At 37.8% G+C, this 72,089-nt stretch overlaps 3 protein-coding genes and 1 long non-coding RNA gene across 5 annotated transcripts; 3 read left to right on the top strand and 1 right to left on the bottom strand.

The window, feature by feature from the left end:
* The first annotated feature begins 9,720 nt into the window (after nt 1-9,720).
* LOC106432746 (late embryogenesis abundant protein At3g53040-like) lies at nt 9,721-13,192 on the top strand. The gene is made up of 2 exons (XM_048762574.1): nt 9,721-11,583; nt 11,774-13,192. Exons 1-2 carry the CDS (start codon nt 11,417-11,419, stop codon nt 13,047-13,049), a joined length of 1,443 nt encoding a protein of 480 aa, XP_048618531.1. The 5' UTR covers nt 9,721-11,416; the 3' UTR covers nt 13,050-13,192.
* On the bottom strand, nt 13,147-14,913 carry LOC106432743 (zinc-finger homeodomain protein 6-like). The gene has a single exon (XM_048762573.1). It carries the CDS (start codon nt 13,918-13,920, stop codon nt 13,147-13,149), a length of 774 nt encoding a protein of 257 aa, XP_048618530.1. The 5' UTR covers nt 13,921-14,913.
* Nucleotides 14,914-32,066: 17,153 nt separating this feature from the next.
* LOC106432742 lies at nt 32,067-33,683 on the top strand. The gene is made up of 2 exons (XM_048763922.1): nt 32,067-33,055; nt 33,104-33,683. Exons 1-2 carry the CDS (start codon nt 32,067-32,069, stop codon nt 33,681-33,683), a joined length of 1,569 nt encoding a protein of 522 aa, XP_048619879.1.
* A 30,309-nt stretch (nt 33,684-63,992) lies between these two features.
* On the top strand, nt 63,993-67,801 carry LOC106432736. 2 transcript variants are annotated; one of them, XR_007326089.1, is made up of 3 exons: nt 63,993-64,572; nt 65,330-67,283; nt 67,417-67,801. It is a non-coding gene; the product is annotated as an uncharacterized LOC106432736 (long non-coding RNA). The 2 variants fall into 2 exon arrangements; XR_001286473.3 differs by having other exon boundaries at nt 63,995-64,572; nt 65,330-67,272.
* The last annotated feature ends 4,288 nt before the right edge of the window (nt 67,802-72,089 follow it).

Genomic DNA, 72,089 nt, shown 5'->3' with positions numbered 1-72,089 from the left:
AGATTGATTGAAATAATCTGATCTAGAATTTAAATCTTAAAGGCCTTGAAACTTAATTTTGAAATCGAATCCTACTAGTGTTTAAATTGGAAACCCTAGGATTGTTTTAGATTACTTGCATACATATGAATCTGAATATGGATTGCATTCATACTGTTTAAATAAGAATCAACAAGCATGTAATTTATACAATCTTGAAACCAGTTGCATTATATAGAACTACAAGGCCGTGTGACTTGATGATTGATTCGCACCATGGTCGATTAGATTAATTAGTTTTTCATAAATGCGTAAGACAGGTTTGTGGCCGAGCTTGTTAAATACCATGCGGCCACATGATCACATTATGAACCTAAATTGTGAATGATAATGTGATTCAGATGTCGAAAATCTCAAACAGAGACTATGCAGCCCTTAATCTCTCTGGAGATAACTACTTGCAGTGGGCGCTAGATACAAAGATCAGTCTAAGGTCAAAGGGACTTGGTGATACAATCATCAAGGCCAACAATGAGGCCGATAAGAATCGGTACAGGGCTATAAGTATTATACGCCATCATCTCATTGAAGGTCTAAAAGATCAGTACATTACGATGAAAAGTCCACTAGAGCTTTGGGATGCTTTACAGCATAGATATGATCACCAGAAAATGGTGTTACTCCCAAAGGCTAGAAATGACTGGAAGAATCTAAGATTCATGGATTATAAGTTAGTGGATGAGTACAATTCAGTCTTATTTAAGACGGTCTCAATGCTGAGACTTTGTAGTGAAGTTGTAATCGAAGAAGAGTTACTTGAGAAAACATTCTCTACATTTCATTCATCGAACATAATACTGCAGCAGCAGTACCGAATGAAAGGCTTCGCCACATACACTGATCTGATCTCGTGCCTGCTACTGGCCGAGGCAAACAATGAGCTCCTGATGAAGAACAGTGAAGCTAGACCTGTTGGAACAGCAGCATTACCAGAGGCCAATGAGGTTGAAAAGAAAGATCCCAACGAGTGCAATTACATCCAGAATGATAAGAGATCCCACGGCAAAGGCCGAGGTGGATACAGGAACCATGATCGTGACAATTACTCGAACAGCCGAGACAAACACTTGGCCGGCCGGAAAGGAAACCACAATAACTGTGGTCGTGGTTCCAATCCCGGCCGTGGCCGAGGCGGTTATGGCCGAGGTCGAGGCGGTATATCCAAACCGTCTTACTCGACCAAATCCGTTTGTCACAAATGTGGGATGGGCAACCATTGGGCCAAGAATTGTAGAACTCCTAAGCACTTATGTGAGCTCTACCAAGAAAGTCTTAAGAACAAGAACCCGGAGGCTCACATGGTTCACGATTCCGGATATGAGGCTGATGATGATTCCGACACTGCTAAAGATGACCAAATGGATTTTGAGACTTCTGATTGTCTCAAAGACTAAAAATTTTCGATACGACTTGTTTTATTGCTTTATGATTGCTTTATGATTGCTTTGGTGTTTTTTTTTTAATTTCATTGTTGGTGTTCTGAAATTTTAATAAAGAAAGTTTTTAAAGTTTTAAAAAGTCTCTGAGATTAGAAATCTTATTACTTATAGAAATGAAAGATGATATGAGCATACTCGTGGTGGATAGTGGCACAAGTCACACAATACTTAGAGACAAAAGATATTTCATAAATCTCACAATGCAAAGTGCAAACGTACACACCATTGCAGGTGTAGCCGGCCTGATTGAAGGTCACGGCCAGGCATATGTATTGATGCCTAAGGGCACTCATCTAGAGATCAAAAATGCCTTGTATTCCCCAAGCTCTAAAAGAAGCTTATTGAGTTTCAAAGACATAAGGTTAAATGGTTTCCATCTTGAAACATGGGGAGAAGGAAATGAAAAATTCCTTAATATAATTTCGATCACCAAAGGCAACAGAAAGATCCTAGAAACCATACCTGCAATGTCTAGTGGTCTATACTATGCAAAGATCAGTATGATCGACGCTAATGCCTGCAAAATTTTCACTCTATGGCATAACCGGCATGGCCATCCCGGTATTAACATGATGTGAAAGTTGATGATGAATTCACAAGGGCACACGTTCAAAGGAGTTGTCCCAAACAATCTCACATATGAAGCATGTTCACAAGGGAAACTCATAACCAGGCCATCACTAGCCAAAGTTGATAAAGAGATCCTAAATTTTCTGGAAAGGATTCAGGGAGACATATGTGGACCAATACACCCACCTAGTGGGACGTTCAGATACTTTATGGTTCTGATTGATGCATCAACTAGATGGTCACATGTTTGTCTACTATCCACACGAAACTTGGCATTTGCATGTATGCTTGCTCAGATAATAAGACTGAGGGCACACTTTCCAGACTTCCCTCTAAAGACTATACGTCTAGATAATGCTAGTGAGTTTACGTCCCAGGCGTTTAATAAGTATTGTATGTCCATGGGGGTAAGTGTAGAACACTCCGTGGCACATGTACATACACAGAACGGCTTGGCCGAATCCTTCATTAAACGTATCCAGCTGATAGCCCGACCATTGCTCATGAGGTCTCAGCTCCCGGTATCAGCGTGGGGACATGCAGTATTACATGCAGCAGAACTGATTCGCATCAGGCCATCTAGTAAGCATATATATTCACCATCCCAACTACTCACGGGTCATGAGCCAGACGTGTCCCACATCAAAACTTTTGGATGTGCCGTCTACGTTCCAATTGCTCCACCACAGAGAACTAAAATGGGACCACAAAGGAGGATGGGAATATACGTTGGATATGACTCTCCAACCATTATAAAGTATCTTGAGCCAACAACCGGTGATTTGTTTAAGGCCAGATACGCAGACTCACAGTTTGATGAGTCCACATATCCGACCTTAGGGAGAGATAATGGCTGGTTGAGCAATGAAATCGAATGGTCTCGACCATCAATATCTTGCCAAGATCCTCGGACTAAAGAATGTGATATGGAAGTCCAAAAGATTATACATCTTCGAAAGCTAGCTAATCAATTGCCAGATTCATTTGCTGACCCAAATAGAGTGACAAAGTCATACATACCGGCTTGTAATGCACCAATAAGAATAGACGTCCAGAAGGGACAAGGTCAAGTGGCTACAGAGTCTAAACAACGTCTCAAACGTGGTAGACCTATTGGTTCCAAAGATAAACAGCCTCGGAAGTGGAAGAGATGTGCTGGATCCGAGAGCATCAAGGAAACCGTCCAGAATATTGATGGACCGGCCGAGCAGACCAGAACGGTCGAGCCAAGTGAGCCGGCCACACCAAATGATCTGACCATTCCAAATAATGGGGTTTGGGACGTCGAACTTCATGGGACACAAGGGCTGGACAATCAAGAGATCTCTATAAACTATATAATGTCTGGAACGAAATAGAACAGAAATGATATCGACGTCGATGATATATTTGCTTATAAAGTAGCACTTGAGATCATGGAAAAAGATGAGGATCTAGAACCCACGTCCATATATGAATGCATGCAAAGATTAGATTGGATCAAATGAAAAGAAGCTATAAACTTGGAGTTAGAATCATTAAAGAAAAGAGGCGTTTTTGGCCCTATAACCGTGACACCAAGGGATGTCAAACCAGTGGGATACAAATGGGTCTTTGTGAGAAAGAGAAATGAGAAAGGAGAAGTAGTGAGATACAAAGCACGGCTTGTAGCATAAGGATTCTCACAGAGACCAGGAATAGATTATGAGGAGACTTACTCCCCTGTGGTGGACGCAACTACATTGCGATATTTGATCAGTCTGGCCGTGAAAGAGAAACTTGATCTGCGCCTAATGGATGTAGTAACTGCGTATCTGTATGGCCCATTGGATAATGAAATTCATATGAGAGTTCCAGAGGGTATTGAGCTCAAAGATAAGAAAGGTTCTCGAGAACAGCATTGTATTAGGCTGAATAAAGCCTTATATGGTTTGAAACAATCAGGTCGAATGTGGTACAACAGATTATCAGAGTACCTAGTGAAAGAAGGTTATAAGAACGATCCAATATGTCCATGTATTTTTATAAAGAGATTCGACAACAAGGGCTTCGTGATCATGTCGGTTTATGTGGACGACCTGAATATAATAGGAACCTCTGGAGAGATTTCCCGAACAGTCGAATGTCTAAAGAAAAAATTTGAAATGAAAGACTTAGGAAAAACTAAGTTCTGTTTGGGACTGCAATTTGAGTATGTAGACAATGGAATCCTTGTGCATCAAAAGATATATACAGAAAAGATACTCAAGCAGTTTAATATGGACAAGGCTCATTCCTTGTCGAGTCCTATGGTCGTGAGGTCCTTAGACCTGGAAAAGGACCCATTCGGACCAAAGAAGCCGGACGAGGAGATGCTCGGGCCGGAAGTGCCTTACCTAAGTGCCATTGGAGCCTTAATGTACTTGGCTAGTCATACTAGACCGAACATCAGTTTTGCCGTGAGTTTACTGTCTAGATTCAGTTCATGTCCGACACTTAGGCACTGGAACGGAATAAAACATCTGTTCAGATATCTGCAAGGAACAAAGGACCTCAGATTGTTCTATATGAGCCGACCAGGAGATAGCTTGGCCGGATATGCAGATGTTGGGTACTTATCTGACCCACACAATGCTAGATCTCAGACTGGATATGTGTTTATGCACAGTGGGGCTGGAGTATGTTGGCGGTCCACAAAACAATCCTTAGTGGCCACATCCTCTAATCACGCCGAGATCATAGCCATGTTTGAAGCAAGCCGAGAACTTGTGTGGTTGAGGAACATGACCGGCCATATCCTAAAGGAGAGTGGCCTGGCCGTGGGAAAGGAAAAAGAAGAGCCAACGATCATCTATGAGGACAATGCAGCTTGCATAGCTCAGCTCAAAGATGGATATATTAAGGGAGATAGAACAAAACATATCTTGCCCAAATTCTTCTTCACCCACGACCTGCAGAAGGCTAAAGAAGTTCAAGTGGTTCAAGTTCGGTCCAGTGACAATTCAGCCGACCTCTTCACCAAGTCTCTACCGACCTCAACGTTCAAGAGGCTGGTTCATCAGATAGGAATGCGCCTGCTGAAGGATCTTCAGTGATGCCTTCATTAGGGGGAGTGTCATGTGTTGTACTCTTTTTCCTGTTTACGGTTTCCATTTTTTCCACCTTGGGTTTTTGGTTTTCCTAGAGAGGTTTTAATGAGGGAACGTCGTGCATGATACAAACCCATATGGTTATAGCATCAAAGGGGGAGTGTTATCAATCATGGAGTGGATTGCTATTAACTAAGACCAGAAGAGAAGACCCATCAGCCACGACTAGGCCCAGCCGCGGCCGCGACCAAGAGGAGAGAGAGTCGATCGGTTTAGACCGACTTAGGATTATAACGTTTTCTTTTTCTTGTTATCTTTAGTTTTCCTATTTACTTTTGGATTAGGTTTTATACTCTTTCCATTTATCTGTTCTTTGTATCCTTTATATAAAGAAAACTTATTATTCAGAAATAAAAGACACAGTTTCCCGTTATTTTACAACAAAATTAATTTATTACTGCATATATATTGTATATTTGGTAGCCATATGTCGCGTTCACCGTAATCATCTTTCTCTCCCCCAAAAAGGTTGAGCTGTCGACGTCTTTTCGTTGCTGCTCTGGCATTGGGGTCTTTCGACACCGTTGGGAGTGCCTCACCCTAGACTTTTATTCCGTCTTTATCGCCGTCTTAGTTGTTTTCATTCAGCCGGCGGAGGTTCCTCTTTCGATTGTGCTGAGATGGAATTTTGAGTAATACCAGCTCTGTCGACATCTTCTTGGTGGTCGTGGGCAGTTAGTTCGTGTCCAACCCTGGTCAAGGTTCGTGGTCAGATCTGGTTTTTTTTTTCCCCAGTGGTTCATTTCCCTTAAATTTGGGGTGTTCGACATCTTGTCTTGACTAAAGGTAGATTCCTTATGACTTGTAGCATTAGTGACATGTGGTGTGATCCTCTGGCCCAGCTCTTGTTCTGTTGTGGTCTTTCCTTTCTGTCAAGGCTTCTCTTTTAGTTTCTGAAATCTGTTGTTCTGCTTGGCCTTCTTGTTTTCTGGTGGCTTGTGGTTATTAGGTTCTGTTCTGGATTTCGTCTCTCGGATGCTGATTATTGAGGTGGCATCTACTGCTTTCAATGGTCAAGTTTCTCAGTTCTTTTCTTTCGAGGAGGTATGCGGTCTTTTGTTGGTAAATGACTTAGATCGGATCGCTGTGTCCGTGTATAAGTTTGAGGGTCCTCTTTGACGTTTTTCCTAGTCGGAGTTCAAGGTTGTCTTCCTTGTGCCCTGCTACCTTGGTATTGGCGGTTCTCTTGTTTGATCTCGGTGGTGCAGTTTTCGGGTTCTATTGCTAGAGGTCTTCTTTCGATTCTAGCTGAAGTGGTTCTTGGTTGAGTTTGTGCAAGTTTGGTTCCTACGTGAAGCTCTTGTCTCTCATCTCGTTTCTGGGGTCAATTTTATCTTCAAGTTCTGGTAAGTGTGCTTGTGGTGGCCGCTAGCTCGGGATCAGATCTTATGTTTTTCAAGTGGTGTTTGATTCCCCGGTTTCTTTTGGTTTCTTAGTGTTATTATTATTTTCTTATTGTCATGTCTCCCAAATGTGGGTTTGTCTCCGAGAAGGTTGTTACTTTGTCGACTTTGGTTTATGTAATCGTTGTGTTTCTATCTTGCGAAATTGGATTCGATTCAATATACTTTAGTGTTCAAAAAAGAAGAAAATTTATGTATATTTGGTAGACATGGGCATTTAATTTGATACCGAAACCCGACCGTGTCCGAACCCGACCAAAAGGATTCGTGCCGAACCCGACCAAAAAACCTGAACCAAAATCCAAAATGAAGTAGCAAAATAACTGAACGGGTATTGAGTTAGCAGAGATTGGATATTCGAACCCAAAAAGTAATATCTGAATCCAAATAGAAATAAGATAATTTAACATATCTATACTTAACCATATATTGCTAGTTACTTCAAAATATTTATATTGATGTTATATATGGTTCAATATCGGATAATATACATATAATTATGGAAAAGGTGATTTGTTATTCACTTAAAATGCATGTCAAACTTTTATTTCATGCATCTACAAAAGTTGAATCCAAAAATTAATAATAAATTTTTAATTTAGTACAAAATTATTTGAACAATGAAAATTTTGATATTTTTTTCAAAATCTAAATATCCGAACTAGACCTGAAATGACTGAATCCGAGCTAAAAAATATCCAAATCCGATAAAATACCTGAACAGGTTATAGATCTTATTACCAAAATATCCAAAAATCCAAAATATCTTACCTGAACCATGCCTAATATTTGGTACAAACCATTCTAAATAAGAAAACTTTACACCTAAGGAAACATTTCCACTTTTCAATTACATGTGGAGACACATTGTGCTTGAGACACACATTTTTGGTTGTTTGTCCCTTCTATCCTTCTCCACGTCTAACTTTACAATTATTATTTTTTAACTACATATATATAATATATATTTATTTTTAAAAGGTTACTACCGACAAATCCAAAGTTTCATCTCTCTCCTATCTCAAATTCACTCTTCCCAAATCTATATCCTTCAACTTGATCACTCAGCTTGCTGATCGTATCAAAAATTCGAGACCACCACTGTTTTCCTCTAGACGAAACGAAGTCGTAGCTCCTAACTACGCCCCAAACAGAGCTTGGACGCATATGTAATCGCTGTGAGAAGCTTCGCCTTACAAGTAGAATTTTGACTCAATCTCTCAGCTCGTTGATCGTATCAAAATTCCGAAACAAACACGTTGTTCCTCTCCACGAAACGAAGCCATAGCCACCGATCACGCCTCAAACAGAACTCGGATGCGCCCATGATCACCATGAGAAACTTAAACGGAATTAATGTTTTTTCTACTTTTGAACATTGTTTCAACTCGATCTCTCAATTCGTTGATGGTATCAAAAATCCGAGACCATCACCGTGCTCCTCTCGATGAAACAAAGCCATAGCCACCAACCATGCCTCCAACGAAGCTCGGACGCACCCATAATCGCCATGAGAAGCTTCACCACAACATCAACAAATCGCCACCAGAACCACTGAAGTCTCTGGTAAGTCACAACCGTTATAGTCCGTCACATGTTGATATTGAAAAAGATATTTACAGATCAACAGATTCGTAAAGTCTGTAAAATATTTAACTTTGTAAGGTTTGGTTTGGTGGACACCATCAATGTTTAGGATTTTCTGAATGTGCATAAGTGTTGGTGTATTGTTATCACAACATATATGTCCACATTTTTTCTATATATAATGTGTGTTTCAATATAATTTTCTCTTATGATCTATATATAAGATATTTTTTACGTTTTTCATCTATCCATCCATGTCAACATCTTTCCGTTCACGTATTTTTCTTATATGTCCACAATTACTCATCCGCACTCTTATATCTATGTCTACATTTTTTTAGTATAAATATTAATATATATATATGAAAATGAATGTTAAAAGATAGATAATTTTACATGTAATTTAGTGTAATAATTATATTTTTTTATATATCTTAAAATTTTAGATAGAAGGAATTGAAAATATATGGTGAAATAAACAATAGTAACATAGAATATAAATTACCAAAAAAATTCTAACTATATAATATATGATGTCTTTGTTTTTACGAAAAAAAAAAACTGGTTTCCACTAACTGAACATAATAAACAAATATATTTCTCTATCTCAATTTGCAAGGCAGAAAGTATTTCTGTCTAAAAGTCATTTCGGGAGCCGGAAATGTGTGGCTTAAGCAGAATGTGTTTTAAGACGTCAGAAAAGACAGAAATGTATCTTAATGAATAATGCACTCTCTAAATAAATATAAAGATTATTTCTGTTTTATTGTTCTATTCTTTTATTACTTTCATATATTTCTACATGAACTTCGACGGTGTGTTTCTTCTAACCGAACTTGGAACCGCAACGCCGGTGATTTAGGGTTTACGGCTGGTAGCGGTTGTTGACGTTTTGCAACAATCATTCAAACCACTTTAAACCGTTTCAAATCGCTTTTAACCTCGTAAATTTAAAAATTGGTTACAACTAGTGTTTGCGGTTGCGGGAGGTTGCGAGATGATAAATTTTTTTTAAACAATATAAATACAAAAATAAAAATATTCAATAAAAAATTTAAATTGAAATTATAAAAATACTAAAATATATCTATTATATTTTAATTAATATTATAAAATTTTAAAATAAAAATATTTTCTATAATTTTTAAAAATTTAAAACTAGAACTTTCTAAATATAATTTTTATATTTGTTATAATATTATGATTTTGAAAATTTTATAACTATATAAAATGTAAATATTGTTAATTTAATATTTAACTGCTGATGCATTTGGTAGTTAATCATTCATAAGTATCCTGCAAACGCACCAATTTCTAACCGCATAACTAGTTATACCAATTTTTTAAAACCGCTAGAAACCGTAACCACCCGCATCCGCAAACTCCCGCAACCGTAACTGCAGCCGCTGCGTTTGAACCAGCCAAACCTTTAAGAGCATTTTTATCGCATATACGTTTCTTATTTTATTTTTTTTTTTTTTTCTGATTTTAAAAAAAAATTAAAATCAAACCAATCGCAGACCGCCACGTGTCAGTTGAACCCGCAAACAGTTCAACAGACATCTCATATTTAGCGATTTCTGGGAACTTTTTCTCTGGTTTTAGTGGGGTCCACACCTACTTTTTCTTAAAAACCCATTCTAGAAACCTGATGTAAAAGTGCTCTGATATGCCAACTTTGGAGCTACGTATATGGAGTACCAGTTGTGTCTCGGGTTTCCAGCTTTTTGAAGAGACTGTGGATTATAAAATCCAAGAACACCAACAGAGAGCTGAACTTGCGACTGAAGATGGAAATTCGTTTCCGTGGAGTAGGGTAGTCACTCTTTCTGTAAGATTTTAATTTATTTTTTATTTTTCTAAAACCAAATCATATATATATATATAGCGACACTGTTGAGAGACCGGTTCAATTTTAGTTTTGTTGAAATTGGGACATTTAAGAATTGTCTAAACTCAGACCGGTTATGCAAGCCGTTTTAGAAACATACTAGAATTTTGATGTTGTTATAAGAAGTTGGTATGCATAGATTAACCACGACATATAAACAAAGTTAGATATTTTTTTAAAAAATTACAATGATCTTAATTAGCTTACTGAATATAACTATTATGTTTTACTTTTTATATCTTGTTTGTTCTCATGTGATTTTTCTGATTCATAACTGGTAATGTATAACTCATTTGTCTTATTACATTCAATACCAAAATACCTACATTTTGCTGTAAAACCTATATATATTGTACAATAGGGAAACAATTAAAACAAATACACTTTCACCTTTTAACAAAATTTGTTCCCATATTGTACGTGTGTTTGCGTTTTATCTTCCCCTTCTTCTTTTTTTTAGCTGGATCTTATCATAAACCGAATCTCCCACCATACACAAAAGAGTAAGAAAGTATTACTGGAGAATATGGGTTGCTGATATTTGTCAACCGGAGAGTGAAACTCAACACTGACTTGTTTATGAAGTCACTAATTTTGAATTATGGTATTAAAATCGAAGAGAAATTGTAAATTTTTCTTAATCTACTTACGATCGATTGAGAGTTTGACTGCCAGTTATCTAATTTTAGGAATGTATAGGAATAGGAAAAAGAAAAGGTTGTGGAAGAAAAGAGACGATAGAGGATTGAGGGTGTAGGATACAATTTTATTTTGCATTATTATTTTTAAATGATTTTTTTTTTATAATTATGCCATGTGTCAGAATTTTATTAGAAAATTAACTTATGCTTTAGACCATGATTAACCCAGGGTTTTTAGAGTGAGATTCTTATCGGAAGTTAAGAAAATGTTTCTTAACTTCTAACTAAAAAAAGTAAGAACCGGTTCTTAAAATCCTTATTTAAGAACCGGTTCTTACTTTTTTTAGTTAAAAGTTAAAAAACATTTTCTTAACTTCCGATAAGAACCCCACTCTAAGAACCTCGGATTAATCGTGCTCTTAATATGTCTTTTAATTTTGTGGTCTGCGAGGAGAACGCGGCCAGCCCGGAGATATTAGACACGTGGTGAACTTGCAGAGACATCTCCACAACAAAACCGTAAATATTGATCGCCACGTGACCTCGCAACACCACGTGGTGAGCAGTAACCGCTTCTCGGAAAGACCTCTGGTCTTCGCTTTAGAAACCTCTTTTTATAAGTGATAATAACCTCCAAGGACATTGGAACTAGAATCATCAGAACATTCAAAAAAGGAAAAAGAAAAAGTTTGTCAAAGCAAATTTGAAAACGTTGTTCTGTAATCACTGGTCAAAAGTGATGATGGAAAGAAGAAGAACGGCTTTGGCACTGCTGCTGGTAGTGGTGGTTCTGACGTGGCAGAAGGGAACGACGGCGAAGGACGCGAGAAGCGCCGCTGAAATGGCAAAGAAAATGGCAACAGAGACTGTTTCATGGGCCGGTTGGGTCTCTGACAGAATAACCACGTAAGTAATTTCTGAAACCTATTTCTGGTCCAATCAAAACCATCCATCCCATCACGTTGATTATGTGTTCTGTCTATCTTATTATGGTAATGTCTCACGTCTAGATTTGGTTTCTATTTCGTCTACATTGATAATATATTTGGCCGTAATAAGGTTGTCATAGATAACATTTTACATATTTTTTTTCCAGTGGACTTGGTATAGAAAAAAAGGAACCAGAAAGTGCCGCCCAACGCACAAAAAACTACGCTTACAAGGCCGCACAATACATCAAAGACTCAGCGTATGACATGGCTGGTGATGCAAAGGATATGGCTTATGAAAAGGCAAGCAATGCAAAAGAAATGGCCTCCGAGAAAACTGGCTATGTAAAGGACATGGCTTACGAGCAGGCTGGACATGCGAAGGATTATGCTTATGATAAGGCAGGCAACGCGAAGGACATGGCGTACGAGAAGGCAGGACACACGAAGGATTATGCCTATGATAAGACTGGTAATGCAAAAGAAGTGGCCTATGATAAGGCAGGCATTGCGAAAGACATAGCTTACGAACAGGCTGGACACGCGAAGGATTTTGCTTATGATAAGGCAGGGAATGCAAAGGACATGGCCTACGAGAAGGCCGGACACGCTAAGGATTATGCCTATGAAAAGGCTGGTGATGCAAAAGAAGTGGCATATGATAAGGCGGGCAATGCAAAGGACATGGCATATGAAAAGGCGGACAATGTGATAGACATGACGTATGACAAGGTGGGATCTGCTTACAGTAGTGCCAAGGACATGGCATATGATAATGCGGGAAATACAAAAGACATGGCCTATGATAAAGCGGGTAATGCCAAGGACATGGCATACGAGAAGGCGGAAAATGTCAAAGACATGACATATGACAAGGTTGGATCTGCTTACGGCAATGCCAAGGACATGGCCTATGATAAGGCGGTTAACGTGAAGGACATGGCATATGAGAAGGCGGGAAATGTGAAAGACATGACGTATGAAAAGGTGGGATCTGCTTACGGCAGTGCCAAGGACATGGCATATGAGAAGGCGGGCGATGCGAAAGACATGGTGTATGACAAGGTGGGAGCTGCTTACGGCAGTGCTGAGAAAGCAAAGGATTACGGGTATGAAAAAACCGGCGATGTGATCAGGATGGCCACAGACAAGAGCAGTGAAGCCTATGAAGGAGCTAAAGAGAGGTCAAAGAGTGCCAAAGACATGGCAGCTGATAAAGGGGAAGGTGCAGTAAAGTATGGTAGAGACAAAGCAACGGAAGCAATGGATGGATCTGTTGAGTATATTAAAGAAAAATCACACAAAGCTAAAGATGGAGCGGCCAAAGGGTTCGGAGAAACCATGGAAAAGGTCAAGGAAACATCGAAACACGCATATGAAACCGCAAAAGAAAAGGCTTCTCATGTTGCCGAAGAGATTAGGGAGCGTTATGTTGAGCTCTAAAATCAGTTTCTCTTACAATTCTGAATTTTAATCAAATCTATTTTCCAAAATGTAAACACAATAGTCTAACAAGGATCTTAGTATATATTAAAGTCTCTTACATTTCTTTCTTCTTGGCTGTTTGCTTATTATTGTGCATCCAAACTTTAAACAATTGTCTTTTCAAATTAATCTCACGACAAAAGAGATTCACTTCACTGTCTTCTGGTTTACTCATTCTCCATCCAATCTTCTCAGCAAACTCCTCCATCTTCTCCTTCTGTTCTTGATTAAACTTTGTCCTAAACCGTTTCTTCGGATGGTATTGAGACTGATCTACTCCATTACCACAAAAATATTGATGAAACTTGTTAACATCCTCCGTCGATGACTCCGCCGGATCTCTGCCTCCTCTAGCGAAGCTCATCATGATCGGAGACACGTGGCGGCTAACGAGCGGTCTTGGTGAATGGCCAAAGCTGTTGAATTTAACAACGAACATGCCGTCGATTTCGTTTCGGTGGAAGCTCCGATGACAATCACATGCGGCGCAAAGAAGTGACTCCGCCGTGCCTTCTTCGCCGGAAGACATGAACTTGCCGCAAACGTCGATCACGTGTCCACCGGAGCTCGCCGCGTGGTTCCGTTGGCATTCTCTATATCTCACGCTCCTTGTCGGGGAAGTAGTTTGAAGCCTAACGTACGATCTTGGAGCTGGAGCGGCAAAAGAAATGGGGTTCGTATCAAGATCCAGATCCAGATTCGACCCGTTACTTATGGTAATGGACTTGTGGGTTTCTCTTTGTCTGTGGTTTGGGAGTAAGTGTACGGAGGAATACAATGATCGGGGGTTTGATGATTTGCTGATGATTTTTGTCTTTCCATCTCCCATTTATCATTTTCTTCTCTATAACCTCCATCTATTTGATCATGAGCTTCTGAAATGAAACCCTAATCTTGTTTAACTTTTACTTAAACAAAGATTAAAACTTTTTTGTATTTTTCTCCTCTCTCTCTGAAGCCCTAGTTATTTGATTAAGAAATAATCATAGTTCTAGCTTCTCATTAGCTAATCATAAGAGATCATGAAGATGATGATAAATATCTTGTTCAAAGTTCATACCTTTTAAATTTTCGACTTTTTCATCATTCAATTCGTTTCCCTTTGTGGTAGGCCACTACTAGACTAATCTCAACAAGTCTACAAGCAATTAGACTAATGGAAACTGGTTTAACCTTACTAAGAGTATTTCTAACAAGCTTTCAAACTTTCAGTTATTTGATGTTTAGGGTTCTCTAACAAATTTTCAATTTTTGAGAACCTAAATATCAAAATCTTAAAATATTATTTAATTTTTATAATAATTCACATTATTATGCAATTTAAATATTGTTTTACTAATATTAAATTTTGTATCACTTTATTTTACAAATAAATTTTACTTAAATATTCAAATATATTGTTATCTATATGTTATTATTAGTACAAAAATATACAAATATGTTAAAACTAAAATTAAGATTATTACTGTAATAAAAATAAGAATATGTAAAATAATAATATTACGCATATTTGATAAAAAAGGGGAATATTATGCATATTTAATTGAATCATTTCGTAATTGTTTTACGGGGGATTTGCCAAAAGTGACTCAAAAATTGATTTTGAATACAAAAGTGTATCCCAAATTCAATCAAATGCAAAAGTAACCCAAAAGCCTAGTGAAATTACAACAGCCCCCTTACGTACAAACAAAAAACTTGTTTTCAATTTTACCATTATAACCCTCCGTTGGAGAAGACTTCTTTGTAAGTCTTCTCTATGATGACTTCTTTGTAAGTCTTCTCTATGATGACTTCTTTGTAAGTCTTCTCGTTCAGTGGATCTTAAAAATAATTTTATAAAAAATATTTTGATGGATAAAAAATTGAAATCATGTAATAATAAACATTTTTCAATGGTGTAAATTTAGTTAATCTGAAATTGAATTATTTTTAACATATGTTATAGTATTGTATGTATCTTTAGGGTTAGATTCTGAAATCTTACCTTCATTTTTTTTCTTTTTCAAATTGACCCATATATGTTTAGTAACTATTTAATAACTTGATTTAAACACTTTCTATGTTTTTTTTAAGTTTAAGAAAATGTTTTTTTTTTAAGTTTAAGAAAATGTTTTTTGCATAGTTAATTGATTTTAGGGTCTTGAAGACTCACATGAGACTTAAAAAGAAGTCTTCAGACACATCCCGCCTAAAATTTTAGTAGAATTTATGGTTCCCGCCTAAATTTTGGAATAATTTAGGTTTCAGCCTAAATCAAAGTATTCCATAAGTTTTCTAGGAGTCTTCCATAAGTCTTACAGAGAAAGTCTTCTCATGGATTAGATTTTAAAAATAATTTAAAATTTTTATAAAAATTATTTTCATGGGTTAAAATTTGAAATCATGTAATAATAAAGATTTTTCACTGATGTCAATTTAGTTTATCTCAAATTGAATTATTTTCAACATAGATGAGTGAATGTAGATTGGTTCATGAGTCATTGGTTTAGGGTTTGGTAACATATGTTATAGTATTGTTGGTATCTTTAGGGTTAGATTTGAAATCATATCTTCATTTTTTTTCCTTTTTCAAATTGACCTATATATGTTTAGTAACTATCTAACAATTTGATTTAAACACTTTCTAAGTTTTTTTAAGTTTTAAAATATTTTTTTGCATAGTTATTTGATTTTAGGATCTAGAAGACTCACAGAAAACTTAAAAAGAAGTCTTCCGACACATCCAACCTAGATCAAAGCCTTCCATAAGTCTTCCATGAGTCTTACATAAATCTTCCATGAGTCTTCCATAAGTCTTCCAGAAGTTTTCTGGGTCGAAAATATTTAACCTAATTAGAATTTTTGTCTCTATATATAAAGAAAATTTACACATTTTCTTTCTTCCTATCAAATGACTGCAGCAAAAATGTAACGTTTCTCACTCTAAAACTCTCTAACCTCTCTCTAATCTCTTTGAACATCAAAACACCTAACTTTATATCTATTTCTCACTTTTTCTTATGTCTTCTCACTAATTTATCTTTTTTTGCAGGTTTTTCATTACATGATTCTCATCTTTCACTCTTTCAAAGGTAGATCTCTAAATTTTGGATATGAATTTATGTGTATGTTTATATGTTAGATTCTAAAAAGATATAGATTCAACATAGTGTGACTGTTTTGTTTATTTTGTAAGCATAAAATTTTCATTTTTGAAGTTTTTCTCTGTTTTGAAGTCATTTGAATGTTTTTGAATTTGTAGGTTTTTCCAGATCTGAGAGACTTTGAAAGACTTCTCAGAAGACTCTTAGAAGACTCTCGGAAGACTTCTCAGAAGCCTTCTTAGAAAGTCTTCTAATGCATTTTATGCTAGAAGACTTCCCACGAAGTCTTCAGGAAGTCTTTAGGAAGTCTTCCGAAGTCTTCTGCCTAAAGTGGTATAAATTTTGGATATGTATTTTGTGTGTTTTATATATTAGATTCTAAAAAATTATAGATCCAACCTAATGTGACTGTTTTGTTTATTATCTAAAAATTTATTTTTGAAGTCTTCTCTATTTTGAAGTCATTTGAATGCTTTTGAATATGCAGATTTTTCAGATCTGAGACAGATTTTGGAAGACTTCTGGGATAATTCTCGAAAGACTCTCGGAAGACTCTCGAAATACTTTCGGAAGACTCTCGGAAGACTTTCCACGAAGTCTTCAGAAAGTCTTCTAAAGTCTTCTGCCCAAAGTAGTACAAAGAGATGATGTGAAGTGGAGTCCAAGATTATCTATGTTGAGGAATAATATCTAGCTGTGTAATAATTTTGTTTATGGTCTTTTTATGATTTGTATGTGTAATATTTTAGTTGTGGATTATTTTGTAAAATTTAAGAGATGTTAATCAAAAGAATGGTAAATATGTTCATGTTTTGCCAAAAGTACTTGACTTCATTAAAGTTATTGATGCAACATACCAAAAAATATTTTAATCATTCTACCTACTCATAACAAAACACAACAACACAAAAACTTAGTAAAATTTGCTAAAACTAAGAGAGAAGACTTCTCAAGAAACCTTAGTCAAATTCACAAAAGATCAAAATTAATTTTTAAATGAAAGTTCAAATTTTAAATCTCATGGAAGTTAAAAATTGTATCTTATGAGGAAGGCAACACAAACACAGAACATCAACATAATAAAACAAAATCATCGGAGAAGACTTCTTATGAAGTCTTCTACAAGTCTTGTATGAGGAAGACTTACAGAAGACTTCTCCGTTTAGCTAGAAACATTATTAAACATCAATGTTTGTAACTTCATAATTATCACCAATTAAGTTATAAATTCAACTCGGTAGTCCCAATATTGACTAATAAACATGAATTAGTAAGAAGATAATAAAAATTCATTTTAATTTTGGATAAATTTGAAGTTTAATAAAGATTTACGTAGAAGACTTCTTTTGAAGTCATCCACGGTAGACTTCAAACGAAGTCTACTCTGTGTAGACTTCAAAAGAAGTCTACTCTGTGTAGACTTCAAAAGAAGTCTTCTATTTAGGTCATTTTTGCAATTGCAAATTTACGACAGAAGACATCTTCGGAAGTCTTCCTTTGTAAATATTGGCTTACTTTTGAAATTGAATTTTTTTCGAAATTCTCAGAGAGAAGTCTTCTCGGATAAACATGTTACTTTTGAATTTGACCGAAATTAGTCAGAATTTTGACTTTTTGTAGAAGACTTCTAGGGAAGTCTACTTGGAGAATACTTCAAAAAAAGTCTTCTCTAAGTCTTCCGGAAGTCTTCTCAATGTCGCAATAAGTCTGTTGGGTTACTTTAGAAGTCTTCTAAAGAAGTCTTCTTCGTCGAACAGATCTGAAAAATAAAATGTAGTTCGTGATTTCATTCCTTGAACTTGTGAGATGACTTGTGTGGTTTCTCCAATCACCCAGAACTTCACCACAACAGCTACCTACTCGTTAATCACCAAGAATCGTGAGCTTATGAACCTTACATAATTTGTAATCAAAATCTTCAGTTTTTTTGATGAATTTTGAGAGAAAGTGTAAGATATGTGGTTTGTGTGGATAGGGAATGAGAAATGATGAGAAAAGATCGGAACTTTAGGGCATTAACACTATCAATTTGGTAGTTCATGGTGGTTGAGGTATTGATGTCAATGACAAAGTTGTAAATATTTGGTGAAGATGAGGATGGTAAGGTAAAAGCCTTATTTTCAAAAAAAAAAAAAGTAATGGCATTTTCGTGAATAACTAGAACTTTTAGGGTGAATAGGACAAAACAAAGTTTCAAAAAAAAACATAGGTTATTTTTGTGTTTGACTTGAAATTTTGAGTCATTTTTGAAAGAACCCCTTGTTTTATATTTTTCGTATATACAAAAGAAGATCAAAGTTTCTTGTTGAAATAACTCATTTTAAAACTTTCATTTTATAGATCATCCATCATTAAAATAAAGTTTTTTGTTAAAAATGCTCTAAAAATTGATTAAACCAGCAAAAAGAGAATAAAGTGTAGATTTTACTAATGGAGAGAAGAGAGAAGAGGAACAAAGAAGAAATGAGCTATTGGTTCTTTTGACAGGATAAGAGGAGAGAGACAATTTGAAATGAGTTACGGCTTTATTCGCGGATTTCAATACCTTATTTAGAAAACCGTAAAAAATACCAATCACATATTTTTGTTGTTTAAGGGTCCGAATGTGGTTTTGGTAATATAAGCGGTGAGAAATTTAAGTGTGGTATAGTGCAACTGTGGTTCACGCGGTTTGCGGGACAAGTGCGGTTTTGATAGAATAAGCGGTACATAATTATGTTTGATTGGTGTAAAAATATTTTGCGGTTTTGGTAAATAGATTTTTAAAATAATGTGATTTTTTGAAATATTTTGAAATTTACAATTTTAAAATAATGTGATCTATTTAAAAAATAATCTCTCTTACTATTATTTTGGAATATAATTATGTTTTAGTGCTGGCATATATTTCGTATTTTTTAGTTTAATTTAGTAGTAAACTAAGTAATATAAAAATGTTTTAGAATTTGTGTAATTCAAGTCATTTTAAAAAGATTTTGAAAAAATATTATATCCAACTTTAATATTTAGTTTGCTTTAAGTAAAAGATATTAAAATCATATAATTCTCAAATAACTATTTACATTTATAAATGATAGTCTTAATTTTATAGAGTAAACCGAATATTTTAGATTAAATAAAATAAAATAATGATTAAAGACAAAAACGCACTAAAAACCGCACCATATTTGGAGGTTTCATAAATCAAGTGTGTTATCTTAATCGCATGAACTAGGGGTGTTTAATCCGGATATCGGTTCGGTTTCGGTTCGGTTTTTTCGGTTTTTTGGTATTTTGGTTAGTAAAATATAACTACCATTCTAAATCCATATTTACTTCGGTTCGGTTCGGTTTATATACCGTCGGTTTTCGGTTTATTCGGTTTTATACCAAAAAACATAATTCTTTATTTTGGGATTTATTTTGGGATCATATTATATGAATTTTACAGTCTTGTTGTCAACACATTCATTTATTAAAAAATATTATAAGTTTAAATAAAAGAACAAAAATAAAAAAATGTTTCTATCATCTAATAAAATAATCAAATCTATAATTAAAATCAAAGCTCAAAATTTTGATAATAAAAATAAAAAACAAAAAATAAAACAGAAGCACGAAGCACAAAAAATAAGTTATTATATTCTTTCATATTTAGCGTTCATCAAAGTCATGTTTCTTCTATTAAACACGAAACTCTATTCGTTTATAGATAAAAAAAATTGTGAAGAATTTCTACTAATTGTTATCATCAAATTTATAATCTTTATTTCAATTTAGTCAATACTAAATTAAAGCAAAAAGATAAAAAAAAGACTAAGAAAATAAGAAGCATGTTTGCGATGAATAGTTATTTAATTATAGTTCAAGTGTTTTACAAATCAGAACTATTTTATTGATGTAAAAAATATGGTAATAGTTATTAGCAAAAAAATTAACTTATGATTTTCATACATTGTTATAAAATATATACATATTTACATGTTTCTATTTTTTGATCGGTTTTATTCGGTTTATTCGGTTTTATCGGTTATATATCGAACCATATCCAAATCCTACGGTTTTTTTAAAATCATATCCATTCGGTTTGTATGGTATATACCAAATCCAAACCATATTATCTATTTTGGTTTGGTTCGATACGGTACGATTCGGTTTTGCCATATTGAACAGCCCTAGCATTAACAACCAAAAACAATTTTTTTTAGAAAGATAGTTAGTGCGTTATTCATGAAAAACTCCCTACCTATTCGCATTTTCTTTGAATGGTAACATATGGTAGGGACCACTATAATAACGTCCCGCATCCATAAAACGATGCTCCATTACACTAAATTAAAATTCCAAAAACTGCACCAATTATCTATTCACGTTTTATAAAACTGCACAATTACTTATGGACCGCCTTTTGTAGTGAATACATGCATTGGGTAGCGGATTTGGCCATAAATCCGCGTATGATATGGTAAATGTAGCTTTTTGACCAATATACAACTATTTTATTATTTAACTATTTTTTTTTAAAAAATGGTGCTATAATTAGAAGACCTGAAGTATAGACAACACATTCACATTCACATTCACTTTTTTTTTTTTTTTTTTTTTTTTTTTTTTGTTGATAATCCAGGGTTCCCCGCTTTGCGGGTCATTCCCTGGGCCCGGTTAGGCAGCGGACCAGCTTCACCCGGAAGGTTTTTCCCTGAGTCCGAAGGCCCAGTACCCACTTTAGTGACAGGGATGAGCAGTTCGCCTCCGGCTGGCGTCGAACCCGGAGCTGACACATTCACATTCACGTAATCAAAAAGAACAAGCATACTTCCTCATTCTCAGCGATAACAAATTGTTATGTATTTCCAAAAAATAAGTTTGTATATTTTCTCATTCTCAGAGACAACAAAGTAAAATAGGTTTGTATATTTCCAAAAATTATGTATTATTAAACTTCATACATATCTTATTTCTTAGCAAATAATCTTCGGAAACTTTTATTTTCTAAAATTGTTGCGTTGAAATCTAAGTAATCATCATGTGATAAATAATATTTTTAATATATTATATAATTTAAATGAAATGAAATGGAACTAAAACCAGTTGTTAATACCTTTATAAATGGTTTACGTTAAAGTTTTGAGAAAAATATACAGTATATAAATATAATATTTATATTGTAATGTTAGAATTTCATTATCAATTAAATATGTGTACTACTTATTTTACTCAAATTTAGTAAGTTTTTTTAACATTATAGTATTATGAAGTTTTTTGTTAAATAAATTTATTTACGTCAAAAATGTTTATATATATTGATATATTTATATAATAAAATAGATTATTATAATATTTTACTAATAAAATAGTTATTAATTTTTTCTAATGGCCTATTCTTAATGCAAAAATAATTGGACAATTATTGAATTTTGTTGAAAACAGGAATGTCTTCTAACCGTCGACGCAACACGAACTCTGGAAGAACAACGAATTCAGATCGTCTCAAAGACAATTCAACTCCCTCTACAGAAACGACTCTCAAGGTAAATATTAATTAATTATTTTAAATTATAAAATTTGATATTTTTAATATAATTATTTATTATTTTATTTAAACTTATGTAGAATAAGGACAAATACAAATGGTCATATATACAAGAAAAAAACATTAATTCAGTTGTGGACAAAACATTAATTCACTTGTGGACAAAGCACTTTTTATGAGTAATTATACTCTTAAACATACCAATGCGATTGGTGGAGAGTATATGGTTAACAAATTCAACCTAGCGTTCAGCATGAATGTAAATCATGGTTTCTTCAAAAATAAGCTTGACGAATTAAAAAAAAATTTATAAGAGATGGAAGACGCTAATGAATTCTAGTGGTAACTCGGTTGATCCTGATACACTACAAGAAAACAGCGGTATTCTGACGGACATCCCGACGGAAAATGAAATCCTCGGAATATTCTGAGGAAATTCCGAGGAAACACAAAATTTGGTTTCTTCGGAATTTCCTTAGAATATACCGACGGAATTCCGAGGAAATATTAATCCGTCAGAATATTCTTATGGAATACCGAGGAAAAATATATTCCTCGGAAAAAACCGATGAATTCCGAGGATATATTATAGCCGTTGGGGGATTTTAAAAATTCTGAGGAAATTCCGACGAACTAGCTGTTGGCGTCGGAATTCCGTCGGAATTTCCTCGAGCTGTCGGTAGGATTTCAACTATAAATACAAGCACCTCTCTTCATCTTCATTCACTCCATATCTTCACCCTCTCTCTTACTCTCTTTACACACGAATTTGATTCATAAAAAACATGTCTTCTTCAAATTATTTTCGTTCTTGGATCGATCGACCTCATTTGGATCCGAACACGAGATTGCTTACGGAAGAATACCAACGAGGTATAACTGAATTCATGGGGTTAGTTCACCGACAACCGGAAGCAAAAATAGGTATGTTAAGATGTCCTTGCTCTAATTGTAAAAATAGAAAGGTTATTAAAGAGTGGGATGTTTGGACTCATCTATATTTGAGTGGGTTTACACGAAGTTACAAAATTTGGTATCATCATGGGGAAACTGATTATGAACATGGTAGTACTAGCGAACCTCAGCCAGCGGTTAGATTAGAAGAACCAATTAGAACGGATGTAGATTATGGTGTAGGTACTGAGCAGATGGTAAATGATCATTTTAGAGGGGAAGATTTACCCAATGCACAAGCTAGGAGATTTTATGATATGTTGGATGCTGGAAAGCAACCATTGTACGAAGGTTGCAGAGATGGTCATTCAGCTTTATCATCTGCTACAATATTGATGGGCATTAAAACAGATTATAATTTGGCTGAAGACTGTGTGGATGCGACTGCTGATTTTGTAAAAGGTATTCTACCCGAGGATAATGTAGCTCCTGGTTCATACTACGAGGTTCAGAAACTCGTAGCTGGTCTTGGTTTATCGTATCAGGTAATAGATGTATGCAGCGACAACTGCATGATTTATTGGAGGGCGGATGAACAGCGGGTTACATACAAATTTTATGGAAAGCCTCGTTATAAAGATACGAGTGGAAGAGTTCCAGTGCCATATAAAAGGATGTGGTATTTGCCTTTGACGGAAAGGTTGCAGAGTTTGTATCTGTCTGAACGCACAGCACAACCAATGAGATGGCATGCGGAGCACTCAACAGATGGTGAGATCAGACATCCTTCAGATGCAAAAGCGTGGAAGCATTTCCAATCAAAGTATCCCGACTTTGCGTATGAGAGAAGAAATGTCTACCTTGGATTATGTACTGATGGTTTCAGCCCGTTTGGCAAGAGTGGAAGACAGTATTCTCTATGGCCCGTCATTCTTACACCATACAACCTACCCCCAAACTTGTGCTTGCGACGAGATTTTTTGTTTTTCTCGATTCTCGTTCCCGGACCAGAGCATCTTAAGAGATCACTTGATGTGTTTCTTCAGCCACTAATATATGAGTTACAACAACTATGGGCTCAAGGTGCAGAAACATACGATGTTTCGTGTAAAGAAAACTTTCAAATGCGGGCAGTACTACTGTGGACAATAAGTGATTTTCCAGCATATGGTATGTTATCTAGATGGGCAACGCATGGAAGGCTATCATGTCCATATTGTCAAGATAACACTGATGCTTTCCAACTAAAACACAGAAAGAAAACATGTTGGTTTGACTGTCACAGGAGATTCCTACCACCTGATCATCCATATCGTAGGAGTAGGAATTTGTTTACGAAGAACAAGAGGGTGTTTGACAGTCCACCTCCGGAAATTGGTGGGAAAGATTTGAAGACACAACTAAGAGATTTTGGTGCAGAAAGGACGCCAGACGTCGGTGGACATGAGCATTTTCCGGTAGATGCTGTTGGAGACCTACATAACTGGCACAAAAAAAGTATTTTCTGAGATCTGCCATACTGGGAGGATCATCTGCTAAGGCATAATTTAGATGTCATGCATACTGAGAAGAACTTTTTTGACAATCTCATGAACACGATCCTTAATGTTTAAGGTAAAACAAAGGATAATTTAAGGTCAAGACTGGATTTAGTCGATATATGTGCTCGTTCAGAACTTCATGTTGATGAGAATGGTAGGGCTCCTTTTCCCATATACCGACTTGATGCAGAGGGAAAAGATGCGTTCTTTGATTGGATTTCAAACGATGTGGAATTTCCAGACGGTTACGCATCTAATTTGCGTAACTGTATCGACAGAAAGGAAGGAAAGTTTACTGGCTTGAAAAGCCACGATTGCCAGGTAATGATGCAGCGCCTCCTTCCGTTTGCCTTCAAGGAACAATTACCACGAAATGTTCATGAAGCAATTGCAGGGATAAGTGGTTTCTTCCGCGATTTATGCACGAGATCAGTGACTCTTGAAGGTATTGAAAATTTGAAGACTAACATAGCCGTGATTCAGTGCAACCTTGAGAAGATATTTCCTCCCTCATTTTTTGATGTTATGGAGCATCTTGTTATTCACCTGGCAAGAGAATTGGAACTTGGTGGTCCTGTGCAGTATAGATGGATGTATCTGTATGAGCGGTATATGTTCCATTTGAAGAAGATGGTGAAAAATTTAAGTAGGGTTGAAGGTTCTATAGTCGCACAGATGATCAATGAAGAAACTTCAAACTTTGCCGAGTACTACTTTCCAGCAGAAGTTCAGACCAAAAACAGAAGACCTGCTCGACATGATGATAGAGGCGAACGAGCAACATATCATGTTACGGTTCCAGACATTTTCACAGACGTTGGATGACTTAGCGGAAAACCAAAGGACCGTCGACTTACTGAGCAGGAGCGCAGTAATTTGCAAACATATTTGCTCACCAACTGCGAAGATGTTCTTCAATATGAGAGGTAAATAAATTAGCTTACAAATTTTTATTTTAACAAGTTAAAATTTAAATCTAAATTAATTACATTATTGTCATCATATGTACATGATTTTCATGGCAGAAAAGCGGTTCGAATATAGATACGCCACAGAGGACGAGCTAGAAGAAATGAAGCAGAGATAATTTTCTGGATGGATGTTTACTTATGTGAGTGCTTTAAACAAATTAAAATATCATTTATCACATATTTATACTAATTCACATTTATTGATATAACATATATATGTGCTATTAATATAGGTGTCTGCTGGTTTGGCCAGAGGTGAAACATTTGACGATTGGATACGCGAGATGGTCGTTGGACCAAAATTTGTTGTGAAATCATATCCGAGATTTTGTACTCGAGGATATGCATTCACAACTCAGAAGAGGAGACGTCCGAGTACGACTTATGATGCTGGCGTTTGTTCTGCATCAGGAGATGATGTATACTACGGACACATACGTGAGATTTTGGAAATCAAGTATTTGGGCATGGTTGGATTGCGCTGTATTGTTTTCTATTGTGATTGGCACGACAACACTCTAGATCGAGGTGTGAGAACATATGCATTTGGTGTTACATCAGTAAATTCGAGGCGAAAGCTGCAATATTATGATCATTTCATTCTTGCTTCTCAGGCCGATCAGGTAATTAAATGTTAATTATTTAGAATGATTCTTCATCATGTGTATTAATTTATAATTTTACTTATAATTTTTTAAATGTTACAGGTTTGTTATATCAAGTACCCCCGGGTAAGGAACAGAGATGATCCATGGGTTACTGTTACAAGACTCAACCCGAGAGGCCGAGTTCAGGGAAGTTCTGAGCTGGAAGACCCACTACAACCAAGCACATCCGGCAACTTAAGTGCAGCAGAAGATTTAGCTGGAGTTGGCCTTGTAGTCGATTTAACCGACTTCGGAGAGGAAGCCGTCGTTCATGTAGAGGATGAACCAGTGACTGGAGAGTTTCACCAAGATCCAGATTCAGATTCATCTGGTGATGATGACTCGGAAACAGACTAGCATCAACTTTTTTTTTTTATAGAAATACCGACGGAATTCCGAGGAAGATAAGGGTTTCCTCGGAATTTCCTCGGAATATTCCGAGGAAATTCCGAGGAAGTAGGGTTTTTAAACCGAAAACAACGTTTTGCGGTTTGAATAACACTTATATAACCCTTATTAAGTGTCTTAGACTGATTATGAAGTCAAAAATTTGTTCTTTACCCTATAATAATCACTTTTCCGATTGTATGAACGAAATCCCCACAACATAAGAGAAACACTTATACACTTTAATGAACGGTAAAGAGAATACCTTCAATTCGTTTTGAAATTTGTTATTTCATGGTTTATGATCATCTATACAAAGAATCCTCAATGGTATGCATTACAATTGTATATGAAATGAAATACGGCAAAAAAAATTGATGTTTTGAAACCCCAAACACTAGTTCCTCGGTATTTCCTCGGAATATTCCGACGGAATTCCGAGGAAGATAAGGGCTTCCTCGGAATTCCCTCGGAATATTCCGAGGAAATTCCGAGGAAATAGGGTTTTTAAACCGAAAACAACGTTTTGCGGTTTGAATAACACTTATATAACCCTTATTAAGTGACTTAGACTGATTATGAAGTCAAAAATTTGTTCCTTACCCTATAATAAACACTTTTCCGATTGTATGAACGAAATCCCCACAACATAAGAGAAACACTTATACACTTTAATGAACGGTAAAGGGAATACTTTCAATTCGTTTTGAAATTTGTTATTTCATGGTTTATGATCATCTATACAAAAAATCCTCAATGGTATGCATTACAATTGTATAAGAAATGAAATACGAAAAAAAATTGATGTTTTGAAACCCCAAACACTAGTTCCTCGGTATTTCCTCAGAATATTCCGACGGAATTCCGAGGAAGATAAGGGTTTCCTCGGAATTCCCTCGGAATATTCCGAGGAAATTCCAAGGAAATAGGGTTTTTAAACCGAAAACAACGTTTTGCGGTTTGAATAACACTTATATAACCCTCATTAAGTGTCTTAGACTGATTATAAAGTCGAAAATTTGTTCCTTACCCTATAATAAACACTTTTCCGATTGTATGAACGAAATCCCCACAACATAAGAGAAACACTTATACACTTTAATGAACGGTAAAGAGAATACTTTCAATTTGTTTTGAAATTTGTTATTTCATGGTTTATGATCATCTATACAAAGAATCCTTAATGGTATGCATTACAATTGTATAAGAAATGAAATATGACAAAAAAAATTGATGTTTTGAAACCCCAAACACTAGTTTCTCGGTATTTCCTTGGAATATTCCGACGGAATTCTGAGGGATATTTAAGTATCCGTCGGAATTTCCTCGGAATATTTTCATTTAACGGGGCAAATATTTCGCGAAAATTGAAATTGGAATTCCGACGGATACTATCCGTCGGACCCTAGGTTTTATAACCACGAGCCGCTTCTTCTTCCCCATTTCTCTCTTCTTCCTCTGCGCCTCCTCTCCCTCCTCTCCGGCGATTTCCCCCTTCTCTCCGACGATATCTCCGGCGATCTCCCCCTTCTCTTACACAAATCATGTAAGGACCCTATCCCACTCTCTTAGGTTCTATTTGTTAGGCTTTTGTGTAGATTTGATAGATTTTTGTTAGGGTGATTGGTTAGGATTGTGATTTGGTTGTATAATAGGTTTAGAATTGTGATTTGGTTGAATAATTTGTTTTGTTGAATTGATTTAGAATCTTTTTATAATTTTTTTATTTTTTGTATTTATAAAATCGATTTTTGTATATAAATTCGATTTTTGTGTATAAATTCGATATTTGTATTTTACAAAACGATTTTTGTATATAAATTCGATTTTTTGGATTTTACAAAACGTTTTTTGTATATAAATTCGTTTTTTTGGATTTTACAAAACATTTTTAATATCTAGAAAACTTTTTTTGTGATTAAAAACTATTATTTGGGATTTAAAAAAAAAATATATATATATATATATTTAGTACAAATTTCTATATTTATTAAACATTTTTAATATTATTAAAACTATTTTTTGTAATGATTAAACTATTTTTTATTTATTAAAACTATTTTTTATTTATTAGAACTATTTTTATATATTTATTAAACATTTTTAATGTCTATAAAACTTTTTTTGTGATTAAAAACTATTATTTGGGATTTAATTTTTTTTTTTATATTTATATTATATAAATTTCTATATTTACTAAACATTTTTAATATTATTAAAACTATTTTTTGTAATTATTAAACTATTTTTTATTTATTATAACTATTTTTTGTTTATTGGAACTATTTTTATATATTTATTAAACATTTTTAATATCTATAAAAAAAATTTTGTGATTAAAAACTATTATTTGGGATTTTTTTTTTTTAAAAAATTAATTTATATATTTCTATATTTATTTAATATTTTTTTTTTAATTTACAGGTCGCATGATGATCAGGCCCGGCCTCGACAGCGTCGTGGTCGTGGTGGTACGGGGAGCCAGTCTCGGGATTCCAGCCATTTTCAGGATTCCCCTTCGCCCCACAGCTCCTACCATACATCTCCCTCTGCTGCACCCGCTCCTGCTCCTCTCGCTCCCGCTGCTGCACCCGCTGCTGCTCCTCCGGGTCCTCCGGGCGTGATGAGTGTTGCGGAGTTGGTTCGACAGCCCGGTCGTGACCATCTTCCCTATCTCACTCCGTATCCACATGGACGGGGTCAAACATGGTAATTAAACATATTTTTTTTTTCATTAAAATTTGATTCATTATTAAGCGTTTGTTCTTTTTATTAGGTTCAACCGATCCGAGAACGAGATCAGCGCATGGATCAACCGTATGATGTACTCGGCCCTCGACAAGGGACATCCGACTTTCACTCACTTCCCTACCGACAAGCAACATCTGTGGTTTCGTCAGTTTGCGGTAAGTATTCTAATTTTTTACTTATATTTTTAATCTTTAATATAAATTTTCTACTAATTGTGTTTTTTTTTTCAGCAAGAATTCAACTGGAATTCCGATGAGACGCTCTTTATCTATCACCACTTCGTCCATAAAGTTAGGGACAACTATGGGAAGCAGATCCACGAGTGGAAGAAGAAGTGGGAAATCAATAATGTTTGATTTAATTTATTAAACAATTTTTTAATTTATTAAACAATTTTTTATTTATTAAACTATTTTTTTTTTATTAAAAGGTCCCAAAGTCGATAAACAACACGGTCTGGACGGAGTTGTGTGCGCATTGGGATAAGGAAGAGAGGAAAGAAACTTCTTCCACCAACTCCACCAACTGCAGGAGCGGTCGTAAAGGGAATGGCGTCTTCAAGCATAACTTGGGTGCTCAATCTATTGCCTCTCTGGGAAATCACATGGTAAGTTCAACCGCTTTTTCTTCAATTATTTAAGTTTTGAAATTTTATTTTTTGTCCATTTCTTCTAATTTCTAATGTTTCTTTAATTTATGTTTTTTACAAGGCGGAAGAAAATGATGGCGAGCCGGTTGATGATCTCGCCCTAATGAAGAGGGCGTATACCAACAAGAATACCGGCCAGATTGATGACGGTCTTGTGAGAGAAGTGGTCAGCCTGGTCCAAACTCAGGTGCAAGACGAAGTGTCTCAGCTTCAAACCGAGGATGACGCTTCGACGGCTTCGACCAACTTGTCCCGGTTTCGAATCAACGAAATCGTTGAATCCGTAAGTTCTTTTTTTAAAAAAGTTCAATTCATTTATTTCTTGATTTAAATTTGTAAACTTGGCTATTTTCTATTTCAGTCGGTTCCAAAGAAGAAGGGACGTTTGGTCGGTTTGGGTCATCGCACCCGGTCGGTTCCTCCTTCTTCTGCACCACCGCCCTTTGTTGATCCAGAAGTACTTACGGCTCAGTTGAAGGACAAGGATGATCGCATATCTTTGTTGGAGACCCAGATGGCGGCTCAACAGGCGGGCTATGAGGCACAGAGGAGGCTAAACCAGCAAATGATGGAGATGATGCAGAGGATGTACCCGAACGAGGTGTTCCCGGACGTGCCAGACCCGTAGTTTTTTTTTTTTCAAAAACTCGGAATGTTTTATTTTTATTTGTACAACTTTGAATATTAACTAATATGATTTCAATTTTTATTTTAATTTTATATTTTCGAATTTAAATTTCAAAAATTTTATTTTTTAAAAAAAAATTAATTTTTTTTTAAATTCCGAGGAAATGAACCCTCGGAATATACCGAGGGACCCCGTTCCTCGGAATATACCGAGGGACTCATTCCTCGGAATATTCCGAGAGACCCCGTTCCTCGGAATATACCGAGGGACTCATTCCTCGGAATATACCGAGGGACTCATTCCTCGGAATATTCCGAGGAACATTTCGTCGGAACTTCCGAGGATTGGACCATCGAAAAGTCCATCGAAATATCCCGAGGAAGTTCTCCCTCGGTATATTCCGAGGAGCTTTCCGACGAACTGGTGGTCCTCGGAGTTTCCTCGGAAATTTGTTTCCTCGGAATTCCAATTTCCGATGACTTGTTTCGTCGATATGTCGTCGGAATAACGTTATTCCGACGACATACCGACGATTTTTTCCCTCAGTATGCCGCTGTTTTCTTGTAGGGATGTAAGTACTTGTAGGGATGTAAGTACTTCTGCATCTTATAATCATAAAAATATATGTCAGTATTACGCTACAAGTTAATTTTACGTTTTAAAATTTATAGGGATGTAAATTGACAAAATGATTGAACAAAAAACCGCCAAAGTGTTGGGATGTGATGGTACGTTGTCTAGCATTACATGATGTTCAATCATTTTGGAGAAAAATACTCAGTTATTGAATTCCTCTAGACCTCAGGCAGGACACCGACCTCTGGATCCTCGCTGGAAGGAACCCCGGTTCCCCGCTGTGGAGTTTTCCGGGTCCGGTCCCAGGATCGCCTCCTTTCCTCAGGGAAATGGAAAACTTCCGATAAGGATAACCTTCCATATTTCCGAATATGGAAGAGTTTAACCTACTCCAACCGACTGAGGCCCGCCTTAGGAAGACTATATAAGGGGAACCCAAACCCTAAAGCAAGGGATCGACACTTCAAGACTTCGAGACTAGGGCTAGACGGCTAGAATTGAGGTTCTTACTCAAATCATTGTAATCCTAGTTTGTCTACTCAATAAAACGTCTCTTCAAGTCTTTATTTCTACTACATCTCTCAAAATCAATACAAACACCAGCCTTGTCCATCGTTCTGTGGTACTCAAAAAGATCCTACACAAAAATCCCCTAACAAGTTTGGCGCTAGAAGGAGGGGAGTAATCTAAACTACGTGATAATGGCGGTGGACGAGCACGACGAGCTACCTGAAGCTACCCAGAGAGAGAGAGGTTGAACTCCAAAGACAAATCGATGACCTGCAAGGTCAAGTAACCGGGTTACATAGAGCTCGGAAGAGACCAATCCCGAGTTGTCCTCGGAGTTTCAGATCTTGAAGGAAAAACTCAACGAACACTCCAAGCAACTGGAGCAGAGCGCCGAGAAGCTCAGCCAGCTCGAATCGGAGAATCTTACCCTCCGAGACGAGAACCAAGCCCTTAACGCAGCGAGCAACAAGAAGCATCGATTCCGGACTCAGGTTCGCCCTATGCCGCCTCTGGAAACACCTAACTCCAGGACAGGCGTGAGTCTCCCGACTGTGGCGCCGCGAGGAGAAGCATCTACGCGAGAAAAGGTCAACGACGCTCAGACCTATGACGGGGATGACAGCGACTCGGAGCCCGAGCCTGAAGACGGAGCAACAAGAGCGGAGTCTCCTATGATCGCTCACCTTCACCAGATGTTCTCTGATAGGCTCGACGCCATGCAATCCATGGTGGAGAGACTCCCAGGGGTAGCTCCCCCCATACGGAAGAGCAACCCCGATTCCTACGCGATACTCTCTTCACGTATGAGATCACCTTGATCGAGATGCCCATGAAGTTCTCTTTCTCCAGCATAAAGGCGTATAACGGCACCACTGATCTGGACGACCACGTCGCCCAATACAGACAGAGGATGCTCGCCGTAGCACTCCCAAAAGGGTCACGCGAAGCTACCATGTGCAAAGGTTTCGGCTCCACTCTGACCGGACCTGCTCTGCAATGGTATATCAACTTACCCTCCAGGTCCATAGCTTCCTTCGCGGTTCTCAGCGACAAGTTTGTGGAGCAATTCACCAGCAGCAGGGACCTAGAGAAAACCTCCGACAGTCTCTACGAAATCCTCCAGCACCGAGCAGAACCCCTGAGAGGCTACATAGCTCGCTTCAATCAAGAAAATGTGGCTATCCCCGAATGCAGTATCCCCACTGCTATCTCTACTTTCAAGAGGGGTCTGCTCCCCGACGGTGACCTCTACAAGGAGCTGACCAAATACCAGTGCAAAACCATGGAAGACATCCTATCTCGAGCCTGGGCGCTGGTCAAATGGGAGGAAGACGTCGCCAGCCGTGTCAAGGCGAAACAAAAGCAAGATTCCAAGACGACCAGACCAGACCGAACCGAGCGGGACGAGAAACCCTCTCAAAGACCAGCTAGGGACTCCGGGAATCGAAACCGGGGCAGGTACCAAAACCGGCCAATCGAGAAGGCAGAAGGGATGGCAGTGTCCACGTGGCCAGACATCTCTCACCTCTCCGTCTCAAGGCCGGAGCGTATCAATGTTCTGAAGCAGATGGGCCAGCAGGTCAAGTGGCCTCAGAAGATGAAAGCCCCCGACTCTTTCTGGAACCCTGGCTTCTGGTGCGACTTCCACCGAGACCACGGTCACAAAACGGAGGACTGCGTCGCACTAAAGATCGAGGTCAACGAGCTGCTTAGGAAAGGGCACCTCAGGGAGTTCTTTTCCGAGAAGGCCAAGAGCCATCTAAGCAAGGAGACAACGGGTAAGCCCACTGAAGCTGCTCCCGTCTCGCCACCGTGACAGGACTGAGTGATCCATGTCATCTCGGGGGATTCGGAAATCAGCGGCATAAGCCATGCAGCCACGAAGAAAGGCACCTGGAACGCCAAGCACGGCATAGAGGCAGCTAAGCCAAAACGCCTGCTCCTAGGAACGGACGAGATAAGTTTAACGGCCAAGGAGCAGGAGAAAGTCCTCACTCCTCACCACGACACCCTGGTTATCTCGCTCACTATAGCGAACTGCCTGGTAAAAAGGATACTGGTAGATAAGGGAAGCTCAGGCAACATCATCTTCAAGGCCGCATATAAGGATCTGGGGCTGGAGGAAGGCGCTCTAACTCGGAGGATAACCCCCCTTATAGGATTCAACGGGGAGGTCAAACAAACCGCTGGGGAGGTAACCCTCCCCGTATATGCCGAAGGAGTCAACATGTCAACCAAGTTCCTCGTGGTAGATTGCGATTCGTCCTACAACATAATCTTAGGATGGCTCTGGATCCACGGAATGGGGGCCGTCCCCTCGACTCTTCACCAAATGGTGAAGTTCGCTACGTGCTGGGGCATAAAGGCGATCAGAGGGGATCAAGAATATTCCTGCTCCTGCTATCAGACCACTCTGAAGGAGAAGACCAAGGTCTTATAGCAATTACAGAGCAAACCTCCGGCTCATCACACCGAGGAACCGGAGGTAGAAGAAATGGATGAGGTGCCATTAACCGAAGGAGATCAGACCCGGCATCTCAGGGTCGGTTCCAAGCTAACCGAAGGATTGAGAAGAAGGCTGATAGACTTCCTCAGATCCAACTCCGACTGCTTCGCTTGGTCCCACGCAGATATGCTTGGGATCGATCCAGAGATCATCATGCATAAGCTGCAGGTGGACCCCCTACATAAACCCGTCAGACAAAAGAGACGGAAGTTTGCCCCTGAGAGAGATGCGATCATCAACGATGAAGTCAAGAGCCTGCTCGACGCGGGGTTCATTCGTGAGGTGCAGTACCCAGAGTGGCTAGCCAACGTCGTCGTAGTCAACAAAAAGAACGGGAAGTGGAGAGTCTACATTGACTCCACGGACCTCAACAAGTCCTGCCCAAAGGACCCCTTCCCGCTACCTCATATCGACAAGCTGGTGGACGCCACCGCGGGGCACCAGCTGATGAGCTTCATGGATGCGTTTTCCAGCTACAATCAGATACATATGCATCCGGAAGAACAGGAGAAAACATCCTTCATGACGTCCAGAGGGATCTACTGCTATAAGGTTATGCACTTCGGCCTAAAGAACGCGGGATTGACCTATCAACGGCTGGTGAACATGATGTTCGCGGACCAAATCAGGAAAACCATGGAGGTCTACATCGACGACATGCTGGTTAAATCCCTGGAAGCGGAAGACCACATATCTCACCTGCAGCAAGCCTTCTCCACCCTCAGGAAATATAACATGAAGCCCAGCCCGGCTAAATGCTCATTTGGGGTCAGTTCTCGCAAGTTCCTCGGGTACATCGTAACCCACTGGGGCATCGAAGCCAACCCGGAGCAGTTCAGGGCCATTCATTCAATCCCTTCCCCGAAGAACGTTAAGGAGGTTCAAAAGCTAACGGGAAGGATGGCAGCCTTGAGCAGATTCATCTCCAGACTCTCCGACAAATCTCACGCCTTTATCGGAACTATCAAGAATCTGAAGGATTTCCAGTGGACGGGAGAATGTGAATCCGCTCTCCAAGAGCTAAAATCGTATCTTACCACTCCTCCTCTCCTGTCCAAGCCACTACTCGGTGAAGTCCTGCTGCTATATCTAGCAGTCTCCGAACACGCCGTGAGCGCCATCTTAGTTCACGAGGAGGGAAAAAAGTAGTTACCAATCTACTATGTAAGCAAGGCCCTCCTAGACGCGGAGACCCGATACAACCACCTCGAAAAGCTGGCCTTAGCCCTGATAGTCGCCGCTCGCAAGCTCCGACCCTACTTCCAGGCTCATCCAATCGTGGTTGTTACCTCCTTCCCTTTAAAGTTGGTCCTCCACAAACCAGAAGTCTCCGGACGCCTAGCCAAATGCGCCGCAGAACTAGGGGAGTACGACGTAATATTTCGACCCGCCATGGCTATAAAGTCACAGGTCCTAGCAGACTTCGTGGCTGAATTCTCCCCTGCCTTGCTCCCAGCTCTGGAGCAGGAGATACGCCTCCAAGGCAAAATTAAAGAAGAAAGAGAATGGATCCTACACGTTGATTGATCCAGCAACGTCAGAGGAGCTGGAGTAGGGATAGTGCTTACCTCGCCAACAGGGAATACAGCCTCAAGGGCTGTGAGAAGCAACTTCAAAGCAACCAACAACGAAAGCGAGTATGAGGCCCTAATTGCCGGCCTAAACCTCGCTCACCAAATGGGGGCAGAGAACATCCAGGTCTTCGGTGACTCCCAACTAATAATTAACCAGGTACAGGGGGAGTATCAAGCAAAAGACGATAGCATGATCCAGTATCTGGCGGTCGCTCAGCGACTAATCAAGAAGTTCAAGAGCTGCAAACTCACTCAAATCCCCCGGGAACAGAACTCACAAGCCGATACCCTGGCTAATCTAGGGTCCACTCTTGAAACGAGTAGCCAAATGAATATCCCTCTGCTCGTGCTTCAATGGCCAGCAACCCTAGAGGAACCCCCATCAGAGGAGGTCTTCCCTGTCGAAGAAGGCGAAACCTGGATGAGAATGAGCAACTCCGGTTGACTTGAGTGCTCAGGTTATTCCCCGATTTCGATGACGAAATCGAGCAATAAGGGACAAACTGTTGGGGAAAAATACTAAGGTATTGAATTCCTCCAGACCCCAGGCAGGACACCGGCCTCTGGGTCCCCTCTTGAAGGAACCCCGGTTCCTAGGATACCCGTTAGAAGGAACCCCGGTTCCCCGCTGTGGAGTTTTCCGGGTCCGGTCCCCGGATCGCCCCCCTTTCTCCGGGAAATGGAAAACTTCCGATAAGGAGAATCCTCCATATTTCCGAATATGGAAGAGTTTAACCTACTCCAACCGACTGAGGCCCGCCTTAGGAAGACTATATAAGGGGAACCCAAACCCTAAAGCAAGGGATCGACACTTCAAGACTTGAAGACTAGGGCTAGACGGCTAGAATTAGGGTTCTTACTTATGGGAACCGAAATTCGCACTGTCGATTTACGTTTAAATTAGGAAACTAGGAAAACCCTAATTTCCCAGAGGTCCCGGATCTCTACGAGAGCCAACGGCAAGTGACCAAATATATGCGTAAATCATGAAGATATAACAAACGAGTTTAGAGAAAACAGTAGATCATATTTCGAGTCCGCGTGAGAGCGTTGTAATCATTACAAGAGATCATAAAAGCTTTGGCCGCAAAGGCTGTCAGCGAGTTACCTAATTCTAGCGGCCTAAAAGCTCAAACCTAGTTGACTCGTAACTCGATAACAAAAGACGAAGAAAATACAGAAAAGGTTTTTGATTGATTTCGGACTGAACCTTATGAAAGGCTGCCTACGTACCCCTTTCGAGGATCAAGCCGAACGTAGTTCAAGAGTGAACCAAGAGATCGAACTGCTTGTGCACGTTTGTCTGGTAATCGGATGCCAGTCATGGAAACAGAGCATGTCGAGAATAATGCTTCAGAGTTTCTAAGTGCCGAGAGTTCTTAGTCTAAAAAGTTGTTTTTTTTTTGCCTCTCGCCTAGGACTCCTTATATACTCGCTCCTAGGTTGGTTTACGCTTTTCTCCTTCTGCCCTTAAGCCGTCATAGCCTAAAAATGGAGATATTCCATTTTTCCCGATCTTCGTAATTATCTTCAAAATTTCCTATTTATCTGCGGAAACTTGACATTTATCTTTCCTTGCGAACCAAGCGTAAACCGTCCCACGGTTTACGGGCTGCTGGTTAAGAAATCGTAAGGTCGGCTTCGAGTCATGCCTTAGGTCCCTTTGGGCCGTCTTTCGACTTGAAGCGTTTATTACGACTTCTTTCGATAAAAATGAACTTTCCGCGGTTTTTATCGTAAAGTTTGATTGATGACTTCGAATGACGGAAAACATGAAATGGGTTCACTACGGTCTTCGGGAGACAGCATTGAAGGGTAGATGAGAATGCATGGATTCGTGTTGTATCGACGTTTCGAAAGAGCTCGGTCGCTACGTAGCGACCGAACGGAATGTTACGTAGCGACCGAGCTTGGCTCGAGCTCGGTCGTGACGTAGTGACCGAGCGGGACGGACGCTCGGTCGCTATGTAGCGATCGAACGGAATGTTACGTAGCGACCGAGCGGGACGGACGCTCGGTCGCTTCATAGCGACCGAGCTTGGCTCGAGCTCGGGCACTACGTAGCAACCGAGCGGGACGGACGCTCGGTCGCTACGTAGCGACTGAGCTTGGCTTGAGCTCGGTCACTACGTAGCGACCGAGCGGGACGTGTGCTCGGTCGCTACGTAGCGACAGAGCTTGGCTCGAGCTCGGTCGCTACATAGTGATAGAGTTTGGCTCGAGCTCGGTCGCTATGTAGCGACCGAGCGGGACGTGTGCTTGGTCGCTACGTGGCGACCGAGCTTGGCTCGAGCTCGGTCGCTACGTAGCGATCGTGCGACCTTTTTCGGGTATTTCTCTGATGTCTCGTGTTTCTTCCGCGGGGCTCTTCGTAAGAATAAATCTTTTCCGAATATTTATTTTTCGTAAAAACGTTCATGCCGACTTTTACGGACTTTCAGACATTGATTCCGCCGTGACAGATTTTGACCCCAACAGTTAGCCCCCCAGCTTGTTAGAACCATGAGCTTCTAGCGTGAGGTTCTAGCGAGTGGCTTGGCAAGTTAGGCAAGTTAGCTGAGTTAGGCGGAATTTATGGTCGAAAAGGTATGTGTTAAGTGGTCTTCTTGCTCTTTTAAAAGTAGAACGCGATAAGATTGGGGATGCGCCTTATGACGGCTGCCTACGTACCCTTGTTGAAGGGATCAAGCCTTTCGTACTTCGTCTTGGAGTTAAGGTTTGTATGACTAGTTTTCCAGCGAGACCTTTACGGTCTGGTTTTTATGTAGAGGTTATCAGGCGTATTGCTGCCGACGGCATTTTATATGGGTGTAGAAGGAAGACTACGAGTTGTCATCTCGTAATCTAACTCTGTGTGAACTGCTATATCTGTGATCTGTTTCGAGAGTTTTCCGCAGTGTGTAAACTTGCGGTATTTCTGAAGACGCTCGAATATTGGGAAAGAGACAAATTTTGGGATCTCGTATCAAGGTTTATGATAATATGCCTAGAGATGTTAGAGACCAGTGCGCTGGGTTTAGGGCAAGACCTAGGTTTACTCCTGGTTTTAGAGGGTGCGATGACTAATTCGACTTACGGTTCATCCTGATTCCATACCAATTTAAAGTCCGCGATAGGTTCTCGGCTTATACGACTTGTATGGTTGGAACCGAGCATCTCTCCAAGGACAATTTTTAAGCCTCCTGGAAGTGCTGACCAAAAATTTTGGGTTTCTTTTATAGCGCTATTATCCTTGTGTCGGATGTACGAAAGTCATCTCTACGAGATAGCTAAGTCTGTTTAGGACGTTAAGAGTTTGTTGTGAACAGCAACAAACTTAATGGTTAAAATTACCGTTCCGAGTCTTCGCGAAGGATATGTTTTGAGAAGATGTTAGTGCGTATGACTGTCTGTTCTTCCAAGAAAGTGTTTTTATCGAGGAAGGAAATTTCGTCGAAGAACGAATCTTCAGGCGTCTGCGACGTCTCGCGATGCTTAAGATTTGTTATTCTTTCGTATGCCGCGTTTCGTGCTTGAAATGTTCGCGGGCTTGAAGATGTTTCGCGATGTTGCAAGGGATTAGTCTTAGCCCTGCGTTTGGGAAACATTCTGGTTTGACTACGGATGTTCGCAGCCAGAATTATTGTTCCTGTTTGGATTTGATTTGCGATCGAGGAGTTAGGACCAAGGGGTCGCGTAAATTTGTCCCCGGAAAGAGGCATCCTCGTATACCGTGCTTTGTGTGGTGTTGGCCTTTTTAGATTTCTTTCGTGTCTATTTGAGGATGTTCCGTATAGCTACACGAGCTTTGTTACGAGTTTTCCTCATATGCCGCATTTTACGAGTAAAACATAGCGGGCTAAAAGTAAATCGTAGTTTATGGAACTTGGTCAATTTTTGACAAGTGGAACCTTTCCGTTAACTGTTTGGTTGTTAGGACTGAGTTTTGTTATGACGAATTTACCGTATGATTCCCGTTTTTGGGTGGTACGATAATTGTTTGTGTAATCGTTACTTGGCGTTTCAAGACAAATTCCGGATTACCGTTTAGCCGTAAATTTATTGGAGCGGTGGTCGCTCAATTGTTTTGGCTTTGCATGAAGGCTGTGCTCAGCTTTATAGCTAAGGACGTTGTTGCCAAAGGATTAGACCATGACACTTTCGTGCTGTCAATAAGGTCAAGTCGGTTAGAATCGTCCTTAAAGGGGATGCTGTAACCTTTATTCGGCTTCAAAGGAAAGGCGTAATTGGGCGAGTGACGAATGGCATTTATCGAGATTGATAGGCCGAGTATGCCCATGGTGGTAGAAAACGTTTTTCCACTTTAGGGTTAATTTATACGATGAAAGTTTCGTATAATGTTTCCTTTATTCGTTTGGAAGTTGTTTCCTTTGTTTCCGAGGGAGATAAAGCCTAAGAAGCTCGATACAGAGCCCGTGCGGAGTCAGTTGCGGGGTGATTTCCTGCTCGGACGTGACCAAGCGGAATGAGAGCGGATGCCAGTGAGTCGCGGGGCTAAAGAATGAGACCTTTCAGATCGTGGTGCGAGGAAGTAAAGTTTATATTGGTCGTCCAATGTCAGATCATACATCTTGGTTTTTTGCTATAAGGAAAGTACTTTTTCGTAAAACCTGTTACGTTTACTTTCGAAAGTTACTTCGTATGACATGATCTGATTATACGAAGGATTTTTTTGCGTAAGTAACGGGCGACCGGTTTTTACGAATTTATTAAATTGACGCGACATATGGAGATGTCAAAATAACGATGTTTCCGCAGATTTTTGAGAAACGTTTTCGCTTTTGTTTTTATTTTTCGGTGAAAGTTTCTCTGAGTCACTCATGGATTTTTACCAAAGGTTATTTCACCGAGATCTAGTCACGAAACGTTTTTGCAGGTTTCTTGAATGAATCAGTTAAACAGCGATAGACTTAGTCGACGAGCGGGGAGGACGTGTTCTCTTTGTCGTATTTTCTGTTACTTTTGTTCTTGATTTTGCTTTGTCGCAAATGTTTTTGATGTTTTTCCGTGAGTCGGTTGGTTCAATGGAAAATGAGAGTGATGCTTTGATGCCTGAAGATTTCTTGTATAATGATTCTTATACAAAACTCGTTTTATCAAATCGGAAAAGATCTTCATGCTTTCAGCAAATCATCGACTTTCATTCTGAAGTTTGGCAGAGGTTTTCTAAACGAATGATTGCGATGATATATGCTGTATAGTCTTTGAGAATTTTTCCAACATGGTTTGGATCAGTTCCTAGCGTTTAGACGAATCTCAGACTGTCGTTTGCTTTTAGGATGATCTTGACGCGACATCGCGTGAATATTTTTCCGCATATTTCTACGAGAGTTTGCTTTGTAGGAAGCGTTTTCTTGTCGAAAGAGTTTTCTTGATCTTGACGAGACATCGCATTGTTTGAATATGTTTTTGAAGTATGGGAGTATACGAGTATAGTATACGCACCTACTCCGTCCCTTTTTTCTCGAGGAATAGAATGATCGACAGTCCGAGTCGGTTTGAAGACGACGCTTGGACTGTGATTTGGTTGTTTCCAGGTTGAAGACTTGGAATATGTCGGTTCCGAGAGAATTGCCAGACACGAATCGGTTTTAAGATGACGTTCATGTCTCTAGTTTTTTCTCTCCTTAGGAAGCGAGCTTGATATGCGTGGCGATCGTTTCTCGATTTTTGGAGAGTTTAGATCGGTTTGCAAGATCTTGACGAACAGTTATGGGACCATATATCGAGACAGGAAAAATCACCTAAGACTTAGTTCGCTATACTATCCACCTAGGTTTTACGTTCCCTAAAGTTCTATGGCAGTCTCAAAGGCGTTTTTATTTCTTAGTAATTTCCTACGAAAACTCAAAGTGTCATTTCAAAAATTTCAAGTCGCAAATACCTTAGTTCTCTCGAAGATGCAATTTTGTCTCTTCTCAGTTTTGCTTGCTCATTTCCCCTTCCTCTTCTTGTGTATGTTCGCCTTTTTCGATATTGGTGTTTATCCTTTGAAACTTGACATTTATCTTCCGAACTTGACTGATACGAAGTCAATAAAATCGTATAGTTGAGGCGGCTAAGGTGTTAAGTTAACTGTTACCGTACTATACGATTAATCTGAATCCACGCGAGAAAACTAGTCTTTGCGGGGTTTTTTTTTATCGTAAAGTTTCAATGGTAACTTCAATCGAGACGAAACAAGAGACGTTTCGATCGAGATTTGAAGGAGAACACAAAGATGGAGGTAAGGGCGAGTAGGAGCAAGCGAAGGAGTTTAGACGAGTCTTACTTGTTTTCATCGTAAAATCTCAACGGAAACTCCGATTGAGACGAAACGAAAAGCGTTTCGATCGGGATTCAAAAGAGAACACAAAGGAGGAGCTTTTTGAGGCCTGACAGGTCGATATGTAGCGAGTTGGATGTCTGACAGGTCGCTATGTAGCGAGTAGAAGTAAGCCAAGAAGAGTCCTACTTGTTTTCGATGTAAAATCTCAACGGAAACTCCGATTGCGACGAAACGAAAAGCGTTTCGATGAGGATTCAAAAGAGAACACAAAGGAGGACTTTTCTGAGGCCTGACAGGTCGCTATGTAGCGAGTGGAGGTCTGACAGGTCGCTACGTAGCGAGTGGAAGCAAGCCAAGAAGAGTCCTACTTGTTTTCGTCGTAAAATCTCAACGGAAACTCCGATTGAGACGAAACGAAAAGCGTTACGATGAGGATTCAAAAGAGAACGCAAAGGAGAACCCTTTTTAGGCCTGCCAGGTCGCTACGTAGCGAGTGGAGAGTTGGCTTGGGCTCGGTCGCTACGTAGCGACCGAGCTGTGTGCGTTCTCGGTCGCTACGTAGCGACCGAGCTTGGCTTGAGCTTGGTCGCTACGTAGAAACCGAGCCTTGTGCTTGCTCGGTCGCTACGTAGCGACCGGGCTGTGTAATCGATTTGTTGCACTTCCTTTTTCCGTGATTAACCTATGCGTTTTTTGCGGTTTTTGGGAGAACAAGTTTTACCCTTCCGAAATGTTTTTGGAAAACGTGTTTTGGTAAAACCCTTACGCATTGAGATTTCTTTTGTTCGGTAATGAGCCAAACTTACGGGGTTTGATAATATTTATCGTTTCCCTTTATGTTTAAAAAGAGAAATCGCGAGCTCGTTTCATTGCACTTTCTGTGGCGAAAAGTCGCAGCAAGGTTTTCGATTTTCTCAAGAACGGTGGCGTTTGCATAGGCGTTGGCCATAGGCGCAGTGGCGGCTGGAGTTTTCTTACCAGTGTTGTTGCGAACTGCGATTTTCTCTTTCGTATTTCCAGACATTGTTTTGATCAAGCGTTTTGCGGCTATGAGTTAGAGTAATCCGTACCTCCCCTCCTTTTGGCGCCAAACTGTGGGAACCGAAATTCGCACTGTCGATTTACGTTTAAATTAGGAAACTAGGAAAATCCTAATTTCCCAGAGGTCCTGGATCTCTGCGAGAGCCAACGGCAAGTGACCAAATATATGCGGAAATCATGAAAAGATAACAAACGAGTTTAGAGAAAACAGTAGATCTTATTTCGAGTCCGCGTGAGAGCGTTGCGATCATTACAAGAGATCATAAAAGCTTTGGCCGCAAAGGCTGTCAGCTAGTTACCTAGTTCTAGCGGCCTAAAAGCTCAAACCTAGTTGACTCGCAACTCGATAACAAAAGACGAAGAAAATACAGAAAAGGTTTTTGATTGATTTCGGACTGAACCTTATGAAAGGCTGCCTACGTACCCCTTTCGAGGGTCAAGCCGAACGTAGTTCAAGATTGAACCAAGATATCGAACTGCTTGTGCACGTTCGTCTGGTAATTGGGTGCCAGTCATGGAAACAGAGCATGTCGAGAATAATGCTTCAGAGGTTCTAAGTGCCGAGAGTTCTGAGTCTAAAAAGTTGTCTTTTTTGCCTCTCGCCTAGGACTCCTTATATACTCGCTCCTAGGTCGGTTTACGCATTTCCCCTTCTGCCCTTAAGCCGTCATAGCCTAAAAATGGAGATATTCCATTTTTCCCGATCTTCGTAATTATCTTCAAAATTTCGTATTTATCTGCGGAAATTGACATTTATCTTTCCTTTTGAACCAAGCGTAAACCGTCCCACGGTTTACGGGCTGATGGTTAAGAAATCGTAAGGTGGGCTTCGAGTCATGCCTTAGGTCCTTTTGGGCCGTCTTTCGACTTGAAGCGTTTATTACGACTTCTTTCGATAAAAATGAACTTTCCGCAGTTTTTATCGTAAAGTTTGATTGATGACTTCGAATGGCGGAAAACATGAAATAGGTTCGCTACGGTCTTATGGAGACAGCATCGATCGTGCGACCTTTTTCGGGCATTTCTCCGATTTCTCGTGTTTCTTCCGCAGGGCTCTTCGTAAGAATAAATCTTTCCGAAGATTTATTTTTCGTAAAAACGTTCATGCCGATTTTTACGGACTTTCAGACATTGATTCCGCCGTGACCGATTTTGACCCCAACATTACTCAAATCATTGTAATCCTAGTTTGTCTACTCAATAAAACGTCTCTTCAAGTCTTTATTTCTACTACATCTCTCAAAATCAATACAAACACCAGTCTTGTCCATCTTTCTGTGGTACTCACAAAGATCCTACACAAAAATCCCCTAACAAGTATTACGCTACAAGTTAATTTTACGTTTTAAAGTTTATAGGGATGTAAATTGACAAAATGATTGAACAAAAAACCGCCAAAGTTTTGGGATGTGATGGTACGTTGTCTAGCATTACATGATGTTCAATCACAATGTCAATACTCTGCACGAAAAGAAGAGAAGAGTTAAATAACGCTGCAGTTGATGAACAATGTGAAGATGAATCAGACACTGATAGTGGTGACATACAACACACACAAGTTCATGAGACAAAAGAAGACGAGAAAGTGTATCGTGTCACAATTTATGATGACACACACATTTCAAATGAATACACCCATGAAACGACACAAAATCATGTTCGTAGAGGCCAACAACAAGGTAGACTTAATGCGCAGTCAACGGTAGACGTGGTGGCAGCTCCCACCGATTAGGAGGAAACACATGTCCTATTATTGGGAGTGGGTCACGGGGAGGTCGAAGAAGACAATCCCTTGAAACCTATTCAAGACACTATTGCTGGATATACAGTGTTTCAACGATAAAGTTTACAACAACTTTGTCAAGGTGCTTTTGATCAAGAAAATTATGACGAATGGAAAAAAAGCAGAAGAAATATTTCTTGCTCAACATTCCGAAGGGAAGATTTTACTGGACATGCTTTAATACACTTAAAGAATTAGTATTTTGGCGCAAGTATTTTCTTGATATAGTTGGAAGCCTCGATGAAGATAAGCTACAACTGTTATAAGCTATGACTGGCGTTTCAAGGAACAATGAAGATTTACCTACGTAATTAGGTCAATGTCAATCATTTGGCAGTCCATCTTCTGGTTTTTAACAATGGGAAACACCACCAAATGCTCAACAATGGGAAACACCACCAAATGCTCAATAATGGGGTACACCACCGAGTGCTCAACAGTGGAGAACATCTTCTAGTACACCAAGTCATAGGGGTTTGTTCAATATATGGGGAACTTCACAAAGAAACACTACAAATTTATATGAATCTCATATGAACAACTTAGATCAGTTGCAATTCATTACTCTAGTTAATGTAATATAAGAATTTGTATTTTTGTAATATTTCTATGAAATTTAATTTAAATTTTAACATAAGTTTATATTTACTTATGATGTACTTTTTCATGTTAAAAATTGCAGGCTATTCGTTTATGTCAGTTGCGATCACATGACCTCAGCAACCTAAGAAACGAAGAGAGAATAGAAATGTGAAATTTGGAAAATGGGCAGTTTGCAGAGTTGATAATCAACCCAACATTGACTTACTATCATCAATATTTTGAAAGAGCCCCTGTTCGAACCGATGGAGGTTTGGGATGGATAAATATTTGGCATCGACTATAAGAAGATGAAGCTACTTGTCTTCAGTTGCTACGGATGTCACTTCCATGTTTCAGAATATTGTGTGATACACTACAAACAAATTATGGTCTACAACCAACACTAAATGTAAGCATTGAAGAAAGTGTGGCTATCTTTATACAAATATGTGGGCACAATGAAGTTCAAAGAAATGTTGGGTTGAGATTTGGCCGAAATCAAGAGACTCTTCAGAGAAATTTTTTGGAAGTTCTTACAGCAACAGAAAAATGGCGTGTGATTGTATTAGGACACCATCAAGAAAAGAGTTATACCGAATTCCTGAAAGGCTTCAACCAGATCGGACCTATTATCCATTCTTTGGTGGATTCGTTTGAGCTATAGATGAGACTCATGTATGCGTAAAAGTGGAGGCTGAGTTTCAAGGGATGTGTTGGAACCGGCATGATAATACATCGTTGAATATCATGGCGATATGTGACTTGAAATATGGAATGGTGCACCAGAACCATGTCATGATACGGCTGTTCAAGCGATGGCACAACAAAGCAATTTTAAATTTCCTTTGCCTCCCCAAAGTAGTATTATCTGGATGATTCTGGCTATCCAAACAAACAGGGTTTCTTAGCTCCTTACAGATCCTCTTGCAATGGAGTTGTCAGATATCATATGTCCCAATTCAACTCTTGTCCTGCACCTAGGAATAAACAAGAATTTTTCAATCGATATCATGTGTCTTTGCGTTCTATAATCGAGAGGGCATTTGAGGTTTGGAAGAAAAAAATATAAGATTCTTTCAGATTTCCCAAGATATACACACAAAAAAAAAGTGGTATTAGCCACAATAGGATTACATAATTTTATAAAAATCTCAAATTTTTTAGATGTAGATTTTGCGAGTAAAATGTCGGAGACACAAATGAGAAACAAAGAAGCAGTCGAGGAAGCACATGGAGAACATATGTCACAAATACGAGATAATATTGAAAATATGTTATAGGAAAACAAAATTCGATTGTAAATTTCAGTCTTTTTTTGGAACAAAGTAATTTTAGTTGTATTGTGTATTTTGTTATTTATCATTTTGTTACCATAAAAAAATTTAATGTTTATTTCAATTGAATTAGTTTAGAAATTTTATAAATAATAATAATAATAATATAACTGTGACATTATAATTAAACAACTAATTTAAATTTATAATTATATTAATTAATTATAAACAATTATATTATTTAACTATATTATTTTACCAATCAAACACCATTCCACACCGCAAAATACAATTTTACCAATCAGACACAATTCTGCACTGCTTATTTAAAAAAACCACACTTATTCCGCATAACGCATGAACCGCACCGCACTTTAGTTTTGCACCGGTTGTTTTACCGATTCTGCTGTTACCAATCAATTTTTCATCTATCTATGATTTCATATTTGTAGAAATTAAGTAATTTACACAGACTGAAAAATTAACAGCTCAACGCTATTACGAAATGTGTTGATACTCCTATCAAGTTGATAGGACTATCACAATGTATTTAGTTTTGTCTTTATTTAATAAAGTAGAGATGTGAAAAAAGTAAAATAAAAACTCATGCATAGCATAACATGGAAAGGTTGTGGCTTACTATGTCTAATCAATCATCTGGGAGCAATTTACCAGAAAATTAAGTCGAAATTATCTATAATTTTAATTTTATGTTATGTTGCTTATTTTTAATTTTAGTACTTGTTTTCATTGGCTAATCTTATAAAATTATTTTTAATTAGTGTTTGTCTTTTTTTTAATGAAATTTCAAATTTATTGATCATGGAAAAAAAAATATGTACAGCTATAAGGAGTTTAAATACTGAAATTTAACGGATCTATCGCTGGAGTATTAAACATGAGCCTCAAACCATCATTGCATCAAACCATCTAACCTCGGGTTGGTGGAGTAATTAGTAGAAGTAATGCGATTCCGAACAGTCTTGTCGATCATCTTGGCAAGCTGGTCGACTGTCTTACTACTGGTGTGATGTTTCCTCTCATTGGGTTCTCGCCAGAGGTAGTAGATAGTGGCTTGCAGGACCAGTCTCATAAGAATGAATGTGAGGCGATCGTAGGGTCTTGTCATCATCGTAGACAGCGTGGTATTCTAGTCAGGGTCTGGATCAGCCCCGAGCAAGTTTCCTACCATCTTCAGCCAGAGCGTGAACGTGTAAGGGCAGGAAAAAAATAGGTGATCCCTAATCTCATCAGGCTCACCACAGTAGAGGCAATGTTGCGGCTGGCCCCAAACACTAGAGCGATGACCAGTGGAGAGTCTATCTCTGATTGCAAGCCAAATGATAAACCCAAACCGTGGAACACCTTGAGGAAACAACACAATTTTACTCCATAAAACTTTCTCCGTCTGCTGGCTGATTTGATTTCAAGTTTCCGTGGAGACAAATGTGGTGCCATAATCGCCAATGCCTCGCTTCCATAACACCGCATCTCTTCCATCAGTGAGTTTAAGTTGAAGCCCTTGTATCTCAGCAACCAAGCTTTGGATTTGTCTATCACGACATCTACTGATAATAAATAAGTTTCCAACATTTATATATATCGTGTTGAACATAATGTGTTGTTTGCATAATTAAATTACACAAATAGTTACAAAATAAAAAGATTAAAGAATAAAAAGACTAAAGGATAAATTAAAATTTTTTAATCTATAATAGAGTAAGAAATAGAATTACTCTAAATATATAGAGTAAAAAATAAAGTTTCACTATTTTAGAGTGAGATATAGATTGGGGGTTGGAGAAAGGTTTACTCTATAATAGAGTTTAGTGTAGAAAATATAGTGAGGTTTGAGATGTCTTTATATATGCAAAACTACACATATAACTGAAAAGTGAGTCAAATGGTGTAGTTGGACTTTTACAAAATATTTATAAATTTTTTTATTATTTTTGCACTTAAATTGCAAAATACATATCCCACAATCCAATTTATTTCAAGTATTCATTTTTGACTTTTTGAACTATAATTTAGATAATATTTTTTATATATAAATAATATTTATTTAGTATTATTTATATTTTTTATAGTTCTACACCACATGTTATTTTAGTTACCATTCAAAATCACCAAATTAGATTTCGTGATCTGAGTAACATATTAATATTTATAAAAATTTATTTTATATTGATATATAGGTTAAGTTTTAATATATTTTATATGTATTCTTGATGATGAAGAGAACGTGGAAGTCACTGAAGAACATCATGATCTGGATGCACAGTTTCTACTGCTTAGAGTTAAAAAAGATTTTGTTTTATTTCAATTCGCTATTACTATTTATTTGGATACTTAGGTAAGCCATTTATTTTAGTTTTGGATTTTGATTATAAACAAACGATTAGTCCACTCTGTGACATTAGTCTGAGACATTTCAAACTCTGGTAAGACAGTATGGTAGCCAGTTTCAGATATATAAATTTTATTACAAATAAAATATTTGTTTAATTATATAATATAAATAATTTCTAAATATTTTAATCAATGCATAGTTATAATATAATATTTACAATAAGATATGCTTTTAATTTAAGGATTCAAAATAACAAGATCGTTTAAACGAGAACCACTACAGTTTTTTCAAATTAGATGATTTATAAAGATTTATATATATATATACATATATATATATATATATATAATTTTTTTGTAAAATAAATAAAATGGTTTTTTAAATTATATTAGTATCACTGATATCTTAGTTATATTTTTTTATAAATTAAATAAAATATTTTCAGATATCTTAATTTAGTTTTTTATAAAGAAAACTAGCGCAATTATAATTTTTAAGAATAAAATAATTAGATATAAATTTCAGTGATAGCATATTAAATTTCATATTTTAGATATATAAAATAAATTTTAAAATAAATTTACATTTATAAAAATTATTCTAGTATCAGTGATTTGTATATGTATCCCACAGTTGAACTATTCATTATAAATGTCATCATTTATACTTTTTAAACCACTTATTTTAGACAAACAATAGTTGTTCCGCAGCATGCGTTTCTCTTATATAAACTACAATTATACCACACCGTAGTATCCAATCCGCTTGTTCCACACCGCTCAGACTGCTGTTACCATTCGGAGCCTTAGCTTTTAGTTTAGAATTTTATTGATGGAGTTTTTGTCAAAATAATTTTTTTATTGATGGAACCAGATTTGCTCACCTTAAACATATAGTGTTTCTTCTGCAGTTATAACAAAGTTTTATTAAAGTTTAGTTGCTAATTTAATCAGTACTCTTCCTCAGATTATTTATCTCCTTCGGTTCTAACAAAATAGACTGCATTAATATTTGTGCAGTCTAATATGCATTATTAATGTACTGTAACTAAAATTTGAATGAGAATTAAAATGAAGGTTAATCTGCATCACAAAAGTTTGCATTTAATTTGTATTTAAACTGCATTGCATTCAAAGCATTTGTTTCAACAGAACTAGTGGGTGTCTCATCTCTCTTCCTCACATTATATGTTTCACATTAAACATATAATGTTTTCAGTTTAACAAATATGCATGCTGTTACCATTCGAAAATTGATATGGATTCAAATATGCGAAAACAGATGAATCAATAAGAAAATCATTAAGCAACGTTCTCGAACTCAAAAACACAATTAGCTTAACCTATTTCCACAGCGTTAAACTCTATATATTAGAATCCTAGAAACTAACTTTTGCTGAATTTCAGATTCTAATAACTTTGTTCATACATTTAAACACTCACTTTTGGTGCATTAAATAACCTATAAATCAGAAACTATGTCATGAATCCAACTTTAGCATTAAGAACAACTTAGATAAAGAATCCAATTGATAAATCCTTATCTAACATTCATAAATCAACAAAGGATGAAATCCCTTTGAAAGCCCTAAAACCCAATTGAGAAAATACTCCGACGTGACAGGAGAAACAAAGAAATAAAATTAATGCATAATAAGATATATAGTCAAAATTGGGGTTCATAACACTTCTCCAAATGTAGATTATGAATTCGTCTCCCCACAATTCAAAAACCTAAAACTATGATGAAAGAAGAAAGTGTAGCCTAAACAATGGCTGATAATAAGAGATATACGTCAAAATCACGCCAGAGCCAAGTTTCAAGCTAAACCAACCGAAAATAAAGAAAATCAAAGTTTTCATTTTTCTTGTATTGAGCCGGTAGATATATAGACCAATATTCAGTAAAATGCGCATAATTTTTAATATAACCAATGGATCGACCTCAAACCGGTGGAATTGGAAATATAACTCAATTTTATATAGTGTTTCAAAATTTGATCGAACTCAATTGGTGGAAAGTCCTCCATCCATTGCTTAACTTCTGGTGCATGTATAATTATATATCTTTTAATGCTCCTTTACACTTAATTAGACATTTTCTGCTCCATATCAACATAATACCTAAAAAACTCGACAAATGAATAAAAGACGCTAAAATACACACCATGCTTCGATATCTACTCAAAACAAAGGTTAGAAACTGACAAATACTCTGTTTATCAACTCCGCCACACTAAGATTTTTGTTTGTCCTCACAAAAACATCAAGAAAAGTATAAGGAAGAGGTTTGGAAATATGTGAACTCACATATCCTTTAGAAAATCACCTTACGATTTTCAGTTGCAAGCTACATCAAAAATCACCAAACTTGGAAGGTACTTCCATGTACTCCACCTCAGCTTAGCAACCTAACAATTTTCATCCCACGGCTCAAATGAGATATCCAAAATTACCATCACTGATGTCATTTAAGAATTTAAGGTGCAATCTTATCGAGAGAGTATCAATCATAGGACACATGTACTCTTCTTACTCATTCAGGTTCCTAAAACACTGACATTCTTACGCTGATTTATTTTCTCTCTCTTATCTCATTTCCCTCAGTCGATGTCCTCCTACTTTGTATAATTTAATTTTACTTTTTCTATCCACTGCTTTTATTGGGGAGGCTTCCATGAGATACAAGCACTAATGTTGGTATCCACTAAGCGCTTGATTCACTTCTTTTTGACTTCTATCATTTTCTTTATTGAATAGAAAAGAGAGGTAAACTATACTCACGTAGACTAGTCTTTTCAGACATGAACATGGAGTCTGGTCCAATGTATATCAAACCCCAATAAAATATAATCAAGAATATTAGGTATGATGTAAGCTTTAGAACTTTAAAACACTCAAATAAGCATGGATCACACTTATATATCAAACTTTTGTAACTAAACACAAAAACATACATAAGTTTAAACATCTGACATTGCAAATTTTAACAAAATATTTATGCATCAGACTTATATGTTAAACTTTTGTAACAAAAAATATGCAAAATGACATTAAAACACATTAGCAAACATAAAAAATCGTCTTCAATTTTTTTTATCATAGTATACTTTTCAAAAAGTCTGCTCACATTACTCTTATTAGCTAGACACATAAAAAGAAAATAATATTGCTAACCTCATCATTATAATTCATTTAGTAGATGCAAAATTGATAAATACACATGATTAAATAAGAAAATCTTCAAAAAGCATTTTAAACTTGGATAAAACATAAGTTTTCTACAATAAGTGGTGAAGACTTCCAGAGAAGTTTATGTTATTTTAAATTGCAAATTAACTAAGGAATATTTCTCAAGAAGTTTGCTCAATTAGCTGACCTCTTGAAAAATATTTGTTTGTAAATTATCGGATTATTTTTGTATTTTGATAGACTATGGATTTGACCCATTTTCATCCATAGTTTATATGTGTTTTTACTAATAATTATATTATTATAGAGTCTATTTATTATATTTATAAGATCAGAAATGTTTTGGAGATAAGTGATGATTTTGGAGCATTTTGGACATATTTGGAGCAAGCACTCGAGATGACCATCGAGATCGACAATCGGTCGATATTGGAGAGCTAGAATCGATCGATACACAAGACATGGTGTCGATCGAAAGCGAAGCGCGCAGGAAGCCCGTTTGGTCATAGCCAACTTGAAGCCCACGATTTCACTATTTTACAAGATTGCCCCTGACGAGTTTTTACCCTAATTATATAAGCTTTGCCGCCATTTTAGAGGCAATGTGTGATTTATTTGTGTTTCATTGTTTTATTGATAGATAGGAGAGAAGATCCAAAGTTATAATTTGTGATTGAAACTCCATTGATATTTATATTATTATTCTATGAAGTTTTCATACTTAACTGCTGATATGAACTGTTTAGCCATGTCTTAGTAGTTCTATTGTTAGATTTTAGGGTTTAAATAGGTTAGGAGGGATTAGCCCCAACTATAGATTGCTGAGTTGTGATAATAATCTTTAGGATTGTTCATTAATGCATGTGTCTAGATTAGCTACCTAGAACCTTCCCTTGGATTGATTGATAAAAGCAATAGCTTAATTCTCATCCTGAAAACATTCTAATAGATCTATGAGCAAGGCGAGAGCTGATCTAGTGAGCTTAGTAAGCATTCATTCATCCTGCGCATAAAGCTTGACTAGAGCGCGTCGATCGATATCACACTTGAATAATCGATCGACGGTGCAAAAGGTGTATCGATCGATACGCCCATTGGAATATCGATCGACACTTTCTATAGATCAATATAACGAGAGTTGAGATCATAGATCTAGTTAATAGACAACAAGTCAATGCCCGCAAGAGCCGAAAGACTTGTTGATCAAATGTTTGAGCTTTACATTATCATGCATGCAACTCATTAGGCATCTATAGGATTATAATTCCAATTTTCCTGAATAAAAACCCTAAGTCTAGCTATTTCCTTTTTAAGCACCAAAACCCCAAAAACCTGCTATTGAACAAACACTTGTTCAATATAAAACTGCAACTTACTTTTAAAACTCTTAAAACATCTTTGCTTAACAAATCATATTAGAATCCTTAGGTTCCCTAGCTCCCTGTGAATTCGATCCCTAAGTACTACAACTCGACCTCTTATTTGAGAGAGTATAAATCACTCCTTATGGTAATTTGAGTGGTACCAAATTTGGCGCCGTTGCCGGGGAGCTTTGATCGCCTATTTTCTAATTTTTGTTAAGTATTCTGACAAAAAAAAATTTCTTGGATTTTCAGGTACATGCCCAGCAGTACCAGAAGCAACAAGGAATCCCAATTGATATTCTCACCAGATCCTGCAAGTTTGGAACGCACGATCCGTAAGGAAGCGCGCTCCCTATCGACCGACAATAACACTTCTGTGTCGCTCGATTCCGCTCAACCACCGTCGACCCAGACACTAGTCCCGTCGACCGATTCTCGCTCACCCCTGTCGATCGACAGCACAAACCTTCCGTCAACCGATACCCTTCACCCGAAGTCGATCGACATTCCATCTTAGACATCGATCGATACTGAACCGCGAGACATGGTTGCGCCTTTGATACTTGTTCGGGACAACAATGGAGACCTGCATGACCAGGAGGGTCATCTGCGTAATGCAGCAGGTCAGAGAATAGATGCTCCAGGGGCTGCGATTTCTAAGCCTGATGCTACTACTACAGGTACTACCTTACCTGTAGATGGGGCTGCGCAACCCAGGACGTTGGCTGACTACCACCGTCCAGATCGCTACTACACCAACAGATCAGCCATCCTTCCTCCCACCATTGAGATGGATTTTGAGTTGAAAGCGCAGTACTACACACTTGTGGGACAGTTACCCTACCATGGACTATCCCACGAGCATCCTATGAACCATCTAGAGAGGTTCGAGGATCTGATTTCTGCTATTAGAGTCGAGGGAGTCTCTTAGGACTACCTATTGTGCAAGCTTTTCAGATATTCACTTGCTGGAGAGGCTCTGCATTGGCTCAAGCAGTTACAACCAGGATCTCTTAAATCCTGGAGCGACATCAAGAATGCATTCTTATGCAATTTCTTTGATGAGACGCGTGCAGAGGACTTGAGGAGCAAGATTGCTACATTCACTCAAGAGCCTGCATAATCATTCAGAGGCTCTTGGATCAGATTCAAGTCCTACCAGAGAGACTGTCCACACCACAGATTCAATGAAGTACAGCTACTCAGTACTTTCTGCAGAGGCATCGCGGTGCAGTACCAGATGGCTCTTGATGCTTCCAGCAATGGAAACTTCAACACCATAAATCCAGAGGAGGCGGTCAAGGTGATTGAAAACCTAGCATCCAACACTAGCACCAAGAATACTAATTTTGAGAGGAAGAGATCTACCACCATCCTTGGGAATGATCAGATGGATGAGGTGAAGGCAAAACTGGACAGTGTTCACAAGCTTCTCAAGAAGCAGGTTAGCTTAGTTGAAGATGCATAAGCTGTAGAGGGTAGAGCAGAGGAAGAAGAAGTAAACTACATTGGTGGAGCTAGATTCCAAGGAAACCAGGGTGGAAACAGAAACTTCTATGGAAATAGGAGTAACTTCAACCAAAATTCGCAGTACCAGAAACCCTACAACAACAGCTACAACAACAGCATGAATTTTGGAAGTTCCTACTACCAGAAGCCACTGCCGCCTACTCAAGAGAGCAAGATTGAAGAGATGCTCGATAGGGTTCTTGAGGCACAGCAGCAAATGACTGTGGACTTCAATGGGAAGTTAGATTCTGTCTACACCAATTTGAACACAAAGTTTGAGACTTTGAGCTCTCATGTGAAGAAGATGGAGATACAGGTTGTGCAGACAGGAGATGCTATTAGGAGGCAGGAAGCTTCAATAAGAGGAGTAGGGGATGATGTGATGAAGCACCACGTCAATGCCATTATTGAGGATGAATTTTGGCAAGTGGTGAAGGAAGAGAAGCTGCAAGAAGGTGATTTCGAGGTAGAAAGTTTGATGAGTTTCGGCGGTTCACATTGGTGTCGATTGACACTAGACACCGAGCATCGATCGACATACACCAACTCAAATCGATCGACAGGAGAACCAGAGCATCGATCGACAACGCCTACGGAGTCAACCACATCTTGTAATGCCGTGAAGATTCTAACTCACGAGGAGTTCGCAGCAAAACACCCACATCCGCCCAACCCTGACAATGTCTGAAACGATCGAGATGCCAACAGCAACGTCGATCGACACTCAGAAGCTAATATCAATCGAAAACCATCACCGTCTATCGATCGACGTGCACCTATTACCTACCAAGTGCAGATGCCGAAGATAGATGTAGCACGACTTAACGCACTCAGGCCCAAACCTAAACCTTCAGAACAACCACCGGAGCCTGTCAGGACACCTTCAGATGATGGAGATGATCCCATGGACGAAGATAGGGTTTCTACTGGAAGAACCCTAAGGAGAAGAAAGGAAAAAGTGGCGAAACATCTGAAGAGGGGGGCTAATGAAAAGGAAAAGGAAAATTTCTAAAAGAGAGTCTTCAAGATTCCTCTACATAAGCCATTTGAAGAAGCTTATTACAGCCACAGATTATGGATGTTCTTCAGAGAAACCATAGAAAAAGAAGAAGACATTAGGAGAATGTTCTGTGAAGCTAGAGAAAAGATGAGGAGAAGGATTACATTGAAGAAGAAGAGTGATCCTGGGTAATTTGCAATACCATGCACAGTGCAGGGTATTGAATTCCCACATGCCTTGTGCGACACAGAAGCATCAGTCAGCATCCTACCAAGGGTTATGGCAGACCATCTGGGTCTGCAGGTGGAGCCTTCGCAGGAATTGTTCACTTTTGTGGATTGTTCCCAGAAGAACTCAGGAGGAATTGTGAGAGACCTAGATGTGCAGATTGGCAATGCCCTAATTCCAGTTGATTTCCATGTCTTGGACATCAAATTAAACTGGAACTCTTCTCTACTACTTGGGAGAGCCTTCTTGTCAACAGTGGGAGCAGTATGCAACTTGCACACCAACCAGTTGTGTCTAACACTCATCGATCCTAATGCCCACTACGACCCTATCCCAGTCAAGAAGCCTCAGACGATCTCCAGAAGAATCAATGATGCAGGAATCATTGCAGCTTGCCACTGTGGAACCGAGTACGAATCTGACTACTCGGAATCGATCAACACTCATCCAGTTACGTCGATCGACACAAACCATACGAAATCGACCGACACTGACAAAGAGAAATCGGTCGACACGTATTCAGATGAGTGGGAGAATGACTACTACAACCCCACTATTGACACTTACACAAGACAAAATATGCATACAGATGAGTATGATGAAGACTACGAGGAGGAACGAGCCAATGAGTACAGAGCCATCCTTGATGAGGAAGATAAACTCTTACATCATTCCTCTTGGAAAAGGAATGCACCATCGTTCGACATGACAAGCTTGCCATCGATCGACACTCAACCTCAACAACGATGCCGAAAGCGAGCATCGACTGACACTGCCTACTACAAATCGGTCGACACTGATTTCAACCGTGTGCAAGATGGAGACTACTCAATTGGTAGTTGGGCAGATGAACACCACCACGAGAGCTTTGCAGTAGAAACAATAACCTACACACCAGGAGCAGATAAACTACAAGATAGTTTCACAGACGAGGAACTGCTCAACATGCAAAAGCGCGATGATACAGATCAGATTCAAGCAGAAAATGCTTGGGAAAGAACTCGATCGATCGACACTCGTCACCAGAAAACGATCGACAAGCTTCCTCAACAATCGATCGACACCAACAATACCACGTCGATCGACAACCATCCAATACCGAAAACCACTGTAAGCAAAAAATATAAATTAGATAACCAGTATCTAACTCCAGACGAATTTGGTATTTTCAGGGACCCTAATGGCTACGCAAAAGCCATAGACGGCCGCATACTACATGTATCTCGAGAAGATATCGCAGATATCCTTCAAACAGCCAATGGAGCAGACAATCTGTTCATGCATCAACGCAGAAACCGAGAACATAAGACTACAAAGGAGTTCTATGACACAGCTGGTGGCATAGAAAACAGCTTCAAACAACGATCTCGCCATACAACCTATCCATCGATCAACTTAGACGTCTCAACGGTCGCCAGACAGCCAGAATTCGGCAAAGGAGCTTATGACCTTTATGGTAACAGGAAATTCTACTGGGAAGAGAAAGATGAGTATGGAGTCTACAGAGATGATCAAGAATTTGCCAGAGATCTAGATGGACACACCATTCTTGTTCACACCAAGGATATCAGAAGACTTCTGGAAAGAACTTCAAGAGATGAACCAGCCTACATATGTCTTCCTGAACATGCTAGCTCATTCACACAGACGAAGTTGGTACCAGAGATCTACACCAAGGACGAGATCAATGAGATGTTCTATGGAGTCTGTGGTGAACATGAGAAGAACAAGCCTTCCAAATGAAGCTTGATGGTGTCTACTATCCATTGAATGATAGTATAAGTTGGCTAACCACTTGCATGGAGGAGATGAAGCAAGACATAGCCAGAATTCAGAACGCGATCGACGTTGCTCGACCTCCATCGATCGACAGAAGACAACCCCAATCGATCGACAGCAGACAATCACTATCGATCGACAGACACCATCACACATCAATCGACAACCGCTTGGGCGCATTGATCGACACCAATCCGCCACGACCACACACAATGAAGTCTCGACCAGATTTCCACACCAGAGAAGAGGTAGATCAGTTGGTAGAAGGGATCTATAGAGCTCTGGAAACTACAGAGGAGAGGCTTGATGGGATATATGATGACATCTATTTCCCAATGGATCTTACCATCAGTGCATTGACCTCCAAGGTCGAAGCTATACAAGGGGAGTTGGTGGAGATTCAGAGTTACATTGTGCGTCGACCAGAAGCATCGATATCGATCGACAGACGCAAAAAAAAATCGATCGACACCAACCATTCAACATCGATCGACAATGATATAAACCGAGGCCGGCTAGTACCAAAGACGACATCCGACATGTCCAACACACCTTACCATGGAAAAGAGATCTCAACTGACACTTACGCCGCACTTACCAGACATCAATTCAACCTTGAGAGTCTTGGTAATAAATTGCAGAGGATTGAAAACACAACTGCAGCAGTGAAGGATAAATGGCGCAGAGGGGATGAGGCAGTGAGAGACTTCACTGGTACATGGTTCAACAAGCGCAAAGAAGATATGGATACTTGTTTTCCAACAAGTCCCAGTTCTCAACACTACTAGCCAAAACACCTTCAAAGTCAAGCTAAATGACTATAACAAAGCGCTGAGTGGGAGACAACCCACTATTAGGTAATATTTATTAAGTTTTTTATTAATTTACTATTTATGTTGGTTTTTAATTATTGCAGGTCATAAAAAAAAAAGATCCGAGTAGACGATTGCCATCTGTATCGACCGACGCGAACAAGTCGACATCGATCAACATTGCCTTACCTGCATCGACCGACATCAACATCCTTACATCGGTCGACATCTATTCTGGTCTGGTATATCGTTCCTACTTGTTACATTGAGTCCTTATGATTTATTTTTAACCATAACTCTGACTGAATTTACACTGGGGACAGTGTAGTTTAACTCTGGGGGGAGGTTTACTGATATTTATTTACTTATTAGTCTTATTAAAAATGTTTTCAAATTAAGTCATTATTGAGTCAAGAAGGGGATTATGAAGTTATAGATTTTTGCTATATATCTAACCACTTTTTAGCACCATTCTGGACTTAATGATTGCAGATAGTACTAAAGATACTAAAGTGGATCAACCTGTCAACTATCCACTCTTGCTAAGATTGTTTTGAATGAACCAAAGCTGACCTCCAACACTAAACCTGACTTAACTGCTTGTCTTGGGGCTTGGTATACATGGGATCGGATTCTTCAAACAAGTCTTGAAGGTAAAGCCTTGTATATATAAATTTATCACCCTTTCTCTCTCTATTTTCGAAATATAGATTATAAAAAAAACAAAAATTTGTTATTATATTAGAGATTTATTAGGAAGGAATTCGAACAGGACTTGGTGGCTACAACCATTAAGGCTTGCTTCATAAGAATTTCATCGGTAAAGGATTAGAACAGGACTTGGTGGCTACAACCATTAAGGCTTGCTTCACAAATAATCCTAGGATATAGGTCAAAAAGAAGTGAACAGGACTTGGTGGGAACCACCATTAAGGCTTGATTCATGGAAGCTTGTCCAATCTTGGTTAATGATCTTGCATATAAGCAGACTTTGACCAAGAGAGAAAATTAGTAGAGAGAGAGGATAAGAACTAATGTTTACCTGCAGGTCCAGATACTTGTTTGAAAATCCTAGAATCATGTGATCGATACTACCAAGGTAAAGCCTTCACTTTTATTTTATGCTAAGAAATGAGGTTGGTAGAGGGGAATAAAAGACGAGATTATGCTAAGTTGTTGGCTAGATGAATTTGGTTGCTAAGCTAGGATATGATATGATGTACTTTAGTGAGTATGACTTCTTAGATGTGGATTGCAATATTGTAGAGGTGATGATTCTAAGTTTTAAATCATGTGAGTCCCTGCTGTTTTGAAAACCTCTTTCAGAGAGACTGCCCGTTTGTTTTGCTTGAGGACAAGCAAAAGAGTAAGTCTGGGGGAGTTGATAGACTACGGATTTGACCCATTTTCTTCCATAGTTTATAGGTGTTTTTACTAATAATTATATTATTATAGAGTCTATTTATTATATTTATAAGATCAGGAATGTTTTGGAGATAAGTGATGATTTTGGAGCATTTTGGAGATATTTGGAGCAAGCACCCGAGATGACCATCGAGATCGACTATCAGTCGATATTGGAGAGTTAGAATCGATCAATACACAAGACATGGTGTCGATCCACAACGAAGCGCGCAGGAAGCCCGTTTGGTCACAGCCAACTTGAAACCCAAGATTTCACTATTTTACAAGATTGCTCCTGACGTGTTTTTACCCTAATTATATAAGCTTTCCCGCCATGTTAGAGGCAAAGTGTGCTTTCTTTGTGTTTCATTGTTTTATTGATAGATATGAGAGAAGATCCAAAGTTATAATTTGTGATTGGAACTCCATTGATATCTATATTATTATTCTATGAAGTTTTTATACTTAACTGCTGGTATGAATTGCTTAGACATATCTGAGTAGTTCTCTTGTTAGATTTTAAGGTTTAAATAGGTTAGGAGGGATTAGCCCCAACTATAGATTGCTGAATTGTGATAATCATCTTTAGGATTGTTCATTAATGCATGTGTCTAGATTAGCTACCTAGAACCTGCCCTTGGATTGATTAATAAAAGCAATAGCTTAATTCTCATCCTGAAAACATTCTAATATAGCTATGTTTCTAGCTATGAGCAAGGCGAGAGCTGATCTAGTGAGCTTAGTAAGCATTCATTCAACCTGCGCATAAAGCTTGACTAGAGCACGTCGATCGATATCACACTTGAATAATCGATCGACGGTGCAAAAGGTGTATCGATCGATACGCCCATTGGAATATCGATCGGCACTTTTTATAGATCAATATAACGAGAGTTCAGATCATAGATCCAGTTAATAGACAACAAGTCAATTCCCACAAGAGCCGAAAGACTTGTTGATCAAATAGTTGAGCTTTACATTATCATGCATGCAACTCATTAGGCATCTATAGGATTATAATTCCAACTTTTCTAAATAAAAACCCTAAGTCTAGCTATTTCCTTTTTAAGCACCAAAACCCCAAAAACCTACTACTGAACAAACACTTGTTCAATATAAAACTGCAATTTACTTTTAAAACTCTTAAAACATCTTTGCTTAACAAATCATATTAGAATCCTTAGGTTCTCTAGCTCCCTGTGAATTTGATCCCTAAGTACTACAACTCGACCTCTTATTTGAGAGAGTATAAATCACTCATTAGAGTAATTTGAGTGGTATCATATTTTGATAAATTTTCGATTTTACTAGAACTCTTCTATGATAATAAGGTTAGTTTTCAACTGACCAAAATTTTATAAAAACAATACTTTTCGTAGAAAAATTCTGAATGAGTCAATTGTGAGTCTTCTTGCTATCACAAAGTCTTGGAAGTGTCGCAAGGCATATGTGTAAGCTAGTTGTGTAACTGACCATTTTTACTTTTAAAAGAATACTTTTGGAGAAACCTTATATGACAAGACTTGCTAATAAGTATGCTTTTAAAATTAAGGGTTTGACCAAAATCTCAAAATAAAAATAGCGCCGACTTCTGGAGAAGTCTTTTCTAGAAGTCTAATAATTAATTAATTTTAAAATTTAAATATTTTATTATTTTTGGCATTTGCAGAACTGATCTAAAAGACTTCTTACAGTACTTCAGAAACTTTATCTCAGAGTAAGAAGATTTTTCAAGAAGTTTTCTCACAGAATACTTTTCGAGAAGTTTTCTATGAAAAATTCAAATTTCTTAAATTTTTGGTCAATTGCAAAACTAAGTTCGTTCTTTTGAAGATTATCCGGGTAGCCTACTCGATTTTTTGTTACAAGAATATTTAGCAAACTTCTAGAAGTTTTATATGAAAACCTCACAAAATAGTTAATGGGAAAACTAACATATCCATTGACATAAGACTTTCCAAGAAGTCTTTTCGGTGAAGAAGACTTTGGCTTCTGAAAAAGTTTGAATATGATACAGTGAAGATTCATGCTTAACTTTAGCGTCTTGACCACTCATATTCATACGCCTATGAAAAACTCACAAAATAGTTAATGGCAAAACTAACATATGCATTGACATTAGACTTTCCAAGAATTCTTCTCAATAAAGAAAGCTTTGGCTTATGAAAAAGTTTGAATATGATACAGTGAAGATTCATGCTTAACTTTGTCTTCTCGACCACTCATACCAAAAATTATTAAATTAAAAAATATAATTTGAAATCCAAAATTTTGAGTTTTAAAGTTTAATATAAGAGAATATGCAAGATAAATGATTTATGTATGTCAGAAGAGAAATAAGAAGATGTATAAATATTTATCTAGTACATTTTGAATTTTGTGATATTGAAGATAATGACATTTTTTGTAAATTAGTTGAACTTTTAATTTGAATAAGGCAAAACACAATGTTATTTAAAAAAAAAAGAGTTAGTTTTGAATTCGATTATAAATTTAAATCATTTTTAAAAACATAAATCAATTCCACCTGTTTACCTATTGTATTGTGGGATTGTTCCATGGATCCATTTTTATTCTATTAATTCCATTTAATTTCTACCATTTACCGCCTACACTATAACGTTGATCAAGTTATTTTCATTGTGGTTTTGTGTATCGCAGATTATATTCTCAATATATATACGTCCATCATAATCGTCTTTTATCAAACTTTTATGAACATATAAAACATAATTTAATCTACCTAAAACATAAATAAAACCAACAGATGAGATGACTAGGGGTAATGCATCTAGATAAACAGTTGGAAGAAATCTGGCAGCAGAATATTCTGTATTAATTTGAATTCTTAATGGGTTAGGATCTTTCTCTAGCCTTTTCATTCTTATTAAACATGTCGAATGACGACTCGTTGTGGTACAATTTCTGAGTATTTAGATAAAAGAAAATACTAAAATAATCATTGAGTAGTTTCTATATTTTTCTGTTTTCGAAAGCTAAATGTAAGTTTTAACACCTTGAATTCTTACCTCGCTAACTTAGTTCGTTATCTGCTTGTCGTTGTCTATGAAGAGATTAAACTAAATCAACAAGAACACACAAGACTTTAACGAGTTCCCGGCCTCTAACCGGTACGTTTCATGGGAGATTGTCCTCCCAGACTTCACTATGAATAAGAGAGTACAAAGAGGATCAAAATTGTGATCAAGCTTGTGAATATGCAAGCTCATGATGAGAGAAAACGTAAAATCTTAGGCAACAAGAAAGTCTAGGTTTTGTTTATATACTACTAGCAACAAAGCCTAACATGATCTTTCAATTTGGGCTTCTCAGGTGATCCAGTAGGAGATAGGCCCAGTATAATCATCTTGGACTTGCGCTTTCGCCAACAACACCAACAATTTCCACCTTGTGGACTTAAGTCCAATAATCACCAACCCTAATGCCTTCCGTGTTTCTCTCTCTCTCTTGTATGAAGAAAATGACTCGTCACTTGCTATCTCCTCTCTCTTTTCAGTCCTTGTGAATCTCTGACTCGAGAGTTAGCTCCGGCGTCGTCTCTCTTTTGCCAGAGCTCCACCGTCTTCTATGTCGTGAGGAACCCCTCGAGAAAAGATGATCCGTGTTAGATCCTTTCTTTCTCTTCCTCTTTTGAGAAATCAAGCTTGACATCTCCGATCAGGCTAGACAAAACGAGCTTTGATTCTAGCCAGGAACCACGTTTCTCCTCCCTCTGAAGTCTAGATTGATCTCTCCCGCTTTCTATATCTGACGGCAAAAATATATGTAAAACTCTGAGTCTCTTAGCCTTTCGATGCCTACATCCGGCTTCGAACCTCAAGCTCATGTATCCTTTGAGCTGATTCTTTATCTCTAACTTGAGATTAACCCTCAATTTCATCTCTACTGTTGTTTTACCAAATGTTCGAAACCCTAATTTTAATTCGACTTTTGTATTTCAGCTTCTCAAGATGATATCAAAGAACCACAAGCTTCCATGTATACTGAAAACAACTTCTTCTGCTTTAGATTACTTGCTTGTCCCACTACAAGAAATATGAGTATTGATAGCAGTTCCCGGTAGCACGAATTCACGAACTGCTACCAAAACTAACAAAATCTGATTTTAATTTTTCCGTAGCGTTAAATGAGTGCTAGAAAAAAATTCATTAAGCGGACAATAGCTGTAAAGTGTTATTGGAGGCAAAATATTTAACCATTTTTTTTTTCCTTTTCTGCCATTCTTAAGACTTTTTTTTTCTCTGGGGTTCTTCGATTGAGACTGATTTTTAATAACTTGTTCTTATCCTTCTTGGTAGATGGCCATTCTCATATCATCGTCTCTGGCCTCGAGTCTCATCTCTGTGTTTCCCCTTTTCTCGTGCTTGGGATCGAGACGCTTGTCAGATGCGAGAGAGGAGTGGAGGCGGCGGAGGGATGCGTCGACGGATGAGGCTTTTTAACGGAGGGTGAGGTCGTGATGGGAAGAGGAAGAGATGAAGGAAGCGGCGGAGCATGGAGCTCCTTAACCTTCTCCACCACTCTGTGGTCTCCGCTCACCCGCAATCGAACACGGTCATGGCGGCGCCTCTTGTCCACTCTCGAGCATCACCGCCGCGTCTCTACTCATCAATCCGCTGTGCTCTGTCGCTATTAAGCTTGTGAGTGTTTCAGTATATAAAGACTCCAACTTGTCTTTTTGTTCTTACCAGAGCTGTTCCTGTTCATAGTGTTTTGTCTGTGTTTCATATCTCTGTTCTGAAAGATGCAATAACATTGATTATCGAACAAGGGATTAGTAAGTAAAAGTTGTAAGCTTTGACTTGATTCTTAATAAACTTGATGGATTTCATAAGTTTTTTCATGGGTTTGTTCTTTTTGAGATTTTGTCTGTCTTGAAAAATTTGCTTACAGATTGAAGAAGATGCATTACATGGATTTGTTTAGTAAAGCTGGAAACATATTTAGACTCTAGTAGACTCTTTTGTAGACTTTTCATCGTTTGGATGGTCAGAAGGAGATTTAAATGAACTTGGCAAATGCAATGTTCGGTGATCATCTTCATCGTTTCTAGACTCTAGTAGTATGCTTCTATGTTGTTCGTTTGCGTAAAGCTGAGAACTTTTGGTAGTTTGAACACTAACAAGAGCAGGGTAGAGCGAAGAAGGTCTAAGTCTCTTTTACTTGTTCATCTTTGTGTGTGGTGTGTTCCTTGTCATGACTGGTTTTGGTGTGGGCCAAGAGAACGTTTACCAAATCGTATCATCACAAGCGTTAAGAGCAGGAGCTACCCCTTAATGAATTTGAGAGTTCTGTTCTTGAATTTCATATGTATAAATATGAACCTCTTGTTTCTGGGTTTTGAGAGTTCTGCTCTGTTCTTGAATCTAAAAGATGTGAACTTTGTTTTGTGTGAAGGTGATGTTGTTATTGTGGAAGACGATGACAAGAATGCTGCTGGGAAAGGAAGAAACCTTCAAGTTCTTCGTGATATAGGCAATGTTGTTCGACAAAATCACCCAAAGAACAACGACCCTGCAAAGAGAGCACTCATGTGTACCACACGGTGAACAACGACCCTGCAAAGAGAACAATCACCCATCTGGACCGAAACTCTCAAGCATCACACGGTGGATATGGTTGTTCGTGTGTATGTGTTTTGTATACTGAACCTGAGCTATGTGTGAAGGCAATACTGAATATTAAGACAAGTAGCCAAAATTGTAAAGATAACAAGTTCATATTACTTAAGTGTTTTATTTCTAACTTTAAAAGTACTCATTTTAAATAATTTTAGGTTTTGAATCACCTTGGAACACTAATAATAAATTAGAAAAGACAAACAAAAAATAATATTTTTACCTCAAGTTCTAAACCCTATCCATACCCTAAATTCCAACATCTAAACTTACAATAGTTTTCAAAATAAACATTTGTAGAAATTTATAACTAAAACAAAAGTATATAACTTAAAAAATATAAATTTCAATAAAAAGAACAAAACAAAACCTAAACCCTAAAGTGGAAACTTAACCACAAACCCTATTCCCAAACTCCAAATACACTTCAAACTTAAAAACTTTAGATTTAAACTTTACACTTTATATTATAAACACTAAATTTGAATAAAAACTTTTATTTTTGAAAACTTAACTATGAATTTTATTATTAAATCCTGAATCCTATCTCCTAACCCCCAAACCCTATTCCCAAAACCCAAACAATATTCCCAAAATTCCAAATCTTAAATTGATCATAAACTTAACATGTAAACATAAACTTCAAAATTAACATTTTTTCTATTGGTTCATTTTACAGCGATGTGGATCATCATTTATTTTAAAGTTAAAGTATATATTTTTAATCCTAAATTTTAAATTACAAATCATTGTTTTTATTATATATTATAGCTTCCAAAATCTAATCTTTCATGTAAATTCTAATTCACTAAACCCTACTTGTATACTTGAAATGATTTAATCTTCACAATTACTTAACAACTTTAAAATATATACTCAAAGTCTAAATTCCAAAACCTATATTATAAACATATACCATGATACTTTGATACTATATATCAAACACATAAGTAATCTAAAATTTAAACTTTATATTAAACTACAAATTCTAAATTTTATTTAATGTAATAATTCTGTTTTGTATTTTTACTTGTGTGTTTATTAGAGTATAAACTCCAAAGCCTATTTCGTAAACTCTAAATACTTTACTTCAAACTCTAAGTAGTAGACCATAAATTATAACTAAATTATAAATAACAAAATATAAAAGATACTAAATTTACAAACTAAAACGAATTTATAAACTAGATTTATATAATTTTTTTTAAAACAGAGTATAATTAAGAAAAAAATAAAGAGGAAAGAGAGTGTGTTTAAAAAATAATAAGAGGAAACAGATCTGACCAATAGAAAAGAATGGCGAGGATAGCTAAGATATGAATCTCTACCGTTGATAGGTTTCAATCCAACGGCATATAATTATTAATTTTTTTTTATTTTCTCTTTCTCTCACGACCTCTGCAATTCTTTTTCACAGATCTCATACTAAATGATCAATTTTCTCAGAATCCTCTCATGTCTCGTCTCTTCATCTCTCATATCTGGTCATCTGCAATCTTCTTTTCTCTGGTGAGCTCCTCACATCTTCTTCTAAGAAACCCCTCTGTGTCTCCAACCACCGTTGATAAGCTTCACCACCACGCTCCTTTTGGAACCATTACGTCGTCACAAAAACACATCAACGCCTCTGCTCACATATCCATCATCACCCTCTCTCCTCTCCGGAGACACAGAAACAAGAAACAAAACGTCGTCACCTGTCTCCATCTCCACCTTGTTTCAGTTGGAATATCGTCTAGGCTCTCTCTCTCTCTCTCTTTTTTGATTCTGGTTTTGTCACCGTTGTTGGTATAGAAAGCTGATGGAAAGGATTTGCCATGAAAGTTTGAATCTTTTTATGTTTGTGTTTTGAAATCTGGGTTTCAGGGATAAACAGAAGATGAAGAACATCAGGAGACGGAGAGAAGACAGAAGAGGCGAAGTCGGAGCTCTGTAGTGATGGAGATGGCGGCTATGACGACCATGAAAGGCGGAGAGAGTAGCGGCTTAAAGTTAGGTTTTTGGAAACTAGGTTTCATAGATGGAGGTTGTGCGGCGGAGGAGGTAGAGCGGGGGAGGAAGTGCGGAGGAGGCGGTGGGAAGGAGTTAGGGTTTTTTTAGATTTTGATTTTAAACCCGGTTTGTATGTAAACTGGTTTAATTTGTAAACTGAAATTTTTTGTAATCTGGTTTAATTTATAAACCGATTGTAAACCAAATTTTTAATATAAACCAAAATCATTTATAAACCGGTTTAATTTATATATCGAAATCAGTTGTAACGCCATTTTTAATATTAAACCAAATTAAATCTCAAAACTAATAATAATAATCAATTTTATTTTTATTTTATTTTTGTCAGCAATCAATTTTAATTTTAATTTTCATAGCATTGAAAATATGTCATTATAGATTACATTACGACACAATAAAAAAGCCATAGAAAATAATATAATAGCTAAAATAAGGTGTTATTAAAACAGTTTAATATAGTACAGAATAAACGCTACAATATATATATTTTTTATAGCACACAAAATGTGCTACGATAGGGGGGAGGGGGTTTATCATAGCTGCGGTTGTCAGAGCATTTACAAAAACGCTACGAAAACCCTATGATAGCATTTTTGGGTGCTACTAATGCCGATTTTTCTTGTAGTGTCCCCTGAACCTCAAACAAATTTCAGACCTTTCCTACGATGCACAGTTCTTCGGCTTCAGATACTCCACCTGCGCTGGAACACTCGGGTGATTACTCAGCCTCTATGGTGGATAATGCCACTACGTTCTGAAGTGTGGACCTCCAACTAATCGTATTTTCACCAACTTTAAACACATAACCTGAAACTGATCTTCTTTTATCTAAATCTGCTTCAAAATATGAATCACAAAACCCTTGAACATCAATATTATCATGCTTCGTGAATGTCAAACAACTTCCAGCTGATCCCTTTAGATATTTAAGAATCCATTTCATTGCATCCCAATGAACTCTTCCTGCTCTTCTCATGAATCGACTGACCAAGCCTACAGCAAAATCTAAGTCTGGTCGCGAACCTATCATGCCATACATTAAGCTACCAAAGGCGCTTGCATACGGCACTGAGTCCATGTAATAAGCTTCTCTGTCTGCTTCATCATCACTTAGACTTTTCAGCTTAAATTGGCTACTGACTGGAGTAACCACTGATCATGCATCTTCCATTCTAAAAGTCTTTATAACCTTCTTTAGGTAACATTCTTGCGACAACTTTAGGGTTCCTTCTTTCCTGTTTCTGGCAATATTCATACCAAGGATTCTAGTAGCAGCACTTAAATCTTTCATTTCGAATTCTTTTTCAAGATTCTTCTTTAGCTTCTTAATAGCTATCATATCTTTAGGTGCAACTACTATGTCGTGCAACTACTATGTCGTCCACATATAGCAATAAATACACGCTGTCTTGTATGTCTTGACCCTTGAAGTAGACACGAATCATACACGCTTCTCTGAAACTTCTTCTACTCCTACATAAAGTTGTCAAATCTCTGGTTCCACTGTCTTGGGGACTGTTTCAACCCATACAGAGATTTCTTTAGTTTCTACATGTGATATTCTTTCCCTTTTTCAATGAAACCTTCTGGTTGGCTCATATATATATCTTCCTCATGCGTTCCATTTAAAAAATACATCTTGACATCGAGTTGCTCTAACACTAGATCGAAGCTAACAGTGATTGACAACATCAGACGAATAGAGAGATGTTTCACAACAGGAGCAAAAATCTTGTTATAATCCACTCCTTTTACCTGTGTGAAACCTTTAGCCACCAGCCTGCCTTTAAATCTAGGTCTTTCCACTCTTGGTATTCTTGGCTTTCTCTTAAAGATAAGCCATCTGCAGCCAATGATCTTCTTTCCTTCGGGTTTCTCTACAACCTCAAAAGTGTCATTCTTTGTAAGAGAGTCCATCTCATCTTTAGTTGACAGATTCCAGCTTTTCCAGTCCCTGCTCTTGGTTGCTTCGAAATAGGAACTAGGTTCATCTTTTTCTATGTCCTCTGCGCTAGCAAGTGCATAAGCCACGAAGTCTGTGTCTTCAAACTGAGAATGTGGTTTGGTTTCCCTTCTCTATATGTCTCTTGCTAAACTATATATCCAAGTTCTGAGCCACTGTATTTTCTTGCTAATCTCCATCTTCTTGAGACTCACTGTCAGACGCTTCTCCACCCTGAACTGATCCCATACCTTCATCAGTGTTAATGTTGCTTGGTCCCTTAATCAAATATGTGCTCAAAGAGACTTGTTTCTTCTTCTTTTTCTCTCTCTTGAACTTTCTCAGAAGCTGAGAGTTCCTTGAACACTTTTTCTTCATTGAACACAACGTTTCTACTGATGGTTCACTTTCCTTCCTCAGGAATCCAGACATGATAGATACCCTTTGGTTTCTGGAGGATATCCCATGAAAACGCCCTTAGCGGCCCTAGGACTTATTCTCTCTTGTGTCACGTGCATGTAAGCAATACTTCTGAACCTTCGGATGTGATCGTAACTGATCTTGGAGCCCGTCCAGACTTCCTCAGGAATCTTAAACTCTATGGATGAGTTTGGTGATCGATTGATAAGGTAGACAGCAGTGGATGCACCATGATCCCAAAAATTATTTTTCAAACCAGTCTCGGCTAGCATACATTGAACCTTATCCATGATCATCCTATTCATTCTCTAGGATACTCTATTCTGTTGGGGTCTATAGGCACACGTCTTGTGACTTTTAATCGCCGACTTCTTGCACAATTCATCAAACCGGTTGTTACAAAATTCCAATCCTTTGTCAATCCTCAAACATTTAATTTTCTTCCCTGTCTGATTCTCACTAACAATTTCCATTCTGCAAATTTCTCTAACGCCTCATCCTTGCTGTTCAAGAATCTGATCCACACTTTCTTTGAAAAATCATCCACAAAGGTGACAAAATATCGGCAGCCTACTTCAGTTGGTTCATTGGAGACTGAACCCCACAAATCACTGTAAATGTATTCAAGAACCTCAGTACTCTTGTGCTGCTTTAGGAAAGTTTTGTTTATGGGATTTCTCTAACACACAAGTCTCGCAAAAATCTAGTGAATGAACCTCCTTTTCACTTAGATATCATTTCTTAACTAAGATATTCATACATTTCAAGCTCATATGCCTGAGCCTTGAATGCCATATATTAGTTAAATTTACTGAGGTCCTTACCACCGCTGCTGCTCCTTTAGTAACTTGACCCTTAAGATCATACAAACCATCCTTGTACTTGCATGAGATAACCTTCTTTCTTTCCTTTATAAAACTGAACTATGAAATCTTTTCATTCATAATAGCACCCATTCTTCTCAAGCTGTCCATACGAGAACAGATTCTTTGCCATTGATGGTATGTACCTGACATCAGTGAGGATCACAACCGACTCATATGGATTCAGCATCTTCAACTTCCCAACGCCATTAATATCACTATGAGTATTGTTTCCCATCAACACCTTTCCTCCTTCAAATTCCTGCATGTCAAACAAAGATTCCTTGTTTGGGGTGATGTGGAAGGTACACCCCGAGTCCAGCACCCATTTATTCTAAGTAGACACAGTGCTTGCTGTTAGCATCATAGGATCTTGTGGCTTTGTAGTCACGTTTGCAACTCCAGGAGCTTTGTGATGCTTTCTCTCATGGCAATCTCTCTTCCAATGGTCCTCTTTACCACACACAAAACAACCCTTGTTGTTCTTGGAGTTTCTTGGTTTGGATTGTGACATGCCTCTTCCTTTAGATTTACCTCTCAATTTGAACCCCCTTTCTTATTTGTTCTTCTTCTCGACTTGACATATAGACCTTCTGCATCTGACTTAGGTCTATATATTTATTAGAATCCTAAATTTCATATTCTAAAAATCCTACCCTACATTAACTCTTAGGGTTATGAATGTATTTTTCTTCTTTAAAATTGAGGATAAAAGCGGTTAGTATAAATATGAAAAGTGGTTAGTATAAATATGAAAAGTGGTACTATGAATATGGTATTTTTGGTAATTTACCTTATAGTATTAAAACTTGCTCTTTCATGTTCTTGGCTATCTCAAGATTTAAAAGTTGGTCATTTTTTCCCCCACGAAAGATGAATTTTCTGCAAAACAATATTTTCAAAAATCAGTATATCGCTTTGTTAAGCAGTAAATGTTTAGATGTCTTTCAATATAAATAAGATAAAATACAAAATTTCAGAATAATAATTCAAAACTGTACTATTTTCTTTTTCTGTATAAATAATGACAACAATAGTTTCTGTATAAAAAATGTGTCAAATTCTAACTTTAAGCAATATCATTCTTTATTTTTTCTTACCTCAAACAAAGTATTTAAAAAAAAAAACTTAGACTAAACGATAGTTCTCCTGAATAAATATTGTTTTATTTCAAAACTACCGCCATTTTTTTTTTTAATTCCAAAACTATCATAACTTTAAAATTATTAGGAAAATATTACTAAAACGTTAGGACAATCTAAATGGTTTAGAATAAATATTTGTTTTGCTTTGGAGTTACA

Source organism: Brassica napus, chromosome C7, assembly GCF_020379485.1.
Source record: "Brassica napus cultivar Da-Ae chromosome C7, Da-Ae, whole genome shotgun sequence".
NCBI classification, from domain to species: Eukaryota; Viridiplantae; Streptophyta; class Magnoliopsida; order Brassicales; family Brassicaceae; genus Brassica; species Brassica napus.
This window is presented reverse-complemented; position numbering and strand designations above follow the sequence as displayed.

What these genes read in the sequence shown, in the direction of transcription:
- LOC106432742 (XM_048763922.1), top strand. Translation starts at nt 32,067, where the DNA reads ATGCCCATGAAGTTCTCTTTCTCCAGCATAAAGGCGTATAACGGCACC. An exon ending in GCTGCTCCCGTCTCGCCACC is followed by an intron (nt 33,056 to 33,103) that starts GTGACAGGACTG and finishes TTCGGAAATCAG; the next exon opens with CGGCATAAGCCATGCAGCCA.
- LOC106432746 (XM_048762574.1), top strand. Translation starts at nt 11,417, where the DNA reads ATGATGGAAAGAAGAAGAACGGCTTTGGCACTGCTGCTGGTAGTGGTG. An exon ending in GTCTCTGACAGAATAACCAC is followed by an intron (nt 11,584 to 11,773) that starts GTAAGTAATTTC and finishes TTTTTTTTCCAG; the next exon opens with TGGACTTGGTATAGAAAAAA.
- LOC106432743 (XM_048762573.1), bottom strand. Translation starts at nt 13,920, where the DNA reads ATGGGAGATGGAAAGACAAAAATCATCAGCAAATCATCAAACCCCCGA.